We start from the raw sequence: 72,089 nt of genomic DNA, 5'->3' as shown, positions 1-72,089 counted from the left end.
GACCATATAGATGCAGAAAATTTGGCAAAATCCAACACACATTCATGATAGAAACTCTTTTTTTTTTTAAGATTTTATTTATTTATTTGACAGGCAGAGATCACAAGTAGGCAGAGAGGCAGGCAGAGAGAGAGGGAAGCAGGCTCCCTGCTGAGCAGAGAGCGTGATGCGGGACTCGATCCCAGGACCCTGAGATCATGACCTGAGCCGAAGGCAGTGGCTTAACCCACTGAGCCACCCAGGCACCCCATGATAGAAACTCTTAGTAAACTAGTAATAAGGAGGAAATTTCTCAACTAGATAAAGTCTACCGACAAAAAACCTACAGATAACATCATACTTAATGGTGAAAAACTTAAAGCCTTCCCACTAAGATTAGATACAAAGCAAGAAAGTCCCATCTCACCACTCCTTTTCAACACTGTGCTAGAGTACTAGAGTACTAGAGTCCCTGCTAACGCAAGAAGGCAAGACATAGAAATAACGTTTTACAGAATGGGTAAGAAAACATAAAAGTGTCTTTGTTCACAGATGACATAATTGTCTATGTAAAAAATCAAAGCAATCAAGAAAAAAAAAAAACACTCCTGGAATACAGAATTATAGCAAGGTTTCAGGATACAAGGTTAATAGACAAAAGTTGGTCACTTTCCTATATGCTAGTAATAAATAAATGGAATTTGAAATTAAAAACATAATATTATTAGCACTTCTCAAAGTGAAATAAACAAGTTGCTCCTAAACAATAACATAGGAGAAAACATAAATGATTTTGTGTATGGTGATGCTTTTTTTAGATACAACACCAAGGCATGATTCATGAAAGTAATAATTGGTAAGCTGGATTTCAGTTAAAGAAAAAATTTCTCTGTGAAAGATGATGGCAAGAAAATGAGAAGAAAAGTCATAGACTGAAATAAAAGATACAAAGAACTCTTAAAATTTAATAATAAGAAAAAAGAACAATCTGACTTAAAAATTGTTCAAAAACCTTAACAGCCAAATGAAACCTTAATACACTCTTCACCAAAGAATGTATACAGGTGGCAAATAAATATATGAAAAGATGTTCCACATCATAGGTCATCATAGAAATACAAGTTAAAACAACGAGATACCACTATATACCTTAGAATGATACACATTAGAATGGACAAAAATCTGAAACACTAACACCACCAAATACTGGTAAGGATATAGAGCAATAGGAGCTCTCATGCACTGCTGGCAGGAATGAAAGATAGTAAAGCCATTTTAGAAGACAATCTAATGGTTTCTTACTGAATTAACCATACTCCTACCATATAATGCAGTAGCCATGCTTTTTGGTATTTACCTACAGGAGTTGAAAACATATCCACACAAAAATGTGCACATGGATGTTTATAGCTGCTTTATTTATAATTGTCAAAATTTGGAAACAGCCATGATGCCCTTCAGTAGGTGAGTGGATAAATAACTGTGGTACATCTGGAGAATGGAGTATCACCCAGCACTAAAACGGAATAAGCTCTCAAGCCAGGGAGAGACATGGAGCAGTCTTAAATGCATATTAGTAAGTGAAAGATGACAGTGTGAAAAGGCTACTTACTGTATTATTTTAACTCTGCGACATTTTGGAAAAAGCAAAACTAATGGGACAGTAAAAATTTTGATCAGGTATTGCCAGGGTTCCGGAAGAAGAGAAAGTATAAATAGGCAGAGCACAGAGGGTTTACAGGGTGGTGAAACTACCCTCTGTGTTCTATAATGGTGTTATATGTCATTATGCATTTATCCAGGCCCATAGAATGTACAACACATGAGGTAAAGCTAAAGTAAACTATGGATTTTGGGTGGTTATGATGTGCCAAAGTTGATTCACCAGTTTTGGCAGGTATGTCACCCTGGTGGGGAATGTTGCTAATGGGAGAAGCTGTGCAGGTATGGGGGCAGGAGGCATATAGGAAATCTCCACGCCTTCTCCTCAATTTTGTTGTGAACCTAAAACTGCTCTACAAAAATAAATTCCTAATTTAAAAAGTAGATAGCAGATAACTAATGAAAAACAACAAAACACAGCCCACCAAGTGAGTGCACTACTTTGTAAAATGAAAGCTGTCCAGAAGACGAATTTGCCTTTAGTTCCCAGGGATTTCGTTAGCTGACACTGGAGGCTGCCATGTACATGTTGATCAGAGTGTGCTGCTTCCTGAAAAGGGCACTTACCCAAATGGGAGACACCTAGACTGAGTGACATTCAAATAGGTTCCAACACTCAGATTCTGGGAGCAAAAATGTCCATTTTGTAGGGGAACATGGCAGGAGCATTGTATTAAAAGGACAATACAGTACACTCAAAGTATATTTCAGTGTGCTCATAGTATACATATCCTATGTAAGTCCTCACAATATACTGTTAACATATTAAAATGTTAACATATTAAAAGCAGTAATAAATAAATAAGCAAAGAGGTGGGGAAGATATGAAATTAGAGATAGCAAGTAAATAAATGCTGAAAGAAAGGTAGAAATAACATTAAGTGGTAAGTTGGCATTTGGTTTCCTCGAAAGAGGGTAGTGTCCTCAAAAATAATAAAGCATTAAATTGTTTACATCTCTATGTCCAGTTTTGGTTGCTGGCATAGGTGCTTCTTTTTTGTTGTTTGTTTAGTACCCTCCCACAGAACCCAGCAAAGTTTCAATCAGTGCTTTTGAACCAATTAGAACACGTTTTACCAAAATATCTAAAGTCAACATTAAGTGAGCTCTGGCTACTTTGCCAAGAACTAAGAAGTCCTCTTCTCATTTGGCCTTTGCATTTGCTCTTTGGTTTCTTTGTTTTGGGATCCCCACTCCAGTTAAGACATTGCTTTTCTTAGTGTTGGTACATTGTCTGATGGAAGCAAAGTTTCAGGGAAAGAACACCTGTCAGCTGGGCTAATTTACCTACCTGTGTGCAGCAAACACGGATTCCTCTACTGAGGTTCCACTGATCCTTGAAGAACACATTCAGATTTCTCAGGAAATTAGAGAGTCTTGAGCATTTGAATTTGGTGCTGGTGTATTGATCTCCATTACCTGTACTACCCACATTAGGGCTTGGATTTGTAGTATGATATTCATGAGTGTTCTACATTTACTTAACATCCATTTTCTAAGGGCCAACGATGTGTCAAATATAGGTGTTAAGATACTCTTCTCCTGGGACATGAGTGAACTATGTTCACTTAACTGAAACACAAGACAAAAAAGGTCCTTAGAATCAGATGAGATGTAATGCTCTGTGAATTCGGAGGAAGAACAGATTTCTCCCTGCTGAAGAGGGCCCAGTTAACTATACAAAGTAGGTGATGTTTTAGTGGAGCTTTAAAAATAGGTAGATTCTAGACAGACAGATGACTGTAGGAGCAGAGTGGAAGGAAAGAAGGGCATTTGGGGAGGAAGACATGTGTACATGCGCCAAAGGTGAGGGCATGCATGTTCACACACATGAACATACACACATACACACACACCCCCCAAGGCAGCACTGAATGTTAAAACACCACACAGTGTTCTTTGTCTTACCTCTTGAAGACTTACATTACAGGTGTGTTGTAACCTAGACCAATCAGCCTGAACCATTTTGGTTACAATGTCAGAGAACAATTGCACTCTATGTTGGTGGGTTGTTTCTAGCTTCCTTAAGCTCAGTGTCAGGCCTATGTTAAAAATTTGGTTTTAAAATTTTAATAGATTCTCCTTCCCTGAACATTTCTAACAGACACTCAGCCTACTGCACACACAGAGCATCAGCAATGCAGTTTCCATGGTCACTGCAGAGAAGGGAGACATGAGTCAGGTACCCTCTATTGGAATAACTTGGCCCAATTGGCATGGAAGGAACTTGAAGCACACTGTTCCCACTCCTGGCGCAGACAGATTTTGCATCAGCCAAGTGGATAAAAGCCACAGTTCATAAAGCTGAACGTGGGAAGGGCAGCTCCATATTTCTCTTGGGATTATCAGCTGTGCACCAGGTGGGATCTACTAGCAAAAGCTGCTCAGAGCACCCCAATTTGTGAATGCATAAGTCAAAGTACTCCACAAAGAAAGCTCTGCCGTATGGTCCATCACATGTAGACAATTAAGACTACCAAGAAACACCCAGGGATGGCTGGAAACACAATCTCCTCTTTACTTGACTATGATCCCAGATAACAGTTATCTGGAAAGGAGAGATGAGAGATTGAAAATAATGATAAGGATAATCAGATCATTGTCTGCTATGTTCCAGACAGGCAGGATTTAAGTGGGGGGGGTATTGTTTCAATAACTAGAAGAGATTTAAATGTGAATAGATCTGTAGTATTGTTTTTTCTCTCTGAGGGCAAATGTAGCTATAAAGGGACACTGATGGGCTATGGAAAAGATGCTCTCTGTTTATTTGCAATCTTTCTTGCTCAGGTTATCTTTGGCGAGTTTGAAACACTAACAAAGATGGATATTTTCTATTATTATTTTGACTTTATTGATTTCTTTCCATGAGCTTCAGGGGTTAACACCCCTGATGTGGCTGACCAGCTTGAATTCACATTTCTCCCTTTGCTCCCCTTGATGCCCCACACTCTTCTCCCTCCCTGCATCAGAGAAGGGCTGGGGTTGGCATGGCTTGTTTGCTTATTTTCATCAGTTGCAAAGTCAGCAGGAAGATGTGCCAGAGACGGTGGTTATTAAAGATACCTTCATAGGGACCAAGGAAACTTGATTTAGCACACATAGAGAGCATTAAGTGATTTCTGTCCTATGCAGTCCTATTACTTTGCGATTATTTTCAGATACATCCCACAGTAACCTTAAAAAATCTTGGAAACTGTATTATTCATACCATAATAAATTTTGATTGGATAAGAATGCTATACTAGCTAATTGTCGTTCAGACTGAAATGTAATCTATATCTGGTCGTTTCCTTCATAGATCACAATGCTTTGGCACCTTTATCATTTATTACCTGTCGATATGTCACAATCAGTTAGCATGGTATGCTAAATATCCTAAGACCCAGAAACTTCCTCCTACCCATTTTCCTTGACCAAATTCCACATAGCTATAGGAGATTGGTAACCGTAAAGGAAAGAAAATTATAAGAAATTAATAATAGTTACCAATTTGTGAGATGTTGCATCAACCCATCTCATTTTCATGTATATTGTGTTTGCTTTCCACAACAGCCTAATAGCCTTAAAGGGCAGATCTAGTTTACAGACAGGAATCCAAAGCCCAGGGAAGTGCAAGGAAGCAAGGATAAAAGGTCAGATGGGGTGAGGACTCAAATCTGGCTTGCTCGGGCACCACAATCTTAGGCTACACCCCGGTGTTTCTTATGTGTGCATTGTTCCCATGCACAGATTATGCATCTCCATCCACCGAGTCAATTAAACATCAAATGTGGAAGCAGTACACCTTCGAGAATGCAAATGGGAAATGTCATGGTATCTGCCCTTGCAGACAGCGTAACTTGGCAGAACTAATTATACCTGAGGCAGGCATAAGTGACTGAAGAGGAGACTCGGTAAAGGCTTACATGGCTTCAGGAGATCTGTCACATCTGGGCTCAGGATCCAGAAGTGGTTTCTGGAGAAGGCTGTGCACTTACATTCTGGCCAATTATCCTGGAAGTTGTTAAAGCTGATGTGAATCTTGACTATTATTCAGTAGGGTTTTTCTTTTTAAATAAAGACAAAGATGAGGTCTTTATTTTTTCACTTTGAAATTTCTTCATGTTACTGTCAGATCTCTGCTCCAATGTTGAAAAGTGAGGTGGAGAGCCAGAGCCTGCTAAGAAGAGCCTCCCTTCTCGTCTGCATTTCACTTTATCTTCTTCATAGAAGGCACCTAATCGTAGTCAGGTGCCCGTGTGCTCCCCTTGCAGAGTGCTCTTTTTTCCTTTCCATCACGACTTGTAATGGCATAATTATTCATGATTTTATGCTCATTTTCCATGGATGTCCTCTAGCGTTTGTACATTTCATGAAGAAAGAAACTGTTTGCCTTGTTCTCCACCGCATCTCCCTTGCCAGCCTCAGAGCCTGGCACCTAGTAGGCTCTCATGATACAATTGTCAGAGCTCCGATCTAACCTCTTAAAAGCCCAAGCAGATACAATTGTCAGAGCTCTGATCTAACCTCTTAAAAGCCCAAGCAGACCTGCAAACAGAGTCTCTGTTTTCTTACCTGTAAAAAGAAGGAGAAGTCATTCATGACACAGATTTGTAAGGATCTAATGTAAAACATACTAGTGAAAGCACCTTGTCAGTGTCAAGATCTCAGGCTATATTTGTTACTGAGTATTCTCATTGCCACTGTAATTTGTCTTGAGCGTGAACACAGAGCCAGGAGCATATGCTAAACCCGAAGTTAACGCCGAATGTAAAATGTGCTGCCCAGTTTCTGAGGTGACCCTGTAGATCCTTCTGAGAGGACTGGTGCTAGAAAGCACTGTGCTGCCAAGCTGTCAGTGAAAACCTTTAATAACCCTGTATTTACGTGCCATCATGGCTTTCCCCAAAATTATCTTCTGGGACCATGACTAGCCCTAGTCTAAGGGTTTGGTAATTGCTTTTGCCCAATCTGAGTACAATCTGTTCCGCTACTTTTGAGTTATGCAAGGGTGAAATAAATACAGAACAAGCTTGCTAGTTACATTAAAGAAAGTCAAGATGTGCTTTGCACACGGATAAAACTTAAAAATGCCTGAACTTTCAAAGTCAAAACTTCTACAAGGAAAAGTATCAGGAGTAAAATTTGGAAAAGCCAGTGGAAACAGCCCTAAGTGCTTTGAATACAAGGTGTGATATTTTATCCTCCGACTTGACTTCTCCGTGTGAAGTGAGCCCCATTCCCCGCATCAGAAAATGAGGAAATAAGGATAGCCTTAATCACTTCTGCTCCCCAACAGATATGCTTCTCTAGAGGAATAGCTGTAGGGATTTGTATTTTTCCCCTTGAAGGACAATGTGACTAAAATAATCACATTTCTTTTTTTTTGCTCAAAGCAGTTTTAGTAATTTTCAAAATGCCTCACTCTGTTCACTTAAAGAGCCTTGTATTTTTATATTATTTAAATTATCCATATTTGGCAACACATATCATATTTTTAGTTATATCATTTTTGTTTTAATTGGATTCCATTCTGACCTTTTTGAAACACATTTGAAACACTGTGGAATACAGAATATTTTAACATACAGACAATAATTTCAACCACAGAATGTTAAGCAAGTCAAACTCAGGTAAAACCTGAATTTAATTAGTAATCAGTTAAAAATGACCTATGCTTAGGAAAAGTCAAGAAATTTATGACTGAAAACATGTGACACTGGCTGGATCAGTTAAAATGCCCAGGGCAAAAATCTCAGGAAGATGAAATGTACCAACACGTCTGATGTTGTATCTAAAGAAACTGTAACGTAGTGCATGGAGCACTGGGTGTGGTGCAAAAACAATGAATACTGTTATGCTGAAAATAAATTTAAAAATTTTTAAAAAATAATAAAGAAAATGTAATTTCTTTTTTCTTATTTTCTTATTGTAAGAAATTGTAATAAGTGTCTAAAATGGACACAGTCATAATAAATTACAATTACTCCCGAGTAGACCTTCATCAATGATAGCAATAATATTAATACATCAGAAAGCACTAACAACAGGAACAAAAACAAAAACAAGAGGAACAACTAGCTCTATCCAGATTAAAATACATAGACATATTATCACTTAAAAGAGTTTCCTATTAATACTCTTAATTAATTAAAATTGTAAAGATGATTAACAATTATGTTCTTCTCAAATACTGAATTTACTGAGTACTTGATTAAATTCCTGTGAGAGTTAATACACAGTTATCTGTGATTAGATACTAGAGGTAAATTAATCTCAGTGACTTTTCCTAAATTGCACTGTCTATAGATTTGTTTCACAAGTAAACTCGGTGTCTCAGAATAGAACAAATATCAGGCAGTGAGTAACTGAGCAAAATCTTCCTTCTTAACAATGAGCACATGTATTTGCTGCTATTAACTTGTGCCCCCAATATCTAGCATTACATGGATCACAGGTGCAATACGTTTTGCTCAGATTTTGTTTTTCTATGTTGATTATAATTCGTTGACAATTCACATTGAGCACCCATCTTTGATTTGTCCTGCATTATTTCATTAGTTTTTTGTATTTCCAGTTCTTTTGTTTCTTTTATAATTGTCTGCCCCTCACTGTGATTATAGAATTTCCTCTGAGAGTTGCAGTCTATCATAGTCTTCTTAAGTTTGTTAGAAAGTTTTCTAGAGTTTCTCAAAGTTCTCACACATTTTTAGAAGTCTTAAAATTTAAAAATATGTAATGAATTAAGGAAATGCTCACCTAGCAACTAATATGATGTTATTTTAAATTTTAATCTCTATGAATTTCAACATAGTTGATGTGTTTAAAAGAAAAAAAGGAAGTAACACCTAAATTCATGCAGTTTTTTTTAGTGGCTTCCTCCCTTTCACCTCTCAGTGATCAGTACCTGTTTACTAAAGGCTTGCATGCTTATTGGGCTGAATGGCCACATCATGTGCAGCTGAATCCAGGGACAAAAATAGCAGAATGAGAGAGAGAGAAGCAGAGAGAAAACATAAACAAGGTCTAATCTACTTCCACAATATAACTGAAGACTAGGTATTGCTTTTCACATGCAATGAAGCAGGCAAAGAAAGCAATGGAATCACTTGACTCGTTCAAAGCCATTCAAAGGAAATAAGTAATAAGTAAATAAATAAGTAATTGTTGGCCTGACTCCCAAACTTAACTTGTCCAGTGCACTGTATTTCATAAATTGATGTGTTTCAGGCCACAAATGAAAAAGGCAATCTGAATGGTGCTCAAGGAAAGATGAGCAAGGATAAAACAAAGCAGTCAGTAAACATACAAGAATGTCCATGGTCGATCCACTGAGCAAGCGACGCACTTTCTGTGTCCAGGGGAAAAGCTCTGACGTGGGGCAAGAATGTTCAGCTGGTTTTGAACTGACCAGTTTTGCCTAAAACCTTCCCTTCTACTGTCTATGCCCTGATATCCTGTTTACCAGATGTCTTTGGTCTACTATGGCTTCTGATTACCCTAGAGAGGTGTATAATTCAGTGGACATGAAAAATTTGGTCAATTCAGAGCCATGGAAATTAAATTAGCTTCCTGGTTTGTTTATAATCCATTTGAGAATTCGGCTAAGTCACTTCCTCTGAGTCAGCTCTAGCACCAGGACAACATCAGATTTCCTGACCAGTAAAGTTGAGTTCCAGAACCAGGACTGCAGTGACCAGTATAAAGAACTGCTTTAGAAATTATCTTCGCATTTAAAGCATGTCCCCAGGCAACATCTTGCTCGCTCTTTCTCTTTTGTTCTCCCTAAACACAAACTGAGTCTAAACAGGAGGACAAGGCAAAGAGGACTTTGAATCATAGCTTCTTTTGTTCGAGGCTCTGGGCCTTACCTTCTGTAAGCATCTTTATCACACTGGAAGCTCCTGATAATGATCTGTAGAGAAGACTGACATTTTAAGGGACCTTCTCTCTGAATGCTTTAATATGCACCACATCTTTCATCCAATTAAATGTATCTACTGAGCTAGTTCCAGGCACTCATTGTTCTAACTGTAAACCCCCAAATGTTACTTTTGACTCCTCCTTAGTATATCTTTCCTTGACTTCTAAGGTCAAGGACTCCTCCTTAATACTCCCTTCATTTTGATAGCCTCCTTTCCAGATTCTGCCTCTACCTCTCTGATACTCTTTCAATTCTTGTGACATCCTCTTCTGCTGTCTGGCTCTTAAATTTTATAGTTCCCCAGCGGACTGTTTCACTACTGTCTATATTCTGTCATCTCCCAGGGACTTCTCACACATTTTATGAATTTAACTACCCTAATATGCTGCTGACCCCCCAGTCTGCACCTCAAGAGCAGTCCCCTCTCCTACTCCTTCAAGCTGTCCAACGACAATCGCCACAGAAATGCCAGTTTCTCCGGCCCGGTATATTCCAACTGAGTGCATGATTTTCATTTTAATATTGTGGGTTTTTTTTTTTTAACAATTCATTTAATTTGGCATTTCGACTATAAACTTTGTTTTTAAAATTTGCTTCATCCTGTCTCAGTGTTCTTCCTGGTATTTAACAAATCACTATAAAATCACGATTATCCTTACCACTCAGGTATGGCTCTTTTCCCTCTCACCATTCAGTGTGGCTCAGCCCCCCACCATCCCTTTCCTACATTGCTGCACTTGTCTCAAAGAGCTCTCACTACTCCAGTCTTCTTTCTCTCATCTCCCTCCTTCACACAATTTTGAGAACAATAGTTCCAAAATACAGATCTATTCATTGCAATCCCCCAAATATAACACTTTAACTTCCTCACTATATTTATTACAAAATGCAACCTCTTTAAAGAGATAGGGAGTTCTTAGGATGTAAATAATAATAAAGATGATGAAAAGACTAATAATAACATCGTTATTTTAAACACAACCATTTTTAAGGCAAAAAAAGAAAAATACTGTATAGATATAGGAGTTGTCCAGAAAACAAGTAAGCAAGCTTCCGTAAGGGCAATTACAGTGAGAGACTCAGAAACAAGCAGAAATGAAATTTCTCTCCATCTCACTTCTGCTTCCTTCTGATCTATAGCATTATCTAGGCTCCCTGTTGTCATCTGGCTTTCATCCCATGATAAGAAAACATGGCAGGTCACAGTGTCTACGCTTTACATCTTAGTTCTTCAACTACCTTTAAGAAATAAAAACAATAATATGGAATTAATGAAATGTGGGTAGGTCCAAAGAGATGCTTTGCTCATTTCAGTTCAAGTGCCAATGGCTTAACCATAGGTACCAAAGCATTCAGGGGCAGGGTCCACAGCACAGGAGTCCAGTAGCTATCAGGAGTCAAGCATGTATTCTGTGCTAGGCAACAGTATGAGGCGTCATATGCACATCTTTTCATTTAATGACAAAACTATAAAACCAAGGGATGGAAGAGTTTGTTTAGGCTTGCACAACTGATGTGGCCCTGATCCAAATCAGAGATGTTGGACTCCAAATTCCAACTACATAAAAATATTTCTATTCCCTTCTTACCTGCAAAATTATTTAAAAAGAATATATGTTTTGTGTTGCAATAGAAGGGGACAGTATTTATTGGTATAATAGTATACAAATTTCATAACAACAGAAAGTCCTGGTGGCTCTACATCTGAAATGTTTCAAGAACCTGATGTGTTGGGGCACCTGGATGGCTTAGTTCTTAAGTGTCTACCTTCACCTCAGGACATGACCCCAGGGTCCTGGGATGGAGCCCCACATCGGGCTCCCTCTTATTTTCCCTCTCTCACTGTCTCTCAAGTCAAATAAATAAATAAATAAAATCTTAAAAAAAAAAAAGAATCTGATGTGTTCTTGGTATATTTACTATTGTCATCTTGGAACAAGCCAATATCACTTCTCATCTGTCTCTTGCTTCCTAATTGAGTCATTAAAGCTTCTGGTTGTTCACCCACTATCTCCATCCCCATCCTCTACTCGGTCAATCTATTCTCAAGATAATAGCCAGAGAGTTTTGTTAATATGTAAGTCAAAATATGTTCTTCCTTGGAGTAAATTCTAAGTCTTTATCATGGTCTTTAAAACACTGCACAGGGGTACCTGGGTGGCTCAGTGGGTTAAACCTCTTCCTTCAGCTCAGATCATGATCTCAGGGTCCTGGGATTTAGCCCCACATTGGGCTCTCTGCTCAGCAGAGAGCCTGTTTCCCCCTATGTCTCCCTGCCTACTTATGATATTTCTCTCTCTGTCAAATAAATAACTAAAATAAAATAAAATAAAAAAACACTGCACAGTATACTTCTTCCTCCTACCTACCTCTCCACACTTGACCTTGAAGTCTGAGAAAGTGTCAGATCCTCTATATCCTCTATATCCTCCATACACTGTCTTACTTTTTCATAAACTCATAAAACCTGATGTTTTGTATATACATTTGTCCATTCATGTAAAAAGCGAATTCCACAAAAGAAGAATTCATCTCTTTTCACTATTCTAACCCCAATGCCCAAAATAGTACTTAACATGCAGTAAATAGGTAATAAAAAGTGAAAATGAATAAATGTATAAAATCAAGTAATCAAGGGTCTTTGGATCATATTAACTTATCTTCAAGTCTGTGGTCTACCCTTGGGAATGTCATAAAATCCCTTGCCCTCATCTTTTTCTTTCACTTATCTAGCAAAATCCCAACCCTACATTAACCCAAATAGTCACTTTTTCAAAGCCTACAAGATGAGAATCTGAGCACTTCTAGAGAATCTTACCTGATATTATAGACTAATTTCATTATAAGCGAGTGATCAGCAATCCCAAGTGGGTATGCAACACTGCACACCTGTCCTACTATATTTCTATGTTGATTTAGTATCTTTCTATCCATGTAATATTGTACTATTTTTAGCAGAAAATAGTGCAATTTTCCAGGATTAATGAGCAAATCCTTATGTATCTATTCTACTTATTCTCTACTTTTAGTTGGTTTATTCCCATGCATTTAAGCTTGTTCAAGTCTTTCCCATTAAAAAGAAAAAGAAAAACTTTCTATTATATTTTCCAGTTACTGTCTATTCTTTTTCTTCTTTTTTCCCCTTCTTTTTTTCTTTTTTTTTTAAAATAGATTTTATTGTTAGAACAATTTTAAGTTCACTGCAAAGTTGAAAAGTATGGAGAGTTCATATATACCACCTATCTCCATATATGCAGTTTCTTCCATTATCAACATCCTACACCACGGTGGGACATTTGTTTTAGTCCATGAATCTGTATCACTGATACATCATTATCAACCAAAATCCTCAGTTCACATCAGGGCTGCTCTTGATGTACTTTATGGATTTTGACAAATGTATAATTATATATATATATATATATATATATATATATATATATATATATATATCTACCATTACAGTATCATAGACAATAATTTCACCTACCCCCTTAAAATCCTCTTTGCTTTGTCTATTTTTTGGTACCTCTCCTCTAACCTTTGTTAACCATTGACATTTTTATTGTTTCTATAGTTTTCCCTTTTCCAGAGGGTCATATAGTTGGAATAATACTAGGTAAACTTTATGTAGTTGACATACAATGTTAACATTAGTTTCAGAATCACCTAGTGATTCAACTTCTCTATATGTTATGCTATGGTCACCACAGGTGTAGCTACCATCTGTCACTATATAACTATTATAGTATCACTGATTATATTTCCTATACAGTGCCTTTTATTCCCATGACCTATTCATTCTATAACTGGAAGCCTGAATCTTACCTTTTTTTTTAAAAAAGATTTTATTTTATGTATCTGACAGACATAGATCACAAGTAGGCAGAGAGGCAGGCAGAGAGAGAGGGAAGCAGGCTCCCTGCTGAGCAGAGAGCCCGACGCAAGGCTCGATCCCAGGACCCTGGGACCATGACCTGAGCTGAAGGCAGAGGCTTTAACCCACTGAGCCAACCAGGCGCCCTTGAATCTTCCACTCTTTTCCCACCTCTCCTCTGGCATTTTCTAATCCCTTTTTACCCATCCCCTTCCCACTTCTCCTCTGGCAACCATCAGTTTATTTTCTATATTTTCAGGTCTGATTCTGATCTTTGTTTATTTGTTATTTGTCTATTTTGTTTTTTAGATTCCACGTATGAGTGAAATCATATGGTAATTGTCTTCCTCAGTCAGACTTATTTCACTTAGCATAATACCCTCTAGGTGCCTCATGTTGTTGTAAATGGCAAGACTTAATCCTTTTTTATGACTATGTAGTATTCCGTGTGTGTGTGTGTGTGTGTGTGTGTGTGTGTGTGAACACATACATCACATCTTCCTTATCTATTTGGCTATCTATAGACACTCAGGTTGCTTCCATATCTTAGCTATTTTAAATAATGCTGCAATAAACATAATGGTGTTTATATCTTTTCAAATTAGTATTTTCATTTTCTTTGGGTAAATACCCAGTAGTGGAATTACAGGATTGTATGATATTTTTATGTTAATTTTTTTTGAGGATTCTTTATGTGTTTTCCACAGTGGCTATACTAATTTACATTCCCTCCAACAATGCACAAGGATTCCTTTTTCTCCACATCCTTGTCAACACTTGTTATTTCTTGTCTTTTTGATTTTAGCCGTTCTGATAGGTGTGAAGTGATATCTCATTGTGGTTTTTATTTGCACTTCCCTGATGATAACTGTTGTTGAACAGATAACACATTTCTTTCTGATACTGAATAATAGTACATTGTCTGTTTTCAGCACAGTTTATCCATTCACCTACTAAAGGATATCTTGATTGATTCCAAGTTTGGGAAATTATTAATAAAGCTGCTATAAATATCTCTGTGCAGGTTTTTGTGTGGCCATAAGTTTTCAACTACTTTGGGCAGATACCAAGGGGTTTAACTCCTGGATTGTAAGCTAAGAGTATGTTTTGTTTATAAGAAACAGCCAAACTATCTTCCAAAACGGGTGTGTCATCTGGCATTCCCTTCAATAATGCATGAGAGTTCCTGTTGATTCACAGCTTCACCAGTATTTGATGCTGTCAGTGTTTTGGATTATGGCCATTCTAATAGGTGTGTCTAATAGTGATAACTCATTGTTGCTTTAGTTTTCATTTCCTGGATGGTGTATGAAATGGAGCATCTTTTCATACACTTATTTGCCATCTAGTGTTTGTTCAGATTTGTTGCTTATTTTTTGTTTAAATGTATTGTTCATTTTCTTATTGTTGAATTGCAGGAGTTTTGCTTTGTTTTGTTTTTTGAGGGGGATATACTTTGAATACCATTCATTTATCAGATATATCTTCTGCAAAGATTTTCTCCTGGTCTGTGGCTTGTCTTCCCATTCTCTTGATCTTTACAGCTTTTTACACCAAGACTTCTCTATCCCCATATTTCTTCCTCAGCCACTTTATTCCTGCCTTCATTCTTACGCCATTTGGATTCTGCTGCTATAATTCCATCAACATGTAAGATAGTAATGGCCATTAAGTGGACTGATTACTTTATGGATCTTATTTTATCTGATAGTTGAACAGCACTTGGAGCTATGGTCTTCTTCTTTAAATAGGCTTGTGTCTGGGTTTCTGTGACAGGTTATTCTCTTGGTTTTTCTCTTTCATTTCTGGTTATCCTTCTTCTCTGACTCACTTACATTGTTTTCTCCATGGTTAAATGTTGGAATTTCTCAACATTGAGGCCCATCATCCACAAGGTGTTTACTCTGCCTTTCTCTACAAATGATTCCTTTTTTCATATATCTCTTTCTAAGACTTGTCCTTCAAATTCTAGCCTCTTATAGTAGAATGGCCACCTCACATATTCTCTAAGATGTTGGAGAGGTGCAAACACAGTACATCCATATTCCTCTTCCGCGTCCACCCTCAAAGGAAATTCCGTAAGTTTCTTCAGTTTTCCCTATCTTGGTGGAGGGCACCACGACACGTGCACTTTGATAAACCAGAAATGTCATAGTTATTTTTATTTCTTCCCTTTTCCCAACCTTATCACTTACTGCAACCCATGTACCTTCAATTTTTACTCCTTAGTCTCTAATCTCTCCATTTTTCTGTAGCTGAACCCATGCTCCCTTTAAACAAGTTAGTAGTGCCATGGCAGGCCCCACCATCCTCATGCACTCTCCCCACTCTGAATGCTTTTCTGTACTAAAGCCACAGAAACTTTTTTCAAGATACATATCTGATTCACTATCTACATCTATCTTAAATTAAGACACCACATTTGTTTTTAGGATAAAGTCAAAAATCATTTAAAGGGATTAAACAAAATCCATGTCTGACATCTGCTCAGCTTTGTCTTACACCACTTTCCCCAGCCAGTTTTGTCTCCCGGGCCATGTGCCACAGGCAGTGTCCCTTCTTCCCATCACTGGGACTCTAGTCACACTGTTCCTTGTGCCTGCAGGGGCTTTCTCTCTCTCTCTCTCTCATTCTCTTTCTTTTTTTAGTTAATTCACTTCTAACAGAATATAGTGTCTCATTATGTTATCATGGTTCTCCAGAGAAACAAAACCACAGGTATATAGATGATAGATAGATAGATAGATAGAGGAGTTGATTTATTACTGGAAATGGCTTACATGATTATGAAGGCTTAGCTATGCCATGGCATCCTGTCTGTAAACCATGGTACCAGAACATCTGGTGGTATAATTCAGTCGGAGTCCCAGAGCCTGAAAACCAGTGGGGCCAAAGGTATAAGTTATGGAGTCCAAAGTCTAGAGAACTAGTAACTCCAATGTGTAAGGGTAGAAGAAGATAGACATCTTGCTCAAGTGGAGAATGAGAGAATTTGCTCTTGCTCCACCCTTTTGTTCCATTTGGGCCCTGAACAGATTGGATGTTACCTACCAATTATTAGGGAACATACTCTTCAGTCTACTAATCAAACACTAACCTCATCTGGAAATACCCTCACTGACAATCCAGAGATGTTTTACCAGCTATGTGGGAGTCCCTCAGCCCAATAATGTTGACACATGAAATTAACCATCTTGCTTATCTTGAACATTGCATTCTTAGGCAATCTTCCTTCAATATGCCAGAGCCCCATGACTTGTAGTTCAATTTTTTACATTTTTTTCCTTGCCTAAATGTTTGGTCAATCTTTTCACCCAGGAGATTGTATGCTCTATCAGGAACCTCAATGTTTATGCTCTTGCTTATGTTCTGTGTCCTTAGAACCTAACTCTAAACCTGGACCATTGAACAAATGAATAAATCTTCTTTATGAACTTGGTGTTTTCAAGCCCCTGTTGGTTCTTTTATGTTCATATCTAAATATAGGTATTGAAATGGTGGTAAATTAGTGTTATTTTTGCATCTTAACAGTTCTATTTCTTGAAGTGTGTGTTAAAATCAGGTGGAAGTTAACATCGTATTACTGGGATTTTTTCTTTATTTTTTTTCATTTGGCATCCCCCGTTTCACATCACATCATCCTGACTTAGCTCCTGGGATTGCTATGCAAAATAATGTGTGACATCAAGACATTTCATAGTTCCAAAGTGCCACCTGGAAGCTCAATGATGGTGATGATGATGATGATCATCATCATCATCATTTTATACTACATAATCTTAGTGCTCTGGAACCCTTAGGAATAAAAGCCAATAACTCCATCATATGGAATAAGACCTATTCACTGTTGGCTTAGTGGTGATTTTATTCACATAATATATATAATGAATGCCAAATATAAGTTAACACAAGAAAATAAGAAATTAATAAATGGTCCAAATTAATTTTTTTCTCATGGAGATATTAACTACATTTTATCATAGGAATTTTGTGTTGAAAATATTAATTTAAGTACCTGTCTGATATTTTTGCAATCAAACATGGCATTTATAAACTTATCAAGTGGTCATGTTCCCTTAAGCATCTAGTATTATGGATTGAGCCAAGAATATGGGAGAAAAGCTACCTTTGAGGAGTTGCTCTGGCAGTGACTTGTTGCATGACCTTGGGAAAAGCATTTCACTTCCTGAGACTTACCCATAAAGAGGGGAAACCACAAGTCTTCCCTCATGAGTTTGCTGTGAAAAATGTGAACCAGTATATGGGATAGTACTTACTACCTTATAGACTGTTGTGTGGTTATGATTTATTGAAAGGGTTCCCTTTCACTATAGCCAAACCTATCATTTAATTGGGAGTCAGATGAGGCAAGGAAAACTGTAAAAGCAGTTTGCCTTCTCATCTCAGGTCCCACTTCAGAGTTCTTTTGAACCCTGGCAACATAGAATATCCAAATTGTTTTCTTAAACAGTGGGAAACTACCCATTTCCAACTGTATTGTCTATGAGGTGCATGACACTGAAGTATTTATATTTTCAATCTAAATATTCTATATTTTAGACACAGAGTTGAATTGAGTGCCTAGTCTCTTAGTTCTTACAAATGACATGATCAGTTTCTTTTCATCTCCTCTCTTGTCTTTCTCAGCTCTATTTCTCATTTAACAGATGAATAATCAGATTCAGGGAGATAAAGTGGTTTGCCAAAAGTCCCTTCTTTATAAATTTATTGCTAAAATCTTGTAATAATTATACTAACCATTTTTTTTTTTAATGTTGTTACTTGCTCTGGACTCTGAAAGTGCCAGTGTTATAGAGGAAGAAAAAGTTATGATCAATTTCCAAGACAGGTATCCAGCACATTCTCTCACCCATAAGCCATGCTGCTCCCTGAAAATCAGCCTGACTTTTCATGATGACTTATGATCCTTTCCAAAGAGGTTTCTTTGTTTTTGCAATTTATTTTTCCTCTTTAGAAGCCTAATTGGTTCTAATTAGCTTAATTAGATAGACTAATTACCAGAGTGCTTGTTGCCTTCTGACCCTGTCTCTAGTATTATAAGAACATTTTATCTCTTGTACCACCTCTGGTCATTAGGTAGTAGTTTTCTGGAGGTTTGTTCAAAAAAGCCTGAAAAAAAAAAAAAAAGCCAAAATCAATGAATTACATCTGTCATGAAGTTAGAAGAAGCTCAGAGTCATATTTGCCATCCAAGGTCAAGTATGTATGTGGTCAACAAGTATAAAAATAATATTTCTTTATGACAAAGGTGTCTGTGAGTTTCAATGGAATTTACAAGGCCTTGAAAAATTACAGATACCCATTGTATATCTAAATGGGAAACCAGGCTGTGAGCTCTAACAATAAAAATTATGACAACACTATAACAATAGCTCAAATATATTTTCTTACTATGCATCAGGCACTGTGCTAAGTTCATAATATATGGGAATATAAATATATTCTTATTTTATCTTCAACAACTCTATATCATAGATACTATTTTAGTCCCTATTTTACATTTAGAAATGGAACCAAAGAGAGTTAAAGAACATGAACATTATTAATCATTTGTGAAAGATGAGATTTGTGATATTCTGCCTCTAAACTTCAACTTCAAAGCCACACTGCACTACTTTATTGTTTCTGTGCAAGATTACAAAAAACGGTGCAAACTTTTGCCCTCCCATTGAGATTTGGAATCCATGTCACCTCTCCCCTTCTAGTATTTGATTTGAATTGTTTAATAAAATGCAGCCAAATGTCATTTTGTGAGTTCAAGGCTGAGTCTCAGGAGAACTTGTACATTTCCTGTCAGCTTTGAGCTATCCTGTGCTGCACTCCAAGTGAGTAGTCCTGGTCTTGCCTGCAGAAGGATGAGGAGCAAGTGAAACCAGCCAACCACCTGGGCCACCTTTGACCAAATAATCCACAGCCAATCTGGAAGCTGACTCCTGACAAATTGATAAGCCCAGCTGAGATCAACCAACCCTGGCCAGAATAAGCAGAACTCTTCAGTCGAGCCCAGTGCAAACTTGACAGGGCATAGAATTTTGAGCTTAACAGATGGTTATTGTTTTAAGTCATTAAGTTTTGGCATGACTTGTTATATACCCTAACTGATAAATGTCTCAAGAGGGAATAAAAATAGGTGTTATGATATCTAGGAAAAAAGGATAAAAGAAAGATAAACATGTCCTTGAATCATAAGGAAGAAAGATGACTCTGTAGGATAAGGAACATAGCAAAAGCTGCAGAAGTTCCTTTTTTATTTTCATATGAGCTCCCCTCCTCCATTATTTGGTAGAGCTTATTATGTGAAGGACATGAAAGAAGAAGCACAATCATATTCAAGAATTTCTGCACTTGGGAAAAAAAACTAAGAATTGAAAGATGGAAAAAGAGTGAAAAATAGCAGAAGGAAAAGAGAGAAGATGAAAAAGATTTAAATAGGAAAGGAAGCAAATGTCAACTTCTCTATTATTTTTCAACATTTCTACATCTTCCAGTATTCCCAGGCGGTTAAAAACAACAAAAAAAAAGTTACTCCCTTGGAAATAAAAAAAAGTAGAAAAGAAAAAGTTAGAACAAATGTGCTGAGGTTAGGTGTGCTTGCTTATGAAAGACCAAGAGCCAGATCTGAAAATATGTGCAAAGGCCAACTGCAGCTATATGTCCTATATATAAATCCCAAGAGTGGAACTTTACTTGGGGATGGCAGCACTTGCAGAAATGGCATCTCAGAATATAAAAAACAATTTGAGGCGTGTATAGAATAGGCTTTCTTTCAAACAGGGAATAGATAATCCTAAAGAATGTTCTAGTCTCACCTGGGGTCAGTAACCTCAGTCTAGAATCTTAAACACTATAACATCCTGGACACAGATTTGCTTATTTCCCATTGTTTGTCTCTGAGATGCATCTCTTAGTCCCACTAAAAGTCTGTGGGGGTTATGTTTGTCTTTAAGACAAGAGGATACATACCAAAGAAAAACCCTATAAATTAGTCAGTGTGAAAGAACATTCAGTCAGAATTGAACACTTCTTTGACATCAGCTTATCCATAGTGGAGAAAAACCTTATCAATATCTTGAATGTGGAAAAGTTTTTAGTTGGCATTCAACCCTTAGGAGATATCACCAAAGGCAAACTAAACAGAACACTTATCAATGCAGTGAATGAGAGAATCCTTTAGTCAGAATGTAGATCTCCTTCATTATCTAAGAACCCACACCAAGGAGGAATTTTTTGAATGTAGAGAATATGGAAAAACTCTTTAGTTTTAAGGATATTTTATGTGTCCTCTTCAATTTATTTCATAAGTGTTTTATAGTTTTGAGAGTTTAGATCTTTTACTTCTTTAGTTAGATTTATTCCTAGGTATATTTTTGTTTTGGTGCAACAAAACAAAATGAGATTGATTCCTTGATTTCTTTTTCTTCTGCTTCTTCATAGGTGTATAGAAATCCAGCAAATTTCTACACTTTGCTTTTACGTTCAGTGACTTTAATGAATTCGTGTATGAGTTCTAGGAATTTTTTTTTGGTAGAGTTTTTCAAGGTTTTCTACATAGTGTATCACGTTGTCTGCATATAGTGACTTCCTCCTTGCCAATTTGCATGTCTTTTATTTCTTTTCGTTGTCTGATTGCTGAGGCTAAGCCTTCTAGTACTAGGTTAATTAGTAATGGTGAGAGTGGACATCTTTGTCTTGGTTCCTAACCATAGGGGAAAAGCTCTCAGTTTTTCCCCATTGAAGATGATATTAGCTGATGGTCTTTTGTATATGGCCTTTATGATGTTGAGGTAGAGCAAACATTGTTGAAATGTCTATATTACCCAAAGCAATCTACATATTTAATGCAATCCCCATCAAGATACCACCAGCATTCTTCATGTAGCTAAAACAAACAATCCTGTAATTTGTATGGAAACGCAAAAGAAATAGCCAAAGCAATTCTGAAAATGAAAAACAAAACTAGAGGGATCATGTTTCCAGATTTCAAATTACATTAAAAAGCTATAATCAACAAGACAGAATGGTACTGGCACAAAAACAGACACATATATCAGTGGAACAGAATAGAAAACGCACAGATGAACCCACAACTATATGGTCAACTAATCTTCAGCAAAGCAGAAAAGAATATACAATGGAAAAAAAATGTGGAGCACATTTCTTCAACAAATGATGTTGGGAAAACTGGGCAGCAACACACAGAAGGATGAAACTAGACCACTTCCTTACACCAGATACAAAAATAAATTCAAAATGGATGATAGATCTTAATGTGAGGTAGAAAACCATCAAAATCCTAGAGGAGAAGATAGGGAGAAGCCTCTTTGGCTTTAGCAACTTCTTACTAGACACTTCACCACAGGCAACGGAAACCAAAGGAAAAATGAACTAGTGGAACATCGTCAAGATGAAAAACTGCTGTACAGCAAAGGAAACAATCAACAAACTAAAAGGCAACCTTAGGAATGGGCAAAGATGTTTGCCAACTGCATATCTGATAAAGGGTTAGTATCAAAAATCTACACAGAACTTATCAAACTTAACACCTCAAATACAAATAACCCAGTTAAGAAAGGGGCAGAAGACATGAATAAGATACTTTTCCAAAGAAGACATCCAGATGGCTAATAGATACATGAAAAGATACTCAACATCACTGATGATCAAGGAAAAACAAATCAAAATCATGATGAGATACCATCTCACACCTGTCAAAATGGCTAAAATTAACAACACAAGAAATGAACAGGTGTTGGGGAGGATGCAGAAAAAAGGGAACCTTCTTGCACTGTTGGTGGGAATGCAAACTGGTACAACCACTCTGGAGAACAATATGGAGGTTCCTCAAAATGTTAAAAATAGAATTACCCTATGATCCAGCAATTTCACTAATAGGTATTTATCTAAAAGATACAAAAGTAGAGATTTGAAGGGATATATGCATCTGGATGTTTATAGCAGCATAATCAACAATAGCCAAACTCGGGAGGGAGCCCAAATGTCCATTGACGGATGAGTGGCTAATGAAGATGTGATATGTATAGGACAGGACAGTGGGGTTACAGGATAACCAAGGTAAATAATTAACAGGTTGACTCAGTCCTTCCAAATCCTTCTCTGGTGAGTTTGTAATCCTATGGACTCATGGAAACTCCATGTCCAGAAGATTTCCAAGATGAAAGTCACTCAAATTCCATAACAGATAAACTGACTCACTGGGAAAAGAGTTTGATATTTTCAAGGTTTAAGGACTAAAAACAATATTGCTGATCCATCTTGTTCTAACAGTGGCCTAAATAATGTCAGACATCTTACAGATTCTACAGAGATGAAGCAACGTTTTCTCAGAACATACCCCTGTCTCCAGGACAGATGTTGCCAGAATATTACATAGTACATAGAAATATTTCCAATTACATTCTTGGACAAAATGATTAATTATGGAGTCCTGAGTCAATATAGACTAGTTTATTTTATGTAATCTGAAATCCCAGTTTATATAAACTGAAATTCAGAGCACACTTTACTGAATTAATTCCAGAAAATTTTAGATAAAATCTAGTTCTTTGTCTGAAAACACCAACTTTCACTTTAGGGACAAGTGTTAGCGTACCAAAACAGATTGTACCCCTGCAAATGCCCAAACTGAGGATGTGGGCATGAGTAAGGAAGTAGGAAGATAAGGACAGCATCAGACCCAAGACAACAGTAGCAGCTACATCTCCCACAGGCCGTGGATTCTAAAGCAAAATGAGCACTGTACTTAATATTTCTGACCCAATTACACAGAGTAATATTTAGGAAAAAATTGATTTATAATATGAAATTTCCATTGCAATTAACTTCAATCTCAGAGCTAACTTTACAGCTTTGTCAGAGTAAATGGATGAACAGAACTTTATCCTTCAAATTCTCTCCCTCCGTGCCACAAACTGGGGTCAGTTACCTATTCTATGTCTTCATGGTTTATTTTGTTCATCCTTCTCAGACAAAGTCCAGAGTTAAGCTGATAGTTGCTGGAACCAAAATAGCTTAGGTTTCTTGGTACCATTCCCTCCCTTTACAAGTCACCTACTTCTTTAACTTTGACAAATGTACTATTTTAATTAATGGTCCACAGATGAATAATGTTGACTGATTTTGGCATTCCAATCTTTAAAATTGATTACTGAATTGGAAAGAACAAGAAAGAACAGAGTGGTACTGTTTCTGTAAAACTATGTATTAGGTGGCCAGGCACATACAGATTCTTAGAGAATGTTAGCCTGTGTTTTACCTCACTTTCAAATAATAAGTTATAAGGTACACATAGTCCATTGGATAGTGGAGATTTTTAAATAGTTTGTCTACTCAACACACATGTGCTTTTGCTGTCTCCACAGATGAAAGAATTCATTCTAGACTTTAAGGTATATCCCATGGCTATGGGCCTTGGTCAGCAGAAGTGCTCTACATTTTTTCTTAGGAATCCCTCCATTATCTATCTCCCTCCTTGCAATGTCAAGATCCATCATTTTGGGCACAAGGTCTACAAGATAAGGTGGAGAGGGATGTAAAATCCAACACCTTCATCGAGCTCTTAAATCATGCAGGAGCCTCAAAATAGAGTCAGACACTTCGCCTTGTGAAGATTAACTTTCTCTACCTGTAACTCCTGCATTTTATTATGCCAGAAGAGAGCCTAGCTTCTTATCAGAGTTGAAAAACATATTCAAAGCCTTTCATTATTTCCCTATTCTCAGTGATGTCCACAAAAGGGACCTGGGCAAGGAGGTGGGCAGGAATTGGAGACCCCACTTCAAGGAAGTAGAGAAAGTAGAGTGGATGGCAGACCTGGGAGGCAAGCAGAGGCAGGGAGTCAATGCAGAGCTGTCCCCAAACACCCCATTAGGGTTTAGGTCTGTGAGGGAAAGAGCTGAAGTTCCATAGTGTCCTTAGCACCTGGCACAGTGCTTGGCACATTGTTAGACACTCAGTAAAAGCCTTTGAATGAACTATTTTAAAAAATGTAACATGTGACATGTAAGCCAAATTTCCAATCACTACAGATATGAACATTGAACTCACACATACTATTTTTCCTAGCCCTTAATTCAGTTTGTCCCAGCCATTTGAAGAATCTTAAAAAAAAAAAAAAAAAAAAAAATTGAATACCCTGCCCACAAAATGCAACTATAAAATTTTAAATATCACTTCAGTGGCTCATGGATATCCTCCAAAGTCCATCTGAAAACTTCATAATCCATGGGAGTAAGAGGGCAGTATTCTCCTCATGCTTGTAAAATGCTACGGAATTTCCACTTCCCAATTTTATTCAAATAAGACATGATTCTTTAAGTGCCTCATAGATATACTCATCCTATCTTATTGCTCTTATTTTCCACTGTGCTAAATTGCTTTGCAATGGTTCATAAGCATGCACAGAGGTCAAATTCACCCAGCTATGAAAAAAACGATGGGACTTTTAAGTATATTTCTCATCTTTGATCATGAAAGAGAAGATACCCTAAACCCTAAACCCATGATAATCTGTGGAGACACTGAATATTTCTAGACTGGCCTGACATTCTTCTTATTCTTAAGCTATCTGCTAGGATTCCAAAGATTTCTATAAAGAAGCCCAGGATGCAGAGAAGGAGGAAAAAACAGAGATGGAATATGAGTGTAGCTCAGCCTGCAGTTAATGAATCAGGATACTGCAGCACATCACACTCAGACTTAATTTTTGGAAATAGTTGTTGGCAACCCAAGAAGCAGAATGTACTGGCTGTCAGGAGATGTCTGTGAATACAACCATGCAACGGCTGTACAAGTAAACATCGTGAGAAAATAGAGCCGTCAGAGAGCCAAACGATTTTTGACCAAACAAACTTGGCATGTTTGACATAATCATAAACTCTTAGGAATGTTACAAAACAGAATTCTTAAGAGAAAAAGAAAAAAACACCTTATAGTTCCTCGTGTTTGAATTAAGTCAGAAATCAGGAAGGAACCTCCTGAGAATGAATGTTACAAAACTGTGAAATGGGTTCACAGAATATAAAAGTTCTCAATTTTGGAGTTCTATCAGAATTATCTAGGGAGCTAAAAGTCACATATTTTCAGTTTCCCTTCCCTTGCCCATAATCTAGGGGGAGCTTGGGAATTAAGCTGGACAAGACAAGGCAAGGGGGAGAATGACATTTAGCAGGTCTTACCACGTGCCTATTTAAGATTTCCCTTTTATTATATTCACATTACATAAGAATGAATGTCCCTGGAAGGAAGCATAACTTTCTGTTTAAATAAATTGACTTAGAAACCATGGCCAGTGTTCAAACATGGATGCTCTCACTTAGGAACAATGTGATTTGGATGAGGTTTTTATCTTTTTCATACCTCAATTTCACATTCCAAAATGGAGATAGTTGTAGTCTGAGTTACTAGGTGACTGTGGGGATTAAAATGGGTGAATTCATATAATGTACTTAGAGTGGAATTTGGCAAAGAGTGACCATCCGGTAAGTGCTGGCAATTACTCTTAGCAAAATTTTACAAGTGGGAAAATGGGAGGTTTGCAAGGTTAAGTAGTAGTTAGCTGAGTGTCGTGTAGTCCTAGAGAGTTTTAAATGGTTCTAGAACCTTGATAATCATTCTGGGGCCCATAAAATAGAGCCTTGAAGTGAGAGGGTGATTTACTATCTTTTTAAGAGAATGCCAGACTGTTGGTTCTATATTTACTTAATGCAAGGGAGTAGGTCTACACACTTTGCACCATTCATGTGAATTTCTACTTCTAGATGTACAAATAAGTAGAGAAAATAGTGTCACAATTATTTCTGTGAAAATCATCTTATTTAATATGAACAGATGTTTTGCTTGACTCATGTGCTTCAGCCCCATGTATGCACATGAATAAAGCAAGCTAACCATTTTCTAATGCTCTGGGTTTGAAAGAGGTGAGGATTTTCAGGATCAGTGTTCCAAACCAAGACTTGTTAATGATTCCATTGCCCTAATAGTTCTCATAGCCATTGCTCCTGAAATTTTGAAAAGACGGGTCACACAATGGGCTCCAACTCTGAACATCAGGCCCCTTGTTATCATTCCTGACCAACCGACTAGACCATCTTAAATATTCCACATTAATAACCTACTCCCAGCCCCAATAAGCTTTGCCCTGAGCACAGGGATTTGGGGATTTTCTCTGGGCTCTAAATTCCAAATTACTTTCTCAGATCTGTTTCCCGTCTAAAACTTTGCTTCTGATCTAGGTCTCACTCTAGACATAAAAGCTGAGACTTTCTCATGCTTGGTAGCAACTCTTGCCGGGGACCCTCTTGCCTCATTTTCCTCTTGCTTCACGTGCCACATTGGGGGTTAGTGTTCTCTCTCTTAAATCCAGAATCAGTCCTAAATAATCTTTCCTTGGACAGAGGAGAACACTCACAGAATCTATTTGATTTGGCTTGATTTGATTCAACTTAATTCGACACAATTCTAGAATTCTGAGGACCTGCTTTGAGACCAGCCCTACTTTGGGCACTATTTGCCTGAAAATCAGAGGATAAAAATGCATAATAGGAATAAAATATCACATATTCATATAAATCTTCTGCCTCTCCTTTCCTCTCAACTTTAATTTCAAATAACTCTATCTATTCACTTTCTTTCTTTCTCCCCCCACCCCCCCAGAACAAGCTATCAGGCTTTTAAGAGTCTTTGTCACATAAAAGGCAAGGCTCTGGTTCGAGATATTACCAGAGATCTGACAACTGCTTCGGAAGCAGAGTAATAGCACGCCTTTCCCATGAGTGCCCTGGGCAATTTGATTTCTCTCATGTATGTGTGAGAGAATGTGTATGTGTATGGGTTTTGCTTTAAAAATGGAGCTGTGAGAATGAAGCTACCTCTACCTCTATCAGTGTGCAGCGAATCTCAAGTCAAACTCCACCTTTAAAATTCTGCTCCTGCGGGGTGGGCCGCATAGGCACACATCCACACCAATCCTCATACACTCCCATGCTCACACAGCCAGATCCTCCCTTGTAGCTCACACGCTGGTAAGTGTGGCGCCACCATATCTGCTAAGTGTCTGTACCACTGACATCAGATACTGTTGCACCAGCCACTTCCCCAGAGATGGGATTTACACAGCAACAGACTCAGCAAGTGCCATCAAGTCTCTCCTTACCCTTTCCTCAGGGCAGTAAGTGCCCATTAAGAAATCCCAATGATTCTGCATGCTTTTCTCAGTCATTACTTGCACTTTCAGCTGGCTGCCTGGCCAGCCTTGCCTCATGCCTGGTATGTGTCTCTTAGGGCTGGGACTAGCGTATGTGGTCACACTTTCCTCACTCAGAGGTTGGTGTGACAATTTAGGACCAGGCAGAATCCTCCAATGTGGTGTCAATGACCTGTTGTTGGTAGTGAACTTCTGGCTGCCATCCAGGCAGCCACTGTTAACAGTAAAGAACCAAGGCAAAATGAATTGCAACCTAGAAACAATGTTCCATCACAGTGGAACAGTCCAGGTCAAATACCTTTGTTGGAAAACTTTAACTCAAAACTCTTCTTTTGGAGAATCCCTGTTCACCTTAGCCTATTAAAGGTTCTGATAAGGTTTGCTTGAAATAAATAAATCTACTTGACCTTGCTTGACACAGTCCTCCAAAATCTCTATCTTAGAAAGACAGATTCCAAATACATATACCTACTTGAGTACACATACCATGTATTGCACCTATCTTAGCTCAAGCTGCTATAGCAAAATAGCATAGACAGGATGGCTTCAATACTAGTTTTTTTCTCACAGTTTTGAAGGCTAGAAAATCCAAGATCAAAGTGCTAGAAGATTCAGTTCTTGGTGAGAATCCTCTGCCTGATTTGCAGACAGCTGCCTTCTAGTTACATCCTCACATGGTGAAGAGATCTAGTCTGGAGTCTCTTAAAAGGATACCAATCCTATCATGTAGGCCCCACCTCTGGGATCTTATCAAAGCTAATTACTTCCCAAAATCCCTATATCCAAAACCATCACATTGGGGTACAGGACTTCAACATATGAATTCTGAGGGGACTAAGCATTTAGTCCATAACAGTACCCATTAAACAAGATGTTTACTTGAATTTTTCTAATACTAGTTTTTTAGGGCACTGATTCAAGAGTCTGCCAGAGCTCCATGGGCTGGCAGAGTGACCTTCAACAATCCTGAAAATAATGACTATCTTATAAGGTCATTGCAACAGTTAAATATATTAACAAAAGAACCAAGAACAGCACCAGGCTCCTCCTAAGCAGGCGATAAATGTTAATTATCGTTAATTTCCTGTGTAGACAGTATTTTAGGAAGTGCTAAAGTAAATTATGCTTGCTGGTCACACTGTTCATTTTTCCTGTACCAAGTCAATTTTGGTTTCTCATTTTTTAGCATCTGCCAAAATGGGATGTGTTATCAGTATTAAGCTCAGCATTTAATTTTTTTTTAAGATTTTATTTATTTATTTGACAAACAGAGATCACAAGTAGGCAGAGAGGCAGACAGAGAGAGAGAGAGAGAGAGAGAGAGAGGAGAAAGCAGGCTCCCTGCTGAGCAGAGAGCCCGATGTGGGGCTCGATCCCAGGACCCTGGGGTCATCACCTGAGCTGAAGGCAGAGGCCTTAACCTACTGAGCCACCCAGGCGACCCAGCATTTAATTTTTTATCAGTGAGGTAACCAATGCCATGTCCTTCTGAGAACCAGCTGCAAACATATGCTCTGACTCCAACAGAGTTAATGCTGGTCAGGAAACACCAGGATTCAACTCCTGCAGTATCACCTGGGTTCCTCTCTACTTGGTGTGTATGATTTTGAGTTCATATTCTTGAGAAAACGGAGAAAGGGATGTTTAGAGCTCTGGACAACCCTGAGAAGCGCAATTCTTGCTGCCACGAGATAAAGGGTAAAGAGAGATTTAATAGAGCTCCTTGAGCCCATCATCTTGTAAATCCCAACTCTGGGAAATTGACAGGCAGAACAGTGTCTGAAGGGAGCATCTTCTTCTCCTCTCTTCAATTGCTAATTAAGATTGTTCATAGCTTGCTACAAAGATAAATAAAAACAAACAAATAAATAAATAAAAATCTTGCAAGCAATCAAACCAAACAAAATCATTCCAGTTAAGCTCTGGGCTTAACAGACTGTTAAGAATTTTTCTAATACCTTGATGTTTTCAATGTTGTGGAACAGTATGAAGTTCTTCTACTTCCAGGGCCTTCTAAGGCCCAATGGCAGAGGTTTCCCCTACTTTTTGGACACTTCTGGTGTCTGTTAGCTTAAGCTAGCTCAGACTGATGAAAACTGAAATGGAACATATGAAGATGATGGTGGGGTTGCAGGGCCTGGAACGGAATGAGGCAAATGACATGCTTAATTTAGGTACAAAAATAAAGTGAGTTATCAAAAAACTCATTATTAAAATAATATTTTAATGTTATTTATTTATTTATTTATTTCTCTTCCTTTCTTTCTTCTCTTCCCCTTCCTTCCTTCCTAATTTCTTTCCTTCCTTCCTCTTTTTTTAAGTAAACTTCATACTCAATGTGAGGTTTGAACTCATGACCCTGAGATCAAGTGTCACATACTCTCCCAACTGAGCCAGCCAAGAGCCCTTCAGTACAATATATATAAAACTGAAAATTAATGTAGAAAATCCACAGTAAGCCAAGTATCAAAATTTTAGGTTAAGACAAGATCAGTATTATTGAATGTTCCTTTAGTGTTGGATATATCATGGTCCTACTCTGGGATGGAATAGGAATATGTGAGTGATAGAGAAAGATTAGGTCAATAAGTAAAATTAACAAACAATTTCCATCAGAATATCATGTTTCTCAAGGTTGGCAAATTTAAAGAAGCCATATCTAGCAGCAAAAGCAGTAACATCTTTCTAATTGTCATAAAGCAAGATCAACATTCAAGATTTCCATAAGCTAAGCTATAGAATGGGGCAGAAAAGAAGGAAGAATTACCTGATACTTGCTATTTCCTGGTACACGATCCTTTACACTTTATGAGGACTCCAGAAGTAGATATTTGTATTACCGTTGGATTGTTGGGATAGCAGAGCCTGGAGAGAGATGCCTGAACAAAAAGCTAGCGTGAAGATAGAGGTAATTTTTTTTTAAGATTATATTTATGTATTTCTGAGAAAGAGACGGAGAGAAAGCACGAGCAGGGGGAGCAACAGAGGGAGAAGCAGACTCCCTGCTGAGCAGGGAGCCCGATGCAGGGTTCAATCCCAGGACCCTGAGATCACGACCTGAGCCAAAGGAGATGCTGAACCGACTGAGCCACCCAGGAGCCGCAATAAAGGTAAAATTTATGATAGATCCACTTTACTCCAAAGCCCTTGTCTTTTCTTCCATATTGTTTTGTATGTGCCTTGACTTTTTTATTTGTAAGGCAATAACAGTGCCAATTTCTGCCATCTCTTATTAGGACATAAGTAAATATACTTTGTAAACTAAAAAACAAACAAACAAAAACTTTACAGAAATATAAAGTTCATTTATTCTTTAATTCATTCATTATCTATTTGCTAAGTACCAGGAAGTTAACTATTTTGATCTGGAATACTGCACAGAGAGAAAAAGAGCCTATCATTTGGACTTAAAGTTTTCACAGATTTGCAGATTCTGAACCCTGAAATTGACTGTTCTCAATTCTCCTTGTTTTTCATGACAGAAACAAAAAAGTAACCAGTTTATTTCTGTTTAAATTTTTTTCTGTCTAAATTTTTTAAGAAGTCAGGTAAAATATTCTCTAAATTGTTGTCTAAATGTTTGTTTCCCCTTTTCTGTTAGAGATTTGGCCCACAGGCACAAATGAAGTGTCATACCTTAGAAGTTCCATTATTTTCCTTTGGCTCTTCAGTTTACCAAATATAACAAGATCTCTCCAGGTGGGGTGACTACTGGCATTCTGCAGGCATATCTCTTGAATGAGTAGACAGACCTCATTCTCACCTTTCAAGGCAACTGAAAAATAAATCCTAGTTTCAGATTGTGAGGACTAGGTTTCCTGAGCTGGTTATAATGCACTGCAGGGTGTGAGAAATGCTGCCTCAGCTCTCCAGTTGGATAACTTAATTATATTTAATAAAATATGCCAGCACATTTGAAGTGTGGTCTTTTATAGTGAGTATCTCTGGTAGGTACTTTATTATTTATTAATCTAATGACTTAAAATTCCACGATAAAAGCTTTGGTACACGAGATTGCCTAGCTTTGCCTGAATGATTACTAATGGGTTGTTAATAGCTGTTACATTGGTAACAGGTCTATTAAATTATGTAGACTAAAATTGCACTGATGACCTCAGGAGAGCAGTTCTTTTGGGAAAGGAGATACACTTGAATAAGCAGAAACAAAATCAGAATGCTTGGACAGGTTATTTTATTTTATTTTATTTATTTTACACAGATTCTTTGAAATACAGTATCTCTCTTGACAAAAACGTTTGTATAAAAAAGAGAGTTTATGCGAGAGTCTGGACCTTGATGTTCTTTTTGGAATTGTACCTCAAGAAGAAGTATAGCGATACTGTAGAGTAGTTAAGGCATGGACACCAAGAGCAGACGATCTGTCTCTAAATCATTATTTCTTCATTCACAAGACAGTCTACTATAACCTGGGGCAAGAATTTGATGTCTCTGAGACTTGCTGTCTTTACATGAAAAATATACTTATGGAGCTGTTGAGAGAAGTAAATGAGGTCATAGACTTGTGAGAAGAATATATTAATAAGGAAGTACTCAGAGATTCACCCCTTCTTCACTGTACCAAAAAAGAATGTTCCAGGGGCACCTGGGAAGCTCAGTTGGTTAAGCGACTTCCTTCAGCTTGGGTAATGATATCCAGGTCCTGGAACTGAGCCTAGCATCAGGCTCCCTGCTCAGCAGGGAGCATGCTTCTTCCTCTCCTGCCTCTGCCACTCCCTTTGCTCTGCTCTTGCTTTCTTGCTATCTCTCTCTCTCTCTCTCTCTAAAAAATAAATAAAATCTTGGGGAAAAAAAAAGAATGCTTCAGTTATAACTCCAAATTTCCAGTGTTTGACCCATATCTAGAGTGCATCTCTGCCAGAGAAGTCCTGTGTGATACAGAATAAACCAAAAAGAGTTAGACCTAAGACTCAGAGTAAGGTGGGAAGAGATTAGCAGAGAAGTTAAGTGAATAAATAAGGAAGTAGAGAGGTGGGAGGAGATTATACAATGGAAGCCTGGAGGATGCAGGAAAGCCGAGAGCTGGGAAAGTGAGGAAAGGAGGCAGGCCAAGTTGCCATTTGTGCTCTTTGAGAGACTGGAATAAGGAACTGGTCTCTTCACTTCATTTCCTTTTGTTTTATTTTACTCTGCTGAATTCTGAAGCTTTGCATATGACCTTATTAAGGAACCTGTCCAGAGGCCCTAGATTTCAAATGACTGTATGTATAAAATGATTATTATAGAATATGGCACATATGACCTAGTGAATACATTAGAATGTTTACAATAATAGCTACAGCAACAGTGATGATGATGATGATGGTGGTGGTGATGCTGATTATAATTATCATCATAATTATTATGTCTGAAGTGAAGTTCCCACAAAAGCCTCATTTGGACATGTATGTCCTATGGGCACCGCATTAGAGACATCCATGATTGGCGCACTTAGGAATAATGTTATTTCGTTGTCCCTTAATAAACTTAAGAAAATACTGGAGGAGTTTTCTATTTCTGATGAGATGAAAAATTAACATGGGGTACTGGGTCTCCTGTCTTAAAATTAACCCCAGAGAAATCAGGAAAATATAAGGGTAAGAGGATTTGGGGGAAATATAAGGTTATCATCATGCTCTAGTGCGTGTGTGTGTGTGTGTGCGCACGCTATGGACTTGAGACAGTTGAAAAGCTAGCCACTTAAAGAGCTATTTCTTGACCTTTACCCAAAGCAATTGCAATGACCAGGTTGTTGGTGTTGAATGTTTAGTATGAAAGCAGCATAAGAGAACCTCTGGAATGAAGGCTTGATTAAAACAGCTCTTGAGTATTCATTATTTTAGCCCATTCCAATTTCTATGGCTGGTGGATTACAACTATGAAAAATAAAAAAAAAAGAAAAAGAAAAATATCTCTTTATAATATGTCACTTCCCCCTAAAAACCTAAAGATGATTTGCTGACTGGCAGCATTGCCTGTGAGAATGATGGTACAGAGGAACATCTGAAGCTATTCTGCGCTATCTCAGAGGGGGTGCCCACCAAGGCCAGACCTTTTACCCACCACGTTATATATTATCACAGGACTTATGTCCCACATCAACATGACTAGACACCTGAAAGTTGTCTAGCACTTTACAAAAGAAAGAAATAATCAAACAGATGACTATTGTAAATGAGTCCAGTAAAAATACTTTAAAAGAGGGAAATATCGGCAATATGAAGTCAGAAAGAGAAGTCTTGAATTTTAAACACGTAGAAATATTTTGTATCAAATACTTTGTAGACAAAATAAAACATTTAATGGATTGTATAAGTACCAAAATGGACACTGATGAAACTTTGATTATGAAAGTGAAAGATAAGATAGAAGAATTTTCTTAGCAGATAACGGGCTATTATACAAGGGAAATAGGGTGAATTAAAGTAAAAGTGGTAAAAACTGGATAATAATGTTCCAGAAGGAGTCAAAGAATGGAGGGTAGGAAATATTTTATGAAGATACATTCCCATAATTAAATGACGATTAAAAAATCCAAGATTGAAGTGGCTCATAGAATGCCTAGCAGAGCTAATAAGGACAAATGCATGTATCTTTTCTTTTCTTTTCTTTTTTTTCAAATGCATGTTTCAACATAATGAAATAAATCTCAGGACAGAAGAGACACGAAGAATGCTGTAAAAGCTCTCAGAGAGAATGCAGACCATGTACAAAGAAAGAGAAATCAGACTGGCATCATATTTTTTAACAAAGCCTTTTGTACTCTGCCATCCTTCTTGCTACTGGTGGCTCAGTTCCTCATCCCAGCATAACTGGGACTGTGCATTGTCCCTCACTCTTGAGTCTGGACTAGTTTTAATGACTCATAGTCGATAAAACATGACAGAGTGACACGTTCTTCTGAAGCTAAGTCAAAACAAGTCTTGCAGCTTCTGCTTTAATCTCTTGGATTGCCTATGCTCTAAGTCTTTCCTCTCCAAAGCCAGCCCCCATGTTGGCTGAAGCTCAAGCCCCATGTGGGAGTTCTCCCAGATAAATCCAGACTTTCAGCAATCTCCAGCAGCACCACACTTAGGAATGAAGAAGGATTTTGTAAGTTGATCCCTCACTCCCATATTTTTTGGTGCTTGCTGCTGAAGTCATCCCTCGGTTGAGGCTCCAGGCATTCAGGGGAATGAAGAGCCAGCATCACTATACTCTTTTTGATTTCCTGACCCACAGAATCTGAGTATAAATTTATTTATTTATTTTTTTGCCACTGCATTTTAGGGCTATTTGTTACATGACATTAGATAACTGCAACACTTAAGGAGTTCTTTCCAAGAGTCACATTTTACCAAATCTGAAGAACCTTAAATAGACCTATTCTGTCTCATTCATATACTCATTCATTCATTCATTCATTCAATTCATGCCCCCAAAGATTTATTAATCATCTACATTTGTCAAGTATTGTCCAAAGTGCTAAGGATGTAATAGTGTACAAAATAGACACAATCGCTGAACTCATAAAAAGTATACCCTTTCCTGAATTCTTTTTTTTTTTCTCTCTTTTCTGGATTTTCAGGGAGAATAAAGCTTGAGTTAAAGCTGGAGTCTCTCTCTCTATCTCTCTCTCTCTCACACACACACACACACAAACAATTTTATATATATGTGTATATATATATATATGTATGTATATGCCTTCTTATGTGTATTGTACACAATAAGTTAAATGGTTTCTTTCAATAACAAGCTACATGATCAAGAGTAAATAATTACATCAATAAGACTTCTAATGGAGGCTTTTTATTCTTTCTCACAACAGTATATTCAAGCTCAACCGTGAAGAACTCTAGAAGTAAATTCTGTAAAATTCTTAAGATTCAAAACATTGTGGAGTTCGCATTATCCTTTTTGCTTTCTGAGTCCACCTGTCTCATTTTACAGCTGGAGCAACTGGGCCTCAGAAGGCAATGGACCTGGATGGGTCGTGCTATCCATGGAGGTGCAGAGCAAGCCAAACTCTGTGAGGTCAGCTGAGGTCTTGTGTAACCCGGAGGAATTCTGGCACGAATTTCAAATCCTTTTCTAAATTCTGGCACCATTTCTGGTATCCATATGTCTATGCATACATAGAAGCTGAGGCAGAGAAATGCGTGAGAATTGCCAAGGTCTTAGAATCCTGAAAACAGTTGCTATATCCTGTTGCCATGACAACCCACTGAGGAAAGGTGGCAGACTTAGATTATTCTTTTTTTTCTTTTTGGGTCCCAGAGGAGTACCAGAGTGAGTTGATAACTCTTTTATTGCTACCTGGAGAGAAGACTTTCCCACCTGGTGCAGCATCCAATGGCAGATCAACGCTCCCAGAATGGTAACTGATGTGACCGTGGCTGGATTTATTTTCTTTAGAGACAAAGGTCTCTGATGATTGCTGTGTTATGAAAAATAAGAAGCTTGTATAAGCTAACATGTCTATGAAAACTTGTGATTTCTTTAAGCCTCAACTTCCTCCGCATTTATGAGGCTCTCTGCTTTATTTCTCCCCTCCTTGTTTTCCACCACAGCATCTGCTCCTTCCTGCAGAGGAAACATTTGTACTGTTCAAATGGTTGGACTATGAGTCACAGATTAGGCATGAGGGACTTTTCTGAATGATGTTGAGCAAGGCCTTAATTAAAAAGGAGGAGGAAGTTCTGGTGAGTGGGAGCAAGGTTGGGGTGTTGAGAGCCATGCAGAGTGCCAGCCTCTCCCTGTGTGTGACACTCTCCTTCTGGCAGGAAAGCATCATCTACTTTCAGGATGCAGAAGAGATATAAGACATCCTCTGGAAATTCTCAGAAGGGCATTGTGATGCTACCAGAACATGCACCTGGATGTTGGAATAAGATAACGATTGCCAACACTCCCATTGTGTTTCCTATGTGTCAGACACTATTTTAAACACTTTTATATTTTAATCCATTATATCTTCACAATAACTCAATGAAGTAGGTAGTAGAGAGGTTACGTCTCAAGATGGTAACTGTACAGTTTGGCTGGTTTTATTTACTCTAGAGATGAAGGACTCTGATGATTGTTGTGATTTGAAAAATAAGGGGCTTGTGTAAACAAACAAGTCCATGAACACGCAGCTAAGTAAGTGGTGATTCCAGGATTCAAGTTGTGGCAAAATGTGCCCTTGCCCACCGTGCCATGTCACCTCTGCTGAGATGTAGCAGTCTATCCATTTAGTGTTAGATAGACACCGTATACCTACGTCACCACTTGTTCAACAGACTACCAATTTCATGATTTTTTTGCTCTGCTCCAAAACTCCTTTGGCCACCATCTCCTTCCCCCAACCCCTGTATTTTACCTCATGCCTTAGTTAAGGTATGAATTCTTTCTCAACTGGCCAGTCCAACAATCAAGAATCATATTCCCCTGCCTCTCATGTTGGTTTTATTCAATCCATTCCCCACATTGCAACCAAAGAGATGCTTTAGAAACATATCTCAGATCTTTCCCATTTCTGTTTTAAAACCCTGCAATGCTTACCCATCCTTCCCTGGATCTCAAACCTTCAACAGACTATCCTTGTGTCTTATGCATGCTTTTGCTACATTTGGGGTTTTCTCTATTGTAATTGTCTATTTGTACTGGGCTAACTGTGGCTTAATCCAAGGCAGCATTTTTGTTCTTTATTCTTGTTTCTCCACTTCCTAAAACACCTCCTGATCTCTGATAAACATAGAAGATGACAAAGAAAGTTTATTTAATGACTATTGAATTAAAATAGCTAGTTAAATTTTGGTCTCTATGTTAGGAAGCTGCTATAATGTATTTCTGATTGTATTTTAAGCTTCATTATGATATTAACATTTTATAATATTACATTCATCTCACAGAACAATTAAAGAACATGAATCTGACAGCCACAATTAATATACTACTCTGGAGACAAAATTTTCTCAATCATAAAACAAGTGGCTGTAAGTCTCAATCTAAGAGTCATTCTCTGAAGCGTGTTTTTGTTTTTGTAAATTAATACCTGTTTTTTTCTTTAAGTACCAAAAACCATGCTCAGTCTGGTCATTTAACACTGTTCTAATTGCTTTTAACAAACATGATCCATTAATCCCATATGTCATAATATATCTTACTAGAGAACATTGTTTCCTAGTCTCAGTCATCATCAGACACATTTTTGGACACACTGCATTGAAAACCATGCTTTAAGTTATTATTAGATGGTTCAGTGAGGAAAAAACAAGAAATACTCTGTTTCTTAAGGAGAACTTCTTCATTCTACTTTCTTCATGGGTCTTCCTTCTTCTCCCTCAGTTCCCACATTCAGTGGCTGTTGAACCCACCTCCTCCTCAACTTCACTGCAACCACTTCTCCCCTGGCCTAGTTGTCTCTCAGTGGCAACTTTGGTTTCCTCCTGACTCATGCTCTTCTCTCTTGTCTTATCCATTCACAATACCTTCAGAGTGTTCCCTCTAAAGAGCAAAGCTTACCATGTTATTTCCTCATTTAAATCCCTTTTCATAGTTGCCCTGATCCAAGTACTGAAGCCCAGCATTCAAGGCCTTCTACTGTTTGGCTAACAGAAAGTATTTACTGGGTGTGGGGAACAAAAGAAGTACAGCCCTTTAGATGTATTAACTATTTGATCCTTTGATCACTCCCTAACTCTCAAGTTTTAAAACTGCCTGGGGGGTTCAGTTGGTTAAGTGTCTACCTTCAGCTCAGGTCATGATCCCAGGGTCCTGGGATCCAGACCCACGTTCGGTTCCCTGCTCAGTGAGGAGCCTGCTTCTCCCTCTCTCTCTGGCTGTCTCTCTGCCTGCTTGTGCTCTCCCTCTCTCTCTATCTGTCAAACAAATAAATAAAATCTGTAAAAACAAAACAAAAAACTTTCTCAATTCATGTTGTGCATGTGTAGTGTGATGGATGTAGTTCAAAAAATTTTGTTCAGATTCCTTCCTCTTCCATTTGCTTCCCATCTCACCTTCTCAACTGGCTATTCATCTTTTAAATCTCATTATGGGTCCATTATTTGCTCCCTAAAAGCCTTCCTTCTCTTTCAAAGGCAAGCAAGAAGTTGCGTCTGTGTTTCCACAGCACCTTACATAACATCTGAATGTTATAGTCACTGTGCTGAACCGCCATTTTCTCTTTCTGGACATATAATTATCTGACTCTCTAAAGGGGCTATGTTTCATGCTTTATCTGTCTTTGCATCCCACTCATTTCCAGTGGAGGTCCAATGAATACTTTAGAATAGAGTGGGTACTTTCCTGAGTATTCATGAAAAAGAGTATTTGCCAATAGTGTAAGAAGCATGTAAGCAGAAGCAAGAAAGAGAAGAAGGTAGAGATTAAATTAGAAGGACCAGGTCTAAATTATGTAAAGGCTTGAAACAACAGAGAAGTAGATAAAAGAATAAAGGAGAATAAAAATTACTCAATTGGCTAGTTTTCTGTGGTATATTTGGAAGATGTTATTAGGGGATGAGAGCTGTAGGAGAATTAGTGCTATTATAGGCAAAGAAGAGCTACTTATGTTCTTGAGTGGGGCAGGGGATTAACTAAATTGACAATTAGGAAAGATTATTTAAGCAGTTGTTAGAGAAGAACAAATAATCTATTGCATACTCTAAAAATTAATTATGGTATATTTGAATGATAGAATATTATACAACAGTGAAAAAGAATGAACTAGAAGTATGTATGTTACCACAGACAAACCTCTGAACATGATGCTGGGAATAAAAAGAGCATGACAACATTTACGTGAAATGAAAAATATGAAAAAAATAGTAGTTATTGTTTAAAGAAACAAATATGAACAAAATTTTATACCTTTCCATTTAAAAGTCATTCTTGGGAAAGATAAAAAATGAACTCTGTTGGCCTGTTGTTATTTGTGGATAATGAGACTGTGATTGCAGAAGAGTGGACAAGGGACTTTTCAACATCTTCTAATGTTTTATTTCTCATTCTGAGTGATAGGTGTATGGATATTGGATATTTATTCTCAATATACTTCACATTATAGAAATATTTTATAATAATAGTATTAATGAATAATCAGAAAACAATGGAAACATATCTTAATGCTTTTCAATATACTTTGTTGTAAATGCAACTGCAGGTAGAAAAGGGAAAGAAAAGATCCAAGTAATTACTGTGAGAAAGCAAGAAAAAAAAAAGAGTTAAGATCTTTGGTAAAACATTCCAAGGCAACAAAGTAAAAAAGAGTGAAGTCAGTGGAATCACTTAGGCAAGTGACATCCTGGTGAGAGCGTTTCACATTCCTAACAGAGTTATGACAGTTAGATATAAAGAGATCTGAGAAATAGCAAGGAATGTAAAAGTGTTGGAAGAATGAGAAATGAGGAAAACCAGGGGAAAGTTGGTAAAATCGGAGCATGGGTGATAGCTACAAACACGTGAGGAGTGAGTTCATTGAGGGACAGTGCCTTGAAGAGAAGTACTGAAGAGCTTGAGACAATGCATAGTTAGTGAGCCTGGCAGGAAGGAGAGCCAGCAAAGGAAAAGTGTGTTTATTTGCTGGCAAAGGCTCCAGAGACAAGTCAGCTCTTTATTGAGTTCGAACATAAGGAGAAGTACCCAAGAATGTAAGCCTTTCATCACATTTGTTTCATCTGTCACTTTATTTACTTTCTCTTGAGAACTGAAATGGAGAGAGATCTGAGCAAATTTGAAATTTGGTATTTTATAATGCTAAGTCCAGAGCTTCTAAATCGTTTTGAAAAATCATCAAGTCTGTTAGAGATTTATTTAGAACACTTTTTAAAAATGTGCCCGTCTCTTAAGTTTTAAATCACTCTTCCCTCCTCTACACATTGTCACCTACATTTGGTTTGCAATAAGAAAAAGAAAATCATGATTATCATGAACAGTTGTTGGGAGGTTTCTATAAAACAGGATCAATGCCAAGCCTTGTACATAGGTGACCCCATCTGACCTTCACAACTTTATAAGCAAATACCTAATCAGTAACTATGGAGCATCTACCATGTGCAGACACTGTTCTGGGTGCTGAACATACCACAGTGAACCAAATCAACCCAAATTCCTGCCCACGTGGAACTTCTATTCTTGTGGGTGTGAAGAGGTCATAAACAGAGTAATTGGTATAATAGAACAAATAGTTATTTTGTACTGGCAGAGGTAATGAGAGAAAGGGCATGGTGTTCAACTTCCAGTAAGGTGGTGAGAGAAGGCCTCACTAAGAAGACAGTCATAGTGGAGTCTGGACATAAGGAATCAGCTGTAAGAATAATGTGGGAAGCAAACTTGGGGCACGAGGGCACAAGCACTCACAATTCTAACACATGGTGGCTGATTGGAGGTTGTGTACTCTTAGGGTGAGCAAAGGGTTAAAGAGAAAGGAAAGGGGAGAAAGAGAAAGGAGAGCAGGGAGGTGAGAAGGATCCCTGAGACACTGGGAGGCTCTCTGAGTGAGGTGGGAAAGCCTTGGTAGGTTCTGAGCAGACGAATGACCTGATTTGAGTTCTGTTTTAGCAGAATGAATGGAAGAAACAAGGGCAGAAAGAGTAGTTAGTGCTCAGGTTGGGAGCAGGTGGCAACTTAGATTAGAGTGGGAGCTGTGGAAGTTAGACGGAGCCACATGTTTCTGGCAGAACATGTTTTGGTTGTGATATGAGTATGAAACTGCTTGCTAATCTATGTGTGATTTTAAGGCCAACATACTTGTTAGGTCTAATTGATGGGCCTTTTTTTTTTTTTTTTTTTTTTTTTTTGCCTCTCCTCCCTGCCTTTTTTTTAAACAATTGAGAAATCGACCTTGTCCCACACACTATGACTACACTGTGTATATAGATGGTTGCATACTAAATTCTCTTCTAGGCTTTTGTTTTTCATTGAACAACTAAAATAAAATTAATTCCATTGGCTCTATTGCATTGGCATTTTCATGATGTCAAATCAATGTCTCACTTTATTAAAAACTTAAGCACAGTCTCATCTGTAGAACTCTTCTCTGATTGTGAGTTATTATTGTGAAAAGAAGTATATCTATATTACTGGTAATTATTATAGATCCAGACCTGGGGTGACTTTGGGACATGTTGACATCAAAACATACCTTACTGATGTCAGGTTTGCTTACCAATACATGAATTGCTAAATGCTGTTACTATGAATATTTACTTGGCATCAAAATAATTGTAAATCTCAAGCAAATGCTATCACTAAAGTAATTCAATAATCCCTGGTAATAAACTAGCCAGCCAGGTGATCCAGGATATATCTTTATATTGTTTAAAATTACTTTCCACAGAAAGCACAAAAATAACAATAATTAGCTCAGATAAGGATTAATAACTTACTGGCTCTTATCATAATATGCCAATATCAATATCAAAATATATCAGTAATATTTTATCATAAAAATAATGTGATGCTGTTTGTTTTCCCCTCTAAAAAGTTGATATATTAGTCACATACTACTACACTAATACTATGTAACAAATTACTTCCAAACTCAGTAGCTTGAAATAGCAATCATTCATGTCCAAGGATCTCAGTGTTTGTAGGTCTGCTCAAGCTTTGGCAAAGCTTAGCAGGGCAGTTCTGCTTCAGGTTGCAGACTCATGAATAAGCTGAGAGACACTGCTTCATGTCTTTATTTCCCTTAAGCCAGTGAGCTAGCTGGAGTGCCTTCTTCTCAGAACAATGACAAGGTGGAGTAGGGAATGGCCAATGGGAAAAGTTCATTCCAAGCAGGGGCGTGCTTCAGCTGGTTGCACTTATTTATAAGAGTTGACTGTTACATTTTCAGCCTTTTGTGAGCTGCTTGTTAAAAACAGCTATTATTAAAACTTAAATTATACAAAGAAACAGTTAAATATATTAAAAACAAAGACAGATATTCAAAACTCATTTTTTATAAAATGAGTTTTGAATATAATATGTTTTATAAAACAAATTTTCTAATTATTATTAGAAACAATAAGATATAATTATTTTCTAATAATAATTTTCTAATAAAAATTATTTTCTAATCATTTTAATTAATAATAAAATGTTATATTAATAATAATAATAAAATTATTTTCCAATAATTATTTTCTAATTATTTTTTACATTTTCTTGAGGTCATTTAGGTCTATTATACATGTATGGTCTATTATACAAGGGCAGGCTGCCTCCAGATGGGCCACTTTGGCATACTGATTATTTTAAATAAAAGTTACTTAAGAGACAGCCTGTGCAGGAAGGACACTCAGACCCCTGTCCCCCTGACAACAGGAAATAAAACTCGGCATGAAGAGTGCCCTCCCTGTACCAAGAGGTAAAGAGACATCCTTATCACCAGAGATGGGAAATTTAGAGCCCAGAAGTGTATTCAAACAACCCTTGTTTCTTTTTATTAATTTACTACCCCAACCCAAATTCTGTTCAGAGTTTCTTACTAATTGAAGCTTACCAAGTTAAGTTGTCTTTGTCCTATCAATTCCTCAGATTTATTGTCCTTTTTTCTAAAAAGTATAAAAAACTGCCTGCCTTGGTCATTTCTTTAAGTCCCAATTTCATTACTGGAACTCATGTAATAAATCTTTGGGTTTTTCTCCTGTTAATCTGTCCTGTCAATTTCATTCTAGTCCCGCTGGAAGAGCTTGAAGGGTGGAGGAAGAATGTTTCCTTCCCTTCTGTAGGCATCCTATAGAATACTCTTGTTACTACATAAAATGCCATTGTTACTACATACTACATGAGACCAGTGTCTCACGGGTAGCTTGAAATAGGCTGTGGTGGGAGTATTTATACCATGGAAATCATTACCTGTACCAAATCAGAAACTTTTTCCTTAGGTTGTTCAGCAATTGGCTCTGCACTTAGGCTGTTTAAGAAGTGGAGAGCCAGTTGTTACACACTTTTAAGCACAGCATTCATTTACCGCCTTTGCTTGCATCAAGTCTGCGAATATCCTATTGGCCAAAATCAAGCGGTGGTGAAAGGCACTCTACTTTTAGTGGAAGAGATGGCAAAATGAGGGGCAAATGTGTATACAGACAGGAGGGTGACTTGCTGAAGGTAATAATTCAATTCTAGCACAGCTGAGAAAACAGGTTCAGTTGGTACAAAAAGGCCGTCAGTGTGTCCATGTATGTGTGAACCTGAGTGTGTGCATATAACTTTGATTTTCCTCAAAAGTCATTTTTCCTCATTATTTCTAACATTCCCAGAGGAAGATAAATATTTAAAAGTGATCATTTGAATTACAAAATAGATTTTCATCTATTTGTATTTATAAAATGCTCTTTAATTATGGTGGTACACAAACCTAAATAGTCTGGTAAGGGTTGCTTGTTATGATTCCTAAACTCTTATTAATAAGCATACTTCCTGGTAAAACTTTATTCCATTTTATTTTTAAAAATCTTTTATTTATTTATTTGAGACAGACAGAGAGAGATCACAAGTAGGTGGTGAGGCAGGCAGAGAGAGGGGGAAGCAGGCTCCCTGCTGAGCAGAGAGCCGGGACTCTATCCCAGGACCCTGAGATCATGACCCCAAGATCATGAGCCAAAGGCAGATGCTTAACCCACTGAGCCACCCAGGTGCCCCAGTTTTATTCCATTTAAAATCGATCATATTCCACCCCAGCCATGATTCTTCCCACATAGTGCAAAGCTGACATGGCCTATGAGAAAAAGCCTCCAAGCTCAACTCTAAGAATGTTAATAGGCTTACTTTCCTTACATGGAGATTTATCTGTTAATTGGAAATAGCATTCCCAGCTGCACTGAGAATGTTTTCTGAACAAAGGGAGGAGGACATCTTAAAGATTGCAGTGGAAGTCAAGGCAAACCATAATTTACATTTCAGAATATGAATGCTCCGGGGAAGCCTTCTTCCCCTGCTGCTTAGAACTTTGATTGGCATTTCAATAGGACTCCACCAAATTGGAGGTTGGTCCCAGAAAACCCATCCTCATGGTTACCAATGACTGTAATTCCAGGCGTCTGCTCTGAGAAAATAATGTCTATGAGAACAGGACATTTAAAAAGTCAAGACAACTGTGAAAGCCAATGAGAACCAACCCAAGGAGGAGAGCAAGGACATGAGTACTGGGGATTTGTAGAAATGAGATATATTTCTAATTCAAGTTAATCCTGCTTATGTGGTTGTCAATTAAATGGCAAAAAGCAAATATATTTCATTTATTTCCCACCCTCACCCCAAACTCATCTCCTCCAGAGAGGATTATCTACCATAATCTCTTCTTAGATTTAAAGCATTATAAAAATTGTAGTTTGGGAATATAAAATTGCTAGAATTTCTTGGATAAAAATTTTATTTTGGATGTTAAATTTTAAAATCTGGCCTCTTCAGCTTTGAAAATCATAAAAAAGGAAAGAAATTGAGGTACCTCAGAGTTATTCTAACTTCTTCCTCCCTACACAGTCACAAAGTTCTATACCACTCCTTCAATTCTCCAGAGCTTAGTGCTAATCATGCTTTACCTGCTGGACCAGCTGTGACCTCTCCCTGAAACCTAATTCCCATCTAGGACAGAGCTCCCCTCCCTGCCTTCCTGCATTCCCTCTCCTCTCTCTTTCATTTTACTTCTTCTTCCCTTTTCTTTGGTCTTTAATCATTTTTATGAAGATCAAGTAATCTGTGAATTATGAAGATAAAGATATGAACTATGAAGATAAAGTAATCTGCGAATGAATGGAAATAGGTACAAACAAGAAAATACCTGCTGACATGGAGAAATCTAGTTTGCAGGGTGAACAAAAGAAAGCTGTTTCCCCAAAATGTTATCAATAGTACATCAACACATTCATTTATTAAAGAGTCTATTTGGACTCCAGTGATTTAAAGTGAAATTCATCATAAAGATCACCTCCAGTTAATTATTCATAGGTCTTTCTCCATTGAATCTGGCATTCATTTATAAATCCTCATGCTAATATTATGGTGGACTAATTATTATTTCTTTAGAGTGTTTTTTTTTTCTGATACCTACAAAGATCTTCTCATAATTTCATAAACCTTTTCACTTTTCCTTCACTTTTTTTTTTTTTTTTCCCTGGTGGGAGCAGATAAATTTTAAAATATCCTGGCCAGGAGTCTTTAAAAATTCTCTGGGGATTTCAATCAAGATGAATTTGACAACAATTGACAGCTTTATAATCTCATATTTTATCATCCTGTAATATGTATGTCATATTTCATTTCAATCTTATTTAATGCTTATTTAAAGCTTCATTGTTGTTTTCTCTTTGTGGGCTTACTCAAATTTTGGAGTTTTCCTCTTATTCCTAGGGCAAAAATCTAGCTTTCCAAATGAGCATTTTCAAAAATCACCAATTGTATTCTTGCCATCAATTGAAATGACATATTCTCTCTCTTCCCACAAACACTTTACTTTGCTACTGCAGGGAGTTACAACATTAGGGATGAAATTCTTATCCAGATTTTTTGCTAAAATTATTAGAAAGGGAAATTCACTTTTACCTGCAATTGCTAAGCTAATAAGATGCAAATCTAGAAATGCTTGCTGTAGTTTTTCCCAACAAGCACCAAATCAACATTTGAAAAAGACCACAGGTTTTAAGGACATCACTTGAAAAACTTGAACTCATTCAAGTCTCAACTAAATCTACTCGATGGACCCTTGCATATAGTGAATCAAAATCCCCCCACCTTTATTTTAATTGATTAAGCTTGTCATTTGCCACTCATAGAAATAGACATACAGTGTTTTGTGTTCAATTTTTTGATTTTGTAAAATTATTATTATAAAGATAAATTGTATTTTGCAGGAGGTTGGAAACAAACATACACTTTCCACCTCACTCTCCAGGGATGGTTTACATTAAGGTTAATGCAGTTTGTCTGTTATATTTCCTCTGATTACTTCTTGCTACACAGGGACAATAATTTAAACGTTCATTGGATAGATACTTGGGAGCTCTACTATTTGTGTCTGTTTGTTCATTTTTATATCACAGTCAGGAGAACGGCATCTATGATTTATTTTTGTAACTTGTGAAGTTTTTCTTTGCAGGTTAATATCACATCATACAGTATCACATGTGATGTGGGAAACAAAAATTTCCTCCCTACTTACAGACCATTCACAAGTCCTTGAAATAAGCAAAGTGACTTTCCTCTAGGAACACATTTGCCTGGATACTAATACTTTGTTAAGAGCAAAAGGCAATTTTAGCCCAGTCCCAGGATCCAACCCCCAGGATCCTGTAAGTCTACATTAACATATAAATATTCCTTTGGAAACTTCCTGTATCTATATCCTTGGTATCCTTGATACATGTTGGCAATCATCCCCCAAGCATATGACCTACTGATATACATCTGAAGAGTCTCATGACTCAGGTTTTATCAGACAGTAGTAAATGATTTTTTCTCAACATCAGTTAGACCCCTCAAGATTCTGGAAACCTTGCTTTCAAAATTCCTTAGAAACTTAGCTATCCCTAACCCCTTCCAACTTGAATGTATATAATTGGCCACTCCTCACATCCCCAGTGCAGCTCTTTCTGCCCAATGGTCCTATCCCCTTGTTTTAATAAAACTATCTTTTTGCACCAAAGACAACTCAAGAATTCTTTCTTGGCTGTGGTTTCTGAACCCTCTCTTTTCTTACATCAACATGTACTTGCTGAGCATATTTGCTAAGAATTAATGTTCTATATTTACTAGATTCAAAGATTCTTTCTTTCCTTCATCCTTCTTTTATTCCTACCGCATCAATGAAATAAGACTTGTTCATGTTAGTCTTCAAATTTCCTCTACGTCTACCTTTATGGGTTTTTTTCCTTTATTTTCTGATCTGCCAACAACTTCTGAGGGAGGGACATGGAATTGCCCTATTTTTATCACAGTTTTTGCTTTATTGATAAAAAAGATATGTTGTTGAGACCCTAAATATTGAAGAAGAATGATTTCTCTTCAGATCCTTTTTCCTACTTGCCTCATGTCAATTTTGGTTTGTTAATACTGCTTCACTTTTTTCTGTTCAACATTTCCTTGGTATAACCTAGTTGTGAGTGTGTGTGAGTGTGTGTGTATGTACGTGCGTATTGGGTTATGAAACCATGCATGAGTAAAATGTCTATTTAATATGCAAGATAGACCAATGAGTTTTAATATAACAGTATGAAAAATTTCATTGATATGGATTCAGGTTCTACATTTTAACTAACATTTACAAAATGAGCACTTGTGAAGAGTAGGCGTAGTTTCAAAGAAGAATATCCATATTTATCTGAAAAATCACCCTTCCTTTTCCAACTGCCTGTATGTATGAGGCCAATTTATTTTTTCACTTACTTTAACCAAAACAAAAGGGCACAAAATTCATTTCATGCAGAGGCACTGTGAGAATCCAGTTGTCTTCTATTAAGTCAGAAATTAAAGATATTTATAAAAGGTAAAACTATGCTTTCTTCTCACTAAATTCATTTTGGTTTGGGAAAATGTAGTCATTTTTTAATGTGTAATTTCTGTTAAGATTTAATGGATTTATTAATGTTATATTAAGTTAATGAATGAATATTTTCAATATTTTAATTTTTTATGTTTTTAATTAATTAATTATTTTATTTATTTGAGAGAGAGAGAGAAAGTGTGCACACACAAAAAAGGGGCAGAGGGAGAGGGAGAAGCAGACTACCCACTGAGTAGCGAGCCTGGTGCGGGGCTCAGTTCCAGGACCCTGGGATTATGACCCAAGCTGAAGGCAGATTCTTAACAACTGAGCCACCCAGACACCCCCCAATATTTTTAGTTTTCATTTTGAAGCCATTAAATAGGGATAGCTATAACCCACAGGAGTAAAACAGGTGGAGGCTACTTGGTGAGTCATTCACAAATTGGTCACATGGGTAGGCATCTTCAATCAAATGTCTTTTTTCTTAAATTGCTGCTGAAACTTAATTGCCGTTTAGTAGAACCACAAAAAGCGTGCTCATGATTTTTGTTTTTTTCTAGTTATCTATTCTGATGTAGCCTAATGCCTGTATGACTCCAGACTTTAAGCAAGCCATTGCCACATAAGCCTGCTGTCTTTACCTACTGGGCTGAGAGGCAAATACCAGAAAGGATTAAATGCTTGACTCAGGGTATCACTGTCTTGTTATTTGCTTCCACTTTGATTTTATTCACATGACTGCTATTTTTTGGTTTGAAGATGGTCAAGGTCTCCTGACCATGCTCTCACACATCTGCAGCAGACTAACTGCTTGGGGCAAACTCTGAGTATAGCTCCAAGGAGTTAGAAATAAGAAAAAATAAATAAACAGGGGTTCATGTGTTGGCATGTTGGAATTCTAGGCAACCAAAGGGAAAACCCTGGAAATATCATTTTATCTGTAATAATGAAAGCCTGAGATCTTTGAGACACTGGAGGTGGTTAAAAGGACCTGCAAATTGCAGTCTGGGAGATTTCCTCAAAATGCCTCTTCCACAGCTAGCCTCCTAATGCATCTTTCAGAGGCTCAGCTGGGTCCTATAATGGTTTTTAAAAGGTTATATTCCCATGTAAGGATTTTACCCCTTTCTTCTGTAAGCAACTATTACTGAAAGTATAACAAAGTAGGCCTTTGAAGTGGGGGGGGGAATCAAACATTGAAGACATACAAAGAAAGATTTCCAATTTAGAAGATGCAGACTTTATTTCTGGGGACCAGTCATGTCCAGTAAATTCTGATGGCAGTTTGATGGCACTGGCAGATAGGACATAACCACCAGTATGTTAATTTTGGGTCCTAATAACTGTTTCCAATTGTAGTTAAACTAATTTCCTCAAGCAATGGTTCTCAAAGTGTCCCCGGACTAGCCCTATTAGCATTACTGGGGACCTACTAGAAATATTAATTCTCAGGATCTACCCCAGTTCTACTGAATCAGAAACTCTGGAGATGTGTGTGTGTCAGTCATTTTTAACAAATTTCCCCCATGGGATTCTGAGGCATACTACAGTTTAGGAAGCACTCTCTTGGAATATGTCTCCAGAAAGAATGTCATCAGAGGTCAAGACTGTCCTACTCTCCCCTGAGATGTTTCTATTTCTCCTTTACATACTTCTTTATAATTAAACAATGTTTATATACAACTGCAAAGGACTGGCAGAAATTTCCAAAGCACCAGAAACTGGGAATGAGGCAAAGCTGGCCCTTTGGCAAATAACCTGGGCCCTTGATCTCTCCTTACAAGAGAGACATACAGGCTCTTAGAATCTCCCTGGCCAGCTGCTCCTCTAGCTTTTCCTACTTTCTCTGGCTTATCCTCACTTGGTGACCAACTCAAATTCTCTTGTTCCACTAATTTTCTCCGCTATGTGGGTCTTTGCTTTGTTCTCAACCCTGCGTGATCCCTCCATTCTGCTGTCTGTCTTTCCACCATCTCTTCTGATGGAAACAAGCTAAGAAGCAGGGGCACGTCTATGAGATGGGTATTTCCCAGGAAGGGTAATTAACCCTCTTCTGTCTGCTCTCAATCCATTTTTATTTAAATCTAGCATCTGCCTTCTGATGTATCCAGTGCAATTGCCATTTCAGGAACAAAGAAATCCAGACTGACAGAAGCTCAAAATTACTCCCAAGTGACACAATGCTCAAATGCTTCCTCTGGAAGACAAACCTGTTTTTGCCTGCTTGCAAATACCTTGTGGCCTGTTCCTCACTGCACTACCTCCTATGTTTAGCCTCTCATTGTCTCCCTAACACCAGGTCTGTACTTCTGTTTTGTGGGGACACATATTTGGGGCTTGGAAGTTACAGGTGTTACTGAGTTAGCTTAGTTCTATTATAAATGAAACAAAGCCAAACGCTTTTGTTTCAGATACAGATCACCAGGAAAACCATAAAACAGTTCTTAACCACTTAGCCTTTCTTTCCTCTTTTTTGGTATTCCCTCTGTGTTACTTTTTCATCTTCACTTTAAAAACCCCCTTGGGAAATGCCATTGAAGATGAAGGGAGGAGCTAAAGATGGAGTTTATCCTGGCATGGTTTGCACTTTGAATATAAAACAAAAGAGGAAAATGGAACATAGGAAAAGGAAGGAAGCATTTGTGTGTGTCTGTGCTGTTGTTGTTGTTACTGTTGTTGTTTTTGCTTTAATTATAATATGAGTAGGACAAAAATTAGTGAACATTTTAAAGTTGAAAATTCAGGTGCAAAAGAAGGAATGCGGTTGGTTATCTTTCTCCCTCTTGCACCACCAGTCCAGGGAAACGGCCTTCAAGCTGCTGCAGGAGGACTGGAGCAGGAGTAAGTCAGGAAGGAGGGCCCAGGGCTGCTGTCTGCTTTGCTGCAAGACATGTCACTAGGACTTAACAATGATCTTTCGCTGGGGCCCTTGCCTGTAGGCCTCATGAATGAGGACCTTTCCCAGAAGACTTCAGCAGTTATTTGCAAAATAAGGATCTCATGGCTAAACACTAACTTGAATTTAAATCCTGGCTTTCTTCACTTTGATCAGTGTGATTTGGGGCAAGTAAATCCATATCTGAGACTTTTACTTCATTTGCTACCTAAGAGTGATTTAAGGTCTTGGTATGACCAAACTTCCTTATTGTGGGACATATTTGTGGGACTCAGTGTCAAAGAAGATGAGAAACGCCTTGCTCAAAAATTATTGTAAATGTCCCAACAATTACAGCAGTACATTAAGGCAGGTATAGGGCTGCAGACAGGGCATCTGCTAGGCAAGCCTGCTCTGTACATCCCTCTCCCCTAGGTAATCATCCATGAGGCCCCGGGGGGATGGGATGGTTCAAGAAGACCTTGACTGAGCAAATGTAAGTTGATGTGTGTCTCTCTGCTGAGGGCCCGGCAGGCCTCACACCTGCTATGCATAGGTTAAGCAATGGTTTGAAACACACACTCTGTTTTGGATATATTTAAATACATCTAATATGTAGCAGCTTCTTTTTTTTTTTTTTTCAGTTTGAACCCTCAAGACTAAATGAGATAACAAATGCAGACTGCATGCCCCATCATAGAAACATATCAGTATTTGCCCCTGATTTGTTCCTGGAATGCCCTGCAAGAGAATGGTAAGATTGCTTGCTATGGTGCAGACCTTCAAGTTCCAGAGCAGAGCTGGAACATGGGAACCTGCATTTTTGCCAAGTATCCTGAGAGATTCTTATGCCATCAAAGCTTTCAAACAACTATATAAACTCAATACCCATCAGCCCCCTCCTAATTTCAAAGATAAACTTACTGCATTATTCCTGTTTTAATGAACCTAGCTATTACCAAAGACAGGTGAATCTTAGCAATGACAACTCTTATTTCCTATAGCAATGACGATTAGTACAATAATTCTAATGACATAAGCAATGGCTCTCTATGTGTCAAGTTCTTATTAGGATTTCATTTAATCCCTTAATGACTACTGAGGTGGGTATTGCCATCCCTTGTTATAGGAAAGAAAATTGATGTTCAGAGACATTAAAGGACTTGTGGCTTGCAAGAGGCAGTGCTGGGATAAAAGGCTGGCTTTTTGACGGTCCAACATCCGCAGCGTTCCAATACGCTCAGCTACCTTTCTAAGAAGGGGGAAAAGGAAACAAAACCTACAAATGTGAATTTATGGGGTAAATTGTCCCCAGCAATTTATTTTCATTTTATGTGATATAGGTGTCTTGGCTTTCCTTGTAGTAAATTTGGAATTTGGAGAAGGAATTCTCTGGAGGTCTAAGGGATCTCTTGCTGAGCAAGAAGTACTCAAAGGAAGAGCATTATTGAACTGCACTGTATTCTCCTGTCTGAACCTAACCCCAGCATGCCTAGTGAGACATCTGTCACTGCTTTTTTTAGTTAATAATTCTAGCTAAAAATACTCCAAGGCCGACAAATACAAGAGACAAAGAAAGAGATACATTTTAAAAACTCTGAATGGAGGTGTGAGAAATAAAGCTCCATGAGGCAGCTAAGAGGTAAAACCACAAAGAAGTTTTGTGTTGTGTCAATTTCTCTCTTTACTGAATGAGCTAGACAAAGGGAAGTGAATGAGCTTTTTTAAAAAATCGTTTTGTTTTACTTGTTTAAAATTTTAATTCCAGTTGACATACAGTGTTAATTTCTGGTATGTAATAACGTGACTCAGCACCTCCGAAGAGCACCCATTGCTCATCACGAGAAGAGCATTCCTCTATCCCGATCCCTTATTTAACCCATCCCTACAACCACCTCCTTTCTGGTAACCATCAGTCTGCTCTCTACAATTGACTCTGTTTCTCAGTTTGTTTCTCTCTTTTTTTCCCTTTGTTTTGTTTCCTAAATTCCACATATGAGAGAGATCATATGGTATTTGTCTTTTTCTGACTTATTTCACTTAGTATGATGCTCTCTAGCCCCAACCACATCAAAGCAAATTGCAAGGTTTCATTCTTCTTTATGGCTGAATAATATTCCATGATATATATCCATATGTGTGTATGCACATACACACATGTATATGTATATATACACATGGATATATATGTACACACATGCATACACATATATGCACACACAATATATATACATGCAAATGTGTATATATATATATCAAGCATATATAGTCAGTACATATATATATATCACGTCTTCTTTATCTATTCATCAATGGATGGACACTGGGACTTTTTAAATATCTGAACTATTGTAAATAATGCTGCTATAAAGATAGGAGTGCATGTGTCCCTTTGAATTAATGTCTTTGTATTTTTTGGGTAAATACTCAGAAGTGTGATTCCTGGATCACAAGCTAGTTCTACTTCCAACTTTGAGAAACCTCCATACAGTTTTCCAGAGTGACCACACTAGTTTGCATTCCCACTAACAGTGTAAGAGGGTTCCCCATTTTCTCCACATCCTTGCCATCCCCTGTTGTTTCTTGTTGATTTGAGCCATTCTGACAGGTGTGAGGTGATATCACATTGTATTTTTGATTTGCATATCCCTGATGGTAAGTGATAATATCTTTTCATGTGTCTGTTGACCATCTGGATGTCTTCTTTGGAGAAATGTCTGTTCATGTCTTCTGCCCATTTTTTTACTTGGATTATTTAGGTTTTGGATGATGTGTTTTATAAATTCTTTATATATTTTGGATACTAACCCTTTATCAACATGTCATTTGCAAATGTCTTCTCCAATTCTAAAGGTTGACTTAGTTTTATTGATTTTTTCCTTTGCTATACAGAAGCTTTTTATTTTGACATAGTCCCATAGTTTATTTTTGCTTGAATGAGCTAATTTTTAATCTTCCCTTTTTATATATATGGAGAACGAGAAAGCAAGAAAGAGACTATATACTGCTTGAACTTCTTTTTATTTTAGTTTTCATTCCTTACTCTTCAATGTGTGCCACAAGGGGAGACAGAAATATGGAAATTTGACACAGATAACATGGATCAAACTCCAGAGTTCTAATTTACTCCTGCAGATGCTTAATGGACTAAGCCACCCAGGTACTCTTGAATCTTTCTTAATTACAGAAAGTTTGTGCATGTAGCTCTCTCTACTGTTTCTTCTTCTGCCATAAGATTGTATGATGAGTTATGTGCCAGTAGATGTCTAACAATCAGTTCTTCAGAGACAGGAGAAAATAAAATTGTAGCATTTGTTGATTTTCAGTCTATAAAAACTCTCATATGGCTAATTAGCTCAAAATTTTTACCATGAATGGATTTAAAATTTTGTGATGCTTGTCTTTATTGAGATGATAATATATTTTTTCTCCTTTATTTTGTATAAGTAGTAAGTTGTATTACTTGACTTTAAATGACTTGGATTCCTAGGATAAATTTGACCTGACCTCGATGCATTTTCCTATTTACATATTGCTGAAATAGATTTGCATATATTTGTGAAGGATTTTTATATCTGTGATCAAAAGGGATAAAGATCTATAGCTATCCACTCCTCTAGCATATTTTTCTGGACTTAGTATCAAATTAATGCTGGTCTTATGAGTTAAAGTATTTCTTTTTCTACTGATTTCTAAATAAGTCACTGTAGGATTAGTATTCTTTCTATAAATGTTTGATTTAATTTGCCTGTGAAGTAATCTCTGCTTATATTTCTTTGGGGAAACTTAACTACCTTTTTATTTTACCAGATTTAATAGATATAGAGTAACTCAGATATTCTATTTTATGTTAATTTTGGTAACTTGTGTCTTTCAAAAAACTTATGTTTCATTTAAATTGAAGGATTTCTTGGCATAAGATTTTTTTTCAAATATTCTCAAATTACCCATATAATTCTCATGGGGATTGAAGATCGCCCCATTTTACTCCTGATATTGTTAAATTTTTGAAGTATACTTCTGCTTATTAAGCAACTCTAGACTGTTCGTATTTCTACTTTCAATATCTTTTAAATGTCAATTCATTGACTCTAGTTTCCAATGTATCTGAGAGAAAGTCTGCTGTTCCTTTTAACTATATCACTGTACTTAAGCTGTTTGAAATTCTTAAAATTTTTAATTTTAAATAAGTCTTATTATAAAGTATAATGTTACATAGAAAAAGCACTAAAATCAAAAATGAGTTATTAATACTAATAACTGAGTTCAGTAAATTTTCCAGATATATGATCAGCTTAAAGAAACAACAACAAAAATACACACACAAAAAAACCCAAACAGAAAACCCAAAGACCAAAGCCAAAATCAAAACAAAAACTTGATCTAAACTTCACACCTCCCACAAAAATTAAATCAAGATAAATCATGAACTTAAAATGTAAATTATAAAAGTTCTAAAGAAGAATGCAGGGGAAAAAAATGTTCCAGGCTTAGAACTAGCAAAGAGTTTTTTGACTTGACACCAAAAGCATGATCATTAAAAATAAATAAATAAATGAATTGTCCCTCATCAAAATTTAAAACATTTGCTCTGTGAATGACACTATGGAAAGGATGCAAAGACAAATAGCAGACTGGGAGAAAATATCTCTGAGTCACATACCTGGCAGAAATCTAATATCCAGAATGTTTTAAATTCTCCAAACCCAACATGAAGAACACAAATGATCTAATTAGAAAAGACCTGTTAAAAGACCTTTAACAGTCATTTCATCAAAGAGAATATACAGATGCCAAATAAGCTACTGAAAAGATGTTCAACATCATTAACCATTAAAAAAATTAAAGTTAAAACTGCAATGGGATCTCACAACACATCTATCACAACAGCTAAAATTAAAATAGTAATAATACCAAAAGGTGGCAAGGATGTGGAGAAACCACATCACTCATATATTTCAGGAGAGAATGTAAACCAGTACCTGATGATCACTAGCTGGGCAATTATTTTCAAGAGTAAAAATGGATTTACTAACGGCCCAGCAGTTGTACCCTTGAACACTTATTCCAGAGAAATAATTTTCATTTTCATACAGCACCGTGTACACAAATGTTTATATTAGTTTTATTCATAAAACTAATATAAGAGAGTTTTATGAAACTCTCTAAAAGTCAAAACAAAACAAAACAAAACAACCCAGAAAACCTCTGGGGGGGGGAAATTTGGTTACTTTTCAGAATTTCATTCTATCTTTGTTTTCAGTGGTTTTAATTAGGATGCTTGAGGTGAAATTTTTTTCTAATTTATTTTGGATGGGGTTCACTAAGTTTCTTATGTATGGGGGTCAAGTTCTTTACCAGTTTTGGAAATTCTCAGCAACTGTCTTCTTAAAAATGTCATCTGTTCCATTCTCTTTCTTTCCAGTATTCTGGAAATTAAATTAATTGTATATTAAACATTTGAAATCATTCTCTATTATTCTATTTTCTTCTTCTTCATTATTACCCCATTATTATCCCTTCATTGGTTAATTCTTTTTAGTTTCACCAATTGTATTTTATTGTTTCTATTTTGTACATCCAACAAATTCTTAATATCAGGTATTAATTTTTCAGCTCTAGAATTTCAACACACTTATTTATTTATTTATTTATTTGTAATTAACAGACTTTGTTTTGGGGGAAGTTTTAGATTTACATGAAACATATTAGAAAGTAAATAGATTTTTGGTCTTGGTTTTCTGTTTTTTGGGGTTTTTTGTTTTTGTTTTTATGAGCGTGGGAGAGAGAAAAAAGAGGGAGAGAGGGGGAGAAAGAGAGAGACTCTTAAGCAGGCTCCAGGCCCAATGCAGAACTCAATGTGGGGCTCAGTCTCCCAACCTTGAGATAATGGCCTGAGCCAAAATCAATAGTCAGTTGCTTAACTGACTAAGCCACCCAAGCAGCTTGGTAAATAGGGTTTTTATATACCCTATGAGCCTACTCTCTAATTTCCTTCTTATTAACATATGTGTGGTCATTTGTTACAATTAATAAACCAGTATTTATATATCATTAACTAAATTTATATAGTTTATATCAGGATTCACTCCTTGTGTTAGATATCCTATAGGCTAACAAACGTAAAATGATATGCATCAATCATTGTAGTAACACACAGAATAGTTTCATTGCATTAAAAATTCCCTCTGACAACCACTGATCATTTTATGTCAGTATAGTCTTCCTTTTTCCAAAATGTCATATAGCTGGAATCATATGGTATGTAGTCTTTCAGATTGGCTACTTTCACTTACCAACATGCCTCTGAAATTCTTCCATGTCTTTTCAAGGATTGATAGCTCATTTTGCTTTATTACTGAATAATACCTCATTGTATGGCTATACTACAGTTCATTTATCCACTCACTTATTTTGCTGAAAAACATCTTGATTTCTTCCAATATTGATTAGTTGTAAATAAAGTTGCTAATCTAAAACCAAAACAAATAAATAAAGAAAAAATAGAATCTGACCAATAAATACAGAGAACAAACTGATGCTTGCCAAAGGGAAGGAGGTTGAGGGATCAGCAAAGTGGGTGAAGGGGAGTGGAAGATATGGGCTTCCAGCTATGAAATGAATAGGTCATGAGAATAAAAGGTACAACATAAGGAATATAGTTAATAATATTGTAATAGTGTTTCATGGTAACAGACCATAGCTACACTTGTGGCAAACACAGGATAACATAGAGATGTTGAATCACTGCTATACACCTGATGTGTGTATAGCACATACTAATGTTTGTGTGTCAACTAATACAAACTAATGTTTGTGTGTCAACTATACTAAAAAAAAAATTAAGATAAATAAATAAATCTATAAGTATTCATGTACAGGTTTTTGTGTGAATGCAGATTTTCAACTAATGTGGTTAAATAACAAGGAGCATGATTACTGGGTCATGTGGTAAAGGTACGTTTAGCTAGTTAGAAATAGCCAAACAGACTTCCAAAGAGCTATACCATATTGCATCCCCACTTTCAATCAAAGTTCCTGTTGCCCCACATCATTGCCAGCATTGGCATTGTCAGTGTTTGGGATTTTGTCCATTTTAATAGGTTTGTAGTGATTTCTCATTGTTCTTTTAATTTGCGGTTTCCTGATAACATATAATATGAAACATTTTTTTCATATGCTTGCTTTCCATTTGCATATTTATTTGGTGATGTGTCCATTAAGGTCTTTGGCCCATTTTTTAATCTGGTTGCTTGAGTTTTAAAAGTGTGCGCATATTTTGTATATCAGTCCTTTATCAGGTATGTGTTCTGCAAATATTTTCTCCTAGTCGATACCTTGTTTTTTTTATTTTCTTAACCATATCTTTTGAAGATCAGATGTTTTTAATTTTAATGAAGTCCAATATATTAATTTTGGTGTCGTGTCCAAGACTATTATTGCCCAAACTGAGGTTATCTAGATTTTGTCATATATTATTTCCCAGGAGATTTATGGTTTTTATTTTATTTTACTTTTTATTTTATTTTTTAAAAGATCTTATTTATTTATTTGAGAGAGAGATCATAAGTAGGCAGAGCAGCAGGCAAAGAAAGAGGAGGAAGCAGACTCCCTGCTGAGCAGAGAGCCTGATGTGAGGCTAGATCCCAGAACCTTAGATCATGACCTGAGCTGAAAGCAGAGGCTTAACCCACTGAGCCAGTCAGGTGCCCCATCATTCTCATTTTACATTTAGGTCTATGATTCTTCTTGAGGTAACTTTCATGAAAAGTGTAAGATCTGTACCTACATTAAATTTTCTTGTACTTAGATGTGCAGGTTTTCTAAAATCATTTGTTTAAAAGACTATACTCTATGGAATTGCCTTTGCACCTTTTACAAAAATCAATTGATTATATTTGATCTATTTCTGGGTTCTCTGTTTTGAACTATTCCTCTATTCTTCCTCATATATTTATATGTATGGTATACAATATCATACATAAATTATATGTATATGTATATAATACATATTTCTAAATATTTATTTTTCTGTTTAATTTTTTTCTGCTGAAATTCTTCATCATCTAACCCATTTTTGTCCATTTTTTTCCTGTAATTTCTTTACCAGATTTATCTTCCTTATTTCCAATATATTATTTGTAAATTGTAATGTCAGAATCTGTGTGGATCTGCTTTTATTGTATATTTTTACTTTTGCTTCTGTGTCATGTTTTTAAACCTCCTATATGTTTCATACATTTTTGTTGTATTCTGGACACCGGGTTTAAGTGAAAACAATAGAGACTGAAGTTAATATTATTTTTCACCAAACAGGGCATACAAATTCTATAGTCAGGAAGCTAAGGAGAGAGAATGCTCCCTTTGATTTTTTTTTTTTTTTCATGTATTGAGCTGGTTTTGAGCTGTTTGTGATTTTAATTAGTTTCAATTCACATTTGGCTTTTAAAATACTCATTGTGGATCTTGGGGTTTTTTTGTGTTGTAGTGGTTTTTTTTTTTTTTTTAATTTTTATTTCTCTTGAAGTTTTTGGGGGATATAAATACTTCATGGCTATGAGAGATTTTTTTCTTGTAGCACATGCCCACCTCTCTGCCACCTTTCTTACCATGCTACAATGCCAGGTAGTGGGACAGGAGAGCAGGCAAGCAGAGAGGACTAGATCTATATTTGAGGAGCTTCCAGATTCCTCTCATCATGCATGGCCATTAGAGCTCTGAAGTTTTCTTCTTACCCTACCACTGTCCTGGGAAACATGACCCATAATCACAGTGCTTTAAGCACTTAAATGTATATCAACTCATTTAAAATTAACAATATCACTGTGCAAGATGTAATATTTTGTTACCAATTAGGAAATGAGAAAACTGAGGCAAAGGGATATTTTTTAAAAAGGTAACCTTGCCCAAGGTCATACAGCTAGTAAGTAGTTCACATGAAATTCAAATTCTGCAATCAGTGGAATGAACTTGCTTTCAGAACTACCCCTAGAAAATTGCTTTCTTGGCATGGACACTACAGTTATCAGTAAAAGGTATCTTATACATATCTCAATCTATCTTTGTTCTTTTGAAACCCTCAGGTATAGTTGTTTCTTCTATAAAAAACTGTTTGAATAAAGAAGTCCATGTCTAGGGACACCTGGGTGGCTCAGTCAGTTAAGCATCTGCCTTCAGGTTAGGTCATGATTTCAGGATCCTGGGATTGAGTCCCACATCAGGCTCTCTGATCATTGGAGAGTCTGTTTCTCCTTCTCCCTCTTCATCTATGCACTCCTACCCTCTCTCTTTCAACTAAATAAAATCGGGGGTGGGGTGGGGTGGGGGGAGAAGTTCATGTCTATTCCATTTCTGTGCCTTTTCAGATGGTACCATGCATCATACCCAATACCGTTCCAATAGCATCAATTGATGGGCTTATACTTTCTCCTGATCATCATCTGCTCTTCCTGTATGCCTGCGTCCTGGCTCCATCTGGTTTGAGCCCTCCTGTGTTAACCTTGTGCTCATACTTTGGACACAGGGGGGATCTGGCTGTTCATTATCCCATGACCCTTCTCAGAGAGCCTCCATCACCTGTGGCTTCTGATCAGTGCAATGTTCTTTCCCTGGCCCTGGGATCCCACATAGGCTTTGTCCCTTTCAGGATTTTTTGCTAGAAGGAATTTAGATGAAAACTGGACTATAGCATTTATAGCTTAGATATATTCTTTATTAGACATTTGGGTGTGAATCACATGCTGATAAATATTATTCAGAGTAGAGAACCAATTATACTGGGTTATTAAATTTTATATTTTGTGTATCCATAAAAAAGCTATTCAACTATAATGGAGCTAAAGCTAAATTCAAAAACCCAGAGGTTAGATAATGTAGGTTAGATAATGTAGATAATGGTATTTTATGTCTCAGGTTTTGGGCGAGATTGAGGATGAAGTAATTCAAGTTGAAGTAATATTACAAGTGTTACCTCATACTAAGCAAAGAGCCACTGTTCAAACAACAAGTGGATAGTCCACTAACATTCATTTGTATGAATGTGAAAGATCATCACTGGCATTTAGAAAACAACTATTCACATTCTGAGCTCTCATTTTCATGACCAAGATTAGTATGAGAATGGGAAAGATCACACTATCAGTTATTTTTCCAAGGGTACAAGAATGTGTCTCTAATATCTTTTGTTCTTAGGAGTACATTTTCCTTAAGATGAAAAATGACAACTCAATATGAATGTTCTCTCCACAGAGCTGAGAACTAAGTCCACAGAGAAACATACTAATTTTCTAGCCAATGAGTATTTTGATGTTTAAATAATCTAAATACTATGAACAACTGCTTTAGTTGTAGAGAAAATCCATTCAGAAATGAAGTAACCATCCCAGACAATGACAACCGCAGCCCACCCTCATTCCTGCATTTAGTGAAGGCCTGTCAGGCTGTCTTTTCTTTTGAAGTTCCACAGAGAGTCACATTAAGGGGGTGAATGCTTCCATTTCAGGTTCCATTTAGGCCACCCTATTAACTTTCTGTTAAAAGCTTTTTCTTTTCTTTTTTTTTTTTTCCTTTTTTTCCCCATTTGAACATTTTCTTGTAAAATCTCTGGCCGGAAGAAAAATTCCTTTTAGAAAACTTTGACTGAAATATAGAAGCAGTTTTTAAGTTACAAGCCTTTGAAAAAAAGTGCAGCTTCTCTCAAAAAAAAAAAAAAAATCAGTTCTATCTTTGATTTTGTATAGTCTTAAATAGAGTCTGATATAAAACTCAAAATCTGCATTTATTTTATGGTCCTACTTGAAGACCACTGGGTTAACATTTTTGGTGAAATTTAACTTATTACTTTTTTTAACTGAAATTCCTGAGCACTGCAACCCTGGGGTGAGTCTATTCACTGCTTTATCCAACACTTGCAGGAATAAAAATGGCAGAATCGTTATCCTGAACCAATTCCCTCATTGTCCCCTGTGCAACATTTGTAAAGAAATCATTTGGCATCTCATAGAGGCCCGCTAATGGCTTAAATTATGATTAGCCAGAACAGCCAGTAAAGGGATAATTCGAGGATGCCCATTAGGACCTTCTGCTCCTAAATACCAAGTATGCTATTTCTTATTATTATAGCTTAAGCCCTTTTCATGCTGAGGACTTCAGGGAGGTTTCTGCAGTCATTTGTGGAAGTACTCACTATTAAGAACTAAGATCACATGAATGAGAATCCTATAGGAGTGATGGTTTAGTCCTGTTTTGAGAAGCTTGGTATAACTCAGATTATGTTCATTTAAGACTTGATGATGAAAGTTCTTCAGTCAAGAGACTGAAGAGAGGCAATAAAGGATGCTGTTAAAGAGGAAGTAGACTATTCAAACAATCTCTGTTCACGGGGAAACCACACTATCCAGACAACATGGACAGATTGGTCAGATAATGGTGGAGATGGATTTATAAATGAGGCAAGGGATCTTGTAAACCAGTTAAGAAACCTAGGCTCATCCGTAGTCCTTAAGCAGTGAAGGAATTATCTATGGAGGAAAATGATGACATATTTGAACTTGGAAAGTACATTCCAATCAGGAAAAATCAGGGAAGGTAAATCAAAAGGAACAATCGTGGAAGAAAGAAAACTCATCAAGAAATTTGTACTCTGAATGAAGGATAATGAAAGAGCTACAACAATGTCTGAGAGGGAAAGGAATGGAGTTTATATACTTTGGAAATAAAGAATATGATGTGGTTAAAGATTATTATTTGGAGATTTTATGTGGGTAGAAAAGGAAATTGCAGATATAGTATTCAATATCTTTATCAAGCAGGAATATAAGGTGCTATAGAATTCTGTACTTACCTTTCATATCAAATTGATTTGTTATATCAAATTTGATTTGTCGTTCAGATTGCTAGATCTTAAACACTTTTTTTTTTAGACTTGGATATCTGGACACTTGCTAGAACTTTTCCATGAATGTAAACTTTTGTTCCTGTGACTACCAAATTGGTGTGTTGGAAGAGATGATAACATAGGACAGATAAAAGATGGGTTTTCAGAAACTGTTTATTGAATAGATTGACTAGGAAATAATAATAATAACAATCATCACCATAATGGCAATGCCTTTATAATATAGTTTATAGAATACATCTCACATGCATTACCTCATGCGATTGTATATGAGCCAAGTAATTTTGTAGTTGGGGAAACTTCAGAATAGTTAAGAAACATTCTCGACATAGAAGTGCTGACAATGATAGCTCCACCTTTGGTCCTCCCTCTTGTTCATGCCTGCCCAGTGACCTCTCTGGGGGCCATGTGTGCTGAGCCTCATGAAAGTTAATGTACAGATCAAAATGTTCTGATCTTCCTGAAGGTAGTGCAAAGATGGCACCACTGTAGATAACCACCCTGTGACCTCACCACCATGCACTTTTCTCCATAAAAGTTGGGGATTAAGGCCAGGATTTGGCAGAGAATGAGTGTGCAGAATAGCAGTGTAACTGCCTGGAGCATTCACCAATCCAATTTTCCCTTGTCAGTGAGTTACTCTGAATAAAACTCTGTGTAAACATTATGGGATGGCTTCCATCATTTTTTGGTCTCAATGTGTCTTCTCAGTATGAAGGATACTTATGTTCTTTCAACTTCTGACACCCGTGGTCACAGAGCCTGCAAATTTAAGAGGTGAGATGAGAATCACATTTTCCTTGTTTCCATTATGCCAACTACCTCACTAACTAATGCTGAAAATGATAGTGGGGATTCAGTAGTCTTCCCAGCATATTTCAGCACTAACTATATAGTCTATAACATTGTTTGGGTATTTCTCATTGAACAATTTTATATAGTATTTCTTACTAATGGGCCGTGTTTCATGCTTCTTCTCTAGAAATGTTATCCGTTATAGTTATAATAGCAATAGTCGATTTGACTTTGTTTTTATTTTTCATTAACCTAATTTAGATGAATTTGATATTGCCAATTAATTTCATAGAGCTATTTCCACTGTCTCCATGGATTCCCAGATAGCAAGTTTATAATCCCCATAATGATATACTGACACTTCTTTGTCACAATATCAATGAATCTTATAAAAATTATAGTTCTATAAAAAAATACACCTCTAAAGCTAAGTTTATTTGCAAACACATTGAGATGAGTAACAATAAGCAGTAACATAATAGTTTCACCTAAAATTATTTTAAACAGTATTATAGTGGTGCACACTATCATGGAACTTCAAAGGGAGGAGCAATTAAAGTTGAATAGGTTAATTGGAAATGAAAATTTGATTTAAAAAGAGGAGCAGGGGCACCTGGGTGGCTCAGTCATTAGGTGTCTGCATTCGGCTCAAGTCATGATCCCAGGGTCCTAGGATCGACCCCCCTCATTGGTCTCCCTGCCTGGCGAGAAGCTTACTTCTCCCTCTCTTCCCTGCTTGTGTTCCCTCTCTCACTGTGTCACTCTCTGTCAAATAAATTAAAAATCATAAAAAATAAAAACAGGAGCAAGTTTATCAGGTAGATAAAAAGGGAAGGACATTGCAGGCAAGGGAAAGATGACAGAGGTACATTAGACGTGAAATGGCTTGGCATAAATGGTTGGTTATACCTGAAATAGATGGTATGAAAAGAAGCAAGATAGGAATTGAGACTATAGATCTGACTGTCCAATATAGTAAAGCCTAGTGCCATATGTTTGTTCAAATGAAATAAAATTACAACCCAAATGCTCAATGGACATTTGGCTAGTTGCTACCATATTGGATAGCATAGGAATAGAACATTTCAATTACTGTAGAAAGATCTTTGGTACATCTCTGATAATGGACAATGGCCAAGTGACAGCTTTGCAAGCCCATAAATAGTGTGGATGGAGACTGAAGGAATAGCAAATGAGAGATAGGAAATGCTGAACCATCTTATCAGTCCCATCTTTAACATACTATTTTATCTCTCTTATTTATCCAGCTTTACTTAAACTACTATGTATATTTTTATAGCATTGTAAATGCACTGGAGTTTTAACTTTAACATAGATACAGATGTAAAAATCATAGTCAATACACACAAAACCCATAGAGAGCATAATTTCTTACCAAAATTATTTATTGTAAACACAAGCATATTCCAGGGGAGCAAAGTTAATTGATGAATATCATATAATTAGTATATGGAGCCATCAAAGGAAGACTTTGTGAGGACCTGGGTGCACAAGACCATGAAGTATCCTTCGACCTGGATTTTGAAATGTAAAGGTTATGACAAACATCAGCTGCCTCCGTCCTCGTTTCCAGAGTGTTGTGGCATTCAACCTAATAAAGTGGTGGAACCTCAACATCTATTCACCTCAAATTAGATTATGTGAATCCCAAAAACCTGATATCTGGTTCAGGAATTAGCAAGATAAGGCACAGTCCTATGAATCAGGGTGTTTGCTGTGGGCTCTGAGAAAGTTTTCTTTTCTCTCCTAGAAAAGAACCACAAGACAAAAGTGACTATTTTTTTCTGCCACCCATGCCTGGATGCACCTTCCAGAACATCTATACTCTGAGGAGGTAGCCAACATAGGAGAACGGCAAAAGAGCAGAGCTGGAGGCCTTCCCTTCGTTCCACTTCTGGAAGCCACCTGCCTCGTTCAGAGATAATACTGACTCTATTTTTGTTTATAATCAATAATTATAATTAACCTAATTTTGTGTACTTAAGAAGAGACACAGTACTATAGATTGTTTTCCCCTGGAGACACACACATCTCTAACTACACACAACGTATAATGCAAAGAGAAAGAAGACATTCCAGTTAAGAAAATTGGTATGCACAGAGACATAGAAGTCAGGAAGCTTAGTATATTCAAAGAATGCTCAGGGTTCATTAGTTTTCAAGGATGAATGATTATGGCAGAGTCATAGTAGCTGAAGACAGGTGGACAAGGGGCAAAGTAGAAATAGACTGTGAAAGCCCTTGCTTGGCATACCAAAGGCTATAGTTTTTGGTTTTATTTTTTATGAGAGATTTTATTTATTTGCGGCTCCAGGATGGCACCTGGGTGGCCCAGTAGGCTAAGCATCTGCCTTTGGCTCAAGTCATGGTCTCAGGGTCCTGGGATGGAGCCCTGGCTTCTGGCTCCCTGCCCAGGGGAGTGCCTACTCTCCCTCTGCCCCTCCCTCCAGCTCGTGCTCCCTCTCTTGCAGGAGCACTCTGCTCTCTCTCACTCTCTCTCAAATAAATAAATAAAATCTTTAAAAAATGATTGAGCAGGGAACCAGAAGACAGAGCTCAACCCCAGGACCCATGACCTGAGCCAAAGGCAGATGTTTAACCTACTGAGCCACCCAGGCGCCCCAGGACCATCGAGTTTATCCCAAAGTAAAAGCATGAACCCTATCAGCAATCCCCAAAGATGGTCATAGACCCCCATTGAGTAACATCCATGGATGCCTTGCTAGAGTAACTTTTCAGGCTGAATTCCTTATTTAGTAATACACTCTTAATCACAACATATTGTAATTTTCTGTGTATGTTGCTTTAAATGTTTATAGTAGAATATTCTGCTATACTATTAAGAAACAGAGGTGGTGACTTGTAAAATAAGTGGGAGAGGGACTGTTAAATCCCAAACCACTTTTACAAAGGTCAGTTTGCCAAAAGCATATCTTTGCAAATCCCACAAAGGGTTAGACATTCAAAAGCTCCTACATCCTCACAAGAGAAACTATAATGGCAAAATAAAAGGCTAGCTGGACCTATTATCTCAGATGGAAAAGATCCTAGGATTAATTCAGTCCTCTTAGTTCACGACTTCCAACTTTAGAAAGAACACTGACAAAACCGTAGGCAAAGAGTGCACACAGCATCACAGAAATGTGGGTATTGAGATGAGAGTAAAAAGATCTAATTCATTTGAAAAATTATTCCTGCTTGCATGTGGGTACAATTCTAGCTTTTAGACACATTTCCGCAGTATAAGGAAAACGCTGGCCTTAGTCTGTCCTTTAAGCAGGAAGTGTTCCTGCCTCTTACATTTATGCTATTACTTAGTCATCACTAATATGGGTACGGGTTTAAAAAAAAAAACACTTTCAGTCTTGCTGTGCTAATAATTTTTTGTGTGTGTGAATTTTTCAGACAGTACATTTGAAACTTAAGGGATACAGTCTTTGACTATGAAGCTAAGGACTTTCTTGGAAAAGCTTAGGCTCATTATCACCTAAATATTACCTGTTCAGGAGCTCTGATATGCTCAGCATTATATAAGATGCTACTGGGGGGGGGGATGGTTACCAGAATAGAATTAAAATCTACTGAGCGGGATAGTGGCCCCACCTCCAAATTCATGTCCACTAGGAGTTCCAAACTGTGACATTATTTGGAAATAGGACCTTTGTAGATGTAATTATCTAAATTAAAATGTGGTCATACCACAGTCCTAAATATCCAACAACTGGCATCTTAATCAGAGAAAGGAGGAGATTTGGAAACGGAATCCAGAGGGTGCCCAAAGGAAGAAGGCCATGTGAAGACAGAGATAGAGAACAGAGTGACGCAGCTACAACCTATGTCAAGAATGTCAAAAATTGCTGGTGATCACCAGAAGCTAGGATAGAGACATTGAACAGATTCTCCCTCTGAACCTGCAGATGGAACCAATACTGCTGACACCTTGATTTTGGATTTCTGGCCCCTGAAGTTTATCATAGGATAAACTTCCATTGTTTTAAGCCACCCAGTTTCCAGTCATTTGTTATTTGTTACGTTAGCCCTAGGAACCTGGCACAGAGAGTAAACCAGAATCTGCATGATTCATGTTATAGGCCCTCATGTTTATGTTAGACATTCCATTGTTCACTGACTACTCATAGGGAGCTCTACTTTAGCTTCAAGATGAAAGAACCAAGACTCAAAGAGGCTGATGACAGCACTCTGTTAGCAAAGGTTGGTCAGAGCTTTTGTTTCTTCTATTAAGATCATCACCTTAAATGCCCTGCCTAAAGATTTATTCATCTTTCAAATGCTGATGCTTTAGGATTGTTCAAACAAGAAGCTCAACAAGGGCTGGGGTATGAAAGAACATCTTCCATGAGGGAGTGGAGCTAAGTGGGGGCCTTTGAAATTTCAGTAGAATTTGGGTAGATGAAGAGGTCCAAGAAGGTTTTTCAAAGTGAGAGCTTTTGGAACTCTGAGTCAGTTCAGTGGTCTAAGCAGTCAAATGCTGATACATCTGCTGAATTATAACTTTTTTTGTGTAGGATTCCTGCATCCATGGCATTTCAGTATTATATTCCCTGCCAGTATTCATGCACATAATACATTTTCTAATCCTGTTGGTCACTCTGTGGCATAGGTATCATAGTATGAAAAAGGAAATGAGTCTCTGAAAGCTGAAATGACTTTTCTTCGAAGTCACATAACCAGAAATGGAAGACAGGGAATTAAATCCTAGATGCTTCTGACTCCAGAGTTCATACATTGCAACTATGCAATAATAGAATGGTTCTTCTTCCTCCTGTCCCCATTTCTTCTCTTCCTCCCTTCCTTTGAATTCACTTGGTATTTTTATAGAATAGAAAGAACACTAGCTAGAACAAGAAATTTTATAAGATGCAAATCTCAGCGAGAGTACAGCATATTCATGTTTCTATGAGCATAAGAAGGTTTTAAAACCCAAATATCTGCTTGCATTTGGTAGGGGTACCAAAGCATATTAATTACAACCATGGGAGTGCTTTGCTTTTTGGAGTGGTCTTGCTCTCACCTTTGAGCCACACAAAAGTCAATGGTAATTGCTCATTCATCTCTGTTCCACTAAGCTGATGGTTCCCAGTGACACAGGTTCTGTCATCGCTATTGCTATACTCTTGGCTTTTGGCTATGTGCCTGGCACATAGCATGTGGTCAGTAAATGTTTTCTGGAATGAATGAATATATGAAAGAATGATTAGGTAACATGACAGATTATCTGTGTTCCTTTAGTCTTTGCTGATTATTATCCTCAAACAGTTTATAATAGACATGAAATGTCAAAGCTGACGCTCATATTTAAAATGGAGTTCTTCAAAAAACATTAAATAAATAAAATAAAATGGTATTATTCATGCAAACAAGTTTTACTAAAGATTACTAAATTTTATTTAGTATTTATAGGTTTGGTAAAAATCTAATTTTTTAAAAAAAATATATAAATAAAAGGTTCAACCTCTTTTTGCCTTGATATGATTCTCCTAAATACCAGGTTTCTCTTGCTTTCCTTTACCTTCTCTGCCAGGGTATTAGTAGTCTAGACATAACTCACAGTTAATAGGGAACGCCTTGGTATACATGTAGAAAAGGAAAAAAAAAAAAAGGAAAACCTAGTTAAAAAGCCATACAACCTTTCGGCTAAATCCTTAATTCTTGTTTTAATGATTAATTTATACAATCCAAAATGTAAACACATTCAGAAAGTTTTCTGATAATTTAAACCAGACCTCATCAGAGTAATTGTATTCCCATCATGTGTTTAGGAATCAGTCTTCCTAAACAGTATTGTATTAAGATAATGAGACAATATGCATATGCAAATTGCTCAAATCAAAAATTACGTTCCTGGACACATTAAACAGGAGATATTAGATATAATGATGATTTGACATACTAAATATCTTCATTTATTCAGAAAAGTCATGCAAAAACATATCACCATCACAACCTGGTCTGCTTATCATCCGCTGAGAAAGCACCAGAGAAGATGAACTACAATGCCAGTGGCTTTATTTTATATAATGAGAAATATAAAGCAGTATTCTTTTTGTACTTTGCTGTGGAAAAATCCCAAATCCTCTCTTCTGCAGTGGCTCAAAATGCCAGGCTTACTGAAAGTCACTGGTGCCCTGGCCAAGAGTCAGACAGATCCATAGGTCAGTTTCCCTTTCTCTCCTACCCCCTTCCTGTAATGTCCTGTGTCCTGTATTATTTCTCTAGATCTGTTGTTGTAAATTTGAATCTTAGGAAACATTTCTTTGTATCAGTCTGCTTATTTACTTCAACAGCCACCTGGTCCTCTTGGGTTCCGCTGGCCTTCTGGGGAGATGGTTAATGAAGAATGGCATCCCCTGGGGCATCACAAGTTGTTTCTGGAAGTGGACTGAGTCCCAGATGCCTCTCTATCACCCATACTGCTTTGCACAGGCTAAGGAAGAAACCAGTTTCCTGTGGAGAACTATTTTCTTGCATACAGGGGAGATGTGTCAAGAAAATGGCCTTCCAGTAATTGAAAAGAAAAGGAAGCTTTCCCCACCCCGCCCCCCCAAGCCTATTTTGTTCCAGACATTGTTCAAGGACATCAGCAAAACTCTGGGAAGTAGGTATTATTATCTCTGGTTTTCAGATGAGCCAGTAATTTGCTCAAGGTCATATAGATAAGTGGTAGGTGTAGAATTTAAACTTGAATTTATCTGTTCTCAAAACTCTTTCCATTTCCTGGGTCATCCCTGTTGACCCAGGAATATACCTCCAGTTAGGGCAAAGCAGGCAGTACCACAAGCATCTTTGGACAAGCTAACTTGGAATCAGAGAACTACCATACTGGTGGGAACCCTAACAATCTTAGTCGTCTTCCCACTTAGAGATAAACACTGTGGCTCCAAGATGTTCAGTGTTTCGAGCAAGGTCAGATGGTACGAATATAACTCCAATCTTCTAACTCCAAGTTTTATATTTGTTGCAATTGACTGGGGATTTGTACATGTGCCCTGCCACAACTCCACTCCCAAATTCACATGTTGAAAACTAATCCCGCCCGTGATGGTATTAAGATCTGGGGCTTTTGTGAGTTAATTATTAAGTCATAAGAACAGAGCCCTCATGAATGGGATTAGCTCACTTACAAAAGAGACCCCAGAGAGCTCCCTTTACCTTCCTGCCATATGAGGGCACAGGCAGAAGACCACTGGCCATTTATGAACAAGGAAATGGAACTTCACCAGACACCAGATCTGTTGGTGCCTTGATTTTGGACTCCCCAGGCTCCAGAACTATGAGAAAGAAATTTCTGTCATTTATAAATTACCCAGTTTATTGCATTTTGTTACAGCTGTCTGACTGGATTGAGACACTCATCCATAATGATATTCTACCTCTCCCTTAACAATTTGGTTTACTTTGATATAGTTTACTTTCTTCTTCTTTTTTTCTTTCAGTATTATCTTTTTTTATCCTCCATTTCAATTGATTATCTTCACTGATGAAATAAACAAAGATTTGCATTCACCAACCTGTTCCTCCTATTATGACTGAGTCTGAAGAATTCCTTAGAAAAAGTGCACTTGAGATCACCATGAATTCAAATGAATGAGAACAAATCGTAGAACCGTTTGAAGCTTAATTCACAAATTGTGAAGTTTTCTTTCTACTTTCAACTTCTTTTGAACTGAACTGATTTTAAAATGTCATTAATGTTCTTACCACTTGCCAGTCAACAGGTTTGCAGCTTGCCAGTTTGCTTCTTCTCAAGTCTCAAAAATAAACAAACAAAAAGCCAGCGGGGGGGGGGGGGGGGAGTCAATAAAATAAAATTGCATAGCTGCTTGACAGACAGGCGGCTTCAATGTTATCTTTGAGTCGATCTGAGGATACATAACACTTTTCTTTGTTAGCCAATTTTCTGCCATCTTGGGAACAGTCAGCAATCTACCCATCACTATGCTTTGGCTACATAAAAGCAGGAATGCTTGTAAGGTCTTTTACTTTGCTCCCAAATGATGAGAGGAACAAAATGCTTGCTGTTTCTCTTAGTGGAATGAGTGAGTAATATTAAAAAAGGAATAAACTAAAGGACATATTCAAATACATCTCACAGGGAATTGTCAAAATCCCATTCTCCTTTTGACACTTGTCTTTTAAAAAGGGTTTCTGTTTTGACATTTTACCTCCGTCTACTTATGGTTCACACCAAAACCTCTTACTGACCCTGGGATTGCATTTGGACAAATTACAAACAGGCAGAACCCATTCTAGAGATAGAAGTGTTATGAACACCTTGCACAAAAGGTAGTTCCATATTGGAAACTAAAGTCCAAATCCATAGTTATGTGTTGGTTACCCTACCATGTGATTCCGTGTGTCCTTTTCAATGGAGAGGGAGAGGTGTGGTGGCT

The 72,089-nt window shown here is 37.2% G+C and overlaps 1 long non-coding RNA gene across 1 annotated transcript; it reads left to right on the top strand.

Moving 5' to 3' along the window:
- Nucleotides 1-35,898: 35,898 nt before the first annotated feature.
- Nucleotides 35,899-54,120, top strand: LOC309862618. The gene is made up of 3 exons (XR_014310611.1): nt 35,899-36,019; nt 51,611-51,720; nt 53,996-54,120. It is a non-coding gene; the product is annotated as an uncharacterized lncRNA (long non-coding RNA).
- Nucleotides 54,121-72,089: the final 17,969 nt, after the last annotated feature.

This window comes from Mustela nivalis, assembly GCF_964662115.1.
Source record: "Mustela nivalis genome assembly, chromosome: 1".
In the NCBI taxonomy this organism is placed as follows: Eukaryota; Metazoa; Chordata; class Mammalia; order Carnivora; family Mustelidae; genus Mustela; species Mustela nivalis.
This window is presented reverse-complemented; position numbering and strand designations above follow the sequence as displayed.